The sequence below is a fragment of the Hyla sarda genome, chromosome 3, assembly GCF_029499605.1.
Source record: "Hyla sarda isolate aHylSar1 chromosome 3, aHylSar1.hap1, whole genome shotgun sequence".
Lineage (NCBI taxonomy): Eukaryota > Metazoa > Chordata > Amphibia > Anura > Hylidae > Hyla > Hyla sarda.
The window spans coordinates 237,800,512-237,872,600 of record NC_079191.1 but is presented as its reverse complement, the minus strand read 5'-3'; the positions used below and the strand labels follow the sequence as shown (position 1 = coordinate 237,872,600).

General features: G+C 45.9%; 1 protein-coding gene across 8 annotated transcripts; it reads left to right on the top strand.

The window, feature by feature from the left end:
• Window positions 1-18,860: 18,860 nt before the first annotated feature.
• ZBTB24 (zinc finger and BTB domain containing 24) lies at window positions 18,861-71,467 on the top strand. 8 transcript variants are annotated; one of them, XM_056566293.1, is made up of 8 exons: window positions 18,909-18,983; window positions 19,294-19,381; window positions 35,904-36,819; window positions 45,622-45,789; window positions 48,230-48,313; window positions 58,514-58,597; window positions 59,048-59,129; window positions 68,040-71,466. In XM_056566293.1, exons 3-8 carry the CDS (start codon window positions 35,919-35,921, stop codon window positions 70,645-70,647), a joined length of 3,927 nt encoding a protein of 1,308 aa, XP_056422268.1. In that variant the 5' UTR covers window positions 18,909-18,983; window positions 19,294-19,381; window positions 35,904-35,918; the 3' UTR covers window positions 70,648-71,466. The 8 variants fall into 8 exon arrangements, with proteins under 8 accessions (XP_056422269.1, XP_056422268.1, XP_056422267.1 ...); XM_056566292.1 differs by lacking the exon at window positions 18,909-18,983 and adding an exon at window positions 18,990-19,127; XM_056566294.1 differs by lacking the exon at window positions 19,294-19,381 and having other exon boundaries at window positions 18,861-18,983.
• The last annotated feature ends 622 nt before the right edge of the window (window positions 71,468-72,089 follow it).

The window sequence follows — 72,089 nt, the reverse complement described above, 5'->3', positions numbered from 1 at the left end:
GAAAGAGTGCAAAGACAACCACGCGGACACCTTACAGAACTGCCAAAGCCACGTAGCCGAGGCCCAGGATGCCCCGAAAAACGGGTGGAATGAGCCAAAACCCTGAAGGGTGGGATCTTCCCCTTGCAGCGATAAGCTCCCAAAATGGTTGTCTTGTCCAACGACCACAACAGGTTGTGGAACAAACGCTTCCAGGGATGAGAAGGGACCAGACAAAAGGACGGTAGGACGATGTTCTCATTGAGATGAAAAAGCCAAAACCATATTAGGTACGTTGGACGGACCTGGACGGAAAACAAAACAACATGTCCTGGTATACAACCAGGAAGGGAGAACGGCAGGAGAGAGCTGCCAGCTCTGACACCCTCCTAACAGAGGGAAGAGCAATAAGGAACGCCACCTTCCGGGGAAGGAGGCGAAGATAAATGTCCCTGAGAGATTCAAAAGGGGGGCCTTGCAGGGCATCTAAGACCAAGTGCAAGTCCCAAGGGAAAAAAGGGGACTGATAAGGAGGGGCAGCTTGTGCCACTCCCTGAACTAGGTTAGGACATGATAATTGAACGCCAGAGAACGTTGAAAAAGAATGGAAACGGCCGAACCTTTGACCCCTAAGGGAGCTGAAAGCCAACCACGACCGGAGAAAAAGGCTGAGTTTCACACCAACAGAAATAAAGCCGCCAGGTATGGTGGTAAATCTTTGCAGAGGAAGGCTTGTGAGCCCTCAGCATGGTGCGAACCACTTGGGAAGAGAAACCGCGGGTCCTCAGAACCGCTGTCTCAACCGCCACGCCGTCAAAAGCAGAGGCGGCAAATAGGGGTGGCACAGGAGACCTGATATGAGGTCTGGACGATAGGGAAGGTGCAGAGGTAAGTAGTTCCGGTGCCTGACCACGACGACATACCATGCCTGCCGGGGCCAGTCTGGGCCACGAGAATGGCGGGAACGCCCTCTGCTGTGAGTTTCCTCAGAACCCCGAAAAGAGAGGAAGGGGAGGAAACAGATAAGGTAGGGCAAAGCCCGACCAATAAACAGATAAGGTAGGGCAAAGCCCGACCAAGAGAGAGGAACGCTTGGTTGTGGCGGGACGTGCAGAGGTCCACGCCTGGAGTGCCCCAGAGGTTTCAGATCACTGCAAACACCTCCGGATGTAGGGACCACTCGCCTTAGACGGCTGAGGACTGGCTGAAAAAGACCACATCCCAGAGACGCCCCGAATGAAGAGCGCTGAGATGGCCGGAAACCTGAGTTCCGCCCAGAAGGGAATTTCCCAAGAAGCAAGCAAAGAAAGGATTGCCCTAGGCGCCAACATGTTGAAGGGGAAAAGGGCTTCTCGAGGGACCAAGGCCCCAGACCGGCCGGTCCTTGAAAACACCTCCCCAGCCCGACAGACTGGCAGGGAGGGGCAGGAAGGAGCGCCCCCGAAAAAGCAGGGAGGAAACGAAGCCACCATAGAAGGGACCGACAAGACTGTTGAGAGAGAACGATCTTGCGGTCGAGAGACAATGGAGACCTGTCCCACCGGAAGAGAATCACCAGTTGAATAGGTCAGTGATGAAACTGGGCAAATGGGACGGCCTCCACGGCCGCTGCTAACCGACCCAGGACATCCATGCAAAAGCGAATGGAAAGTGGAGCAGGGTGCCGAAGTCATCGGACTCCGGTCGGCGGAGTCGAAGCGGGCAGAGGCCGCGTCGAACTGGAGCCCCAGGAGAGCGGTTGGACTTGTCCCGATTGACCATCCAACCGAAGTGAGACAAGGTCTGGAGGTTGAGACTAAGATTCTCCAGGATCTGGGCCCTGGCTGGAGCTCTGATCAGGATGTCGTCCAAGTAAGGAATCACGGAAACAACTGTTGTCCGTAAAAGGGCTATCACAGGCGCCAGGACTTTGGTAAAGGTCCGCAGAGAAGTGTTCAGACCGAACTGGAGAGCCGCAATAGAAAATGACCGTCCAGAACTGCAAAGCGGAGGTACCGCTGATGACCGGAACAATGAGATGTGGAGGCAGGCATCCTTGATGTCCACCGAGGAACAAAAACTCCCCATGAACCAGGGACGCCAACACCGAACGGAGAGACTCCATTTGGGATGGGAAAGCAGAAGATGCTGGCTGAGATACTCGAGAACCAAGATTGGGTGAACAGAAACGCCTTTCTTGGGGACCACAAAGAGATTGGAATAAACCTTGAAAACGTTCCCCTGAAGGAACCGGGACAATTACTCCCTGTTTAAAAAAGGAGCTGGATCCTGAATGTGTGTGGTCCAGGCATCCCAGAAGAGTAAGAGGCTAACAACCACCCGAGAAAGGTTGGCGGGTGGGGGGCGACCCTTCAGACCGAGGAAGGCCTATGGGTGCCTGATGGGGCCGCAAAACGGCTGGAATGGATAGCCGACCTCTGGGAGGGACAGGTCCGAAAGGAGGGAGCCCTCTTCCCTTGAAGGCACCAAAGGTCCGCAGAACCCGAAGGAGGACTTACGACGGAAAGCGGTTCTGTGAGCCTTATATAGAGGTAAGAAAGAACTCTTTTCTGCCTTCTGTGGACTTCCTGAGGGCGGCGTCCACATTCCAGGCTTTCAGCCACATGGAGGGACGGTGGCTACCAGGTAGCTTGTGGCAAAGGCAGCACAGTGGCTGCGCATGGAAGCAGAACACAGAAAATTTCCAGCTGCGGAGCATCGGAGAGCTAGATTAAATAAATCCTCCAGAGGTATCTTAAAGACTACCCTGGCGGAGATGGGAGCCCATACTGAAAGGGCCCGTGACACCCAGGCTGAAGCAAAAGCTGTCTCAAAGACAAAGTTTGCCAAAGTCTCCACCTTCATGTCCGCTGGATCTTTGAAGGCAGGCGCATCAGCAAACGGCCACGTAGGTGCCTTAGAGAGGCGGGAGACCGGCAGATCCACAGTTGGAGAGGTGGTCAACCGAGCAATGAGGTCCTTGGCGAAGGGATATCGCGCTTGAACCTTCTTCATTTCCTGAAACTTCAGGGTGCCTACAGGCGGATACCAGCAGGGCGTAAAATTCAGCGTGAGAGCTGAAGGTCTTGGGTACCGGTTGGGCACAAAAAACAGGAGACTCCTGGAGCCACGTCTGAAGTTCCTGGGTCCTTTAGATGGAAGGGGTCTCTTATGGCCGAAACCAATGAGTACACCACATCAGGCATCCGTGCGTTCCTTTGAGTCGGAGGCCGAATCAGAAACCTCATCCACAAGTTCTCCAGGTGAATGGGAACGAGGTGAGGCAGCCCTGGAAGAGGTCGGGCACGATGAGAGGAAACTTCTGGACCACGTCCGAAGTTCCTGGGTCCTTTATCTGGAAGGTGTCTCTTATGTCCGAAACCAATGAGTACACCACATCAGGCATATCCGTGCGGTCCTCTGAGTCAGAGGCCGAATCAGAAACCTCATCCACAAGTTCTCCGGGTGAATGGGAACGAGGTGAGGCAGCCCTGGAGGTTGGGCACGATAAAAGGAAACTTCTGGAGCCACGTCCGAAGTTCCTGGGTCCTCTAAATGGAAGGTGTCTCTTATGGCCGAAACCAATGAGTGCACCATGTCCGACATATCCGTGCGGTCCTCTTCTTGTCCGCTGGTGAACCAGAGTCCCAAGCGGAAACTTCATCCACAAGTTCTCCAGGTGAATGGGAACGTGTGAGGCGGCCTTGGGAGAGAGACTGACCTGGTACGCGGGTCTGGAGAGCCAGAGCGGCGACCATGGGAGCATCCTCTAGGGGAGTGACACTTGCTACAAGCTGGAGTAACGGGGCGATGCCTGTGAGGGGAGCGCCTGTGCCTGCCGGGCCGGTGTAGGGAGGACATCTCCAAGGCAGTCACCACAGAACGGGAGACCTGAGCCAAGTCGGATATAGACTGGGAGAGGGAGGAAACCCAGGCTGGAGGGGCGGCCGAACCCACCGGGTCTGGAAGAGCATCCGGGGTAGAAATAGCAGGGGGGTCTGGGGGAGCAGTGGTGCAGGCAGAACAAGAGGGTTCAGTAGAACCAGAAAGAAATTTTTGAGTTACAGCTTTACAAGTGTAATAAGTAACTACGGGCTAGTTATCTGTTGGGAGAGAGTACCACGTACCACATCTCCCAATTCTGTCCCTAAGGCAGCTTCTGTGAGTAGCATTTTTGCCCATTGAGAACTGCTGCTGATGAAGAAGAGGGGGCTGTGCTAAACACAAGGGCTCTGTGATTGGCCCTGCAATAACCCCCTATGCGTGCGCACAGCACAGATTGGGGTGCAGTTCGCGCCCTTATGCAGGCTTCGGTGGCCCTGGGTGGGCGGAGCCAACGCGCATCACCAAAGTAATATACAGCCCGGTCCCTAATGGCGCCTGCTCCCGAGCGCATATGCGAACGCATATGCACCAGCGGGGGAAGGGAGGGAGCGGGCGAGACACTGTCGCCAGCCACGCTGCCAAAACGAAAGTAAGAACGGCGCCGAGCGCCGGCAATGAGAGATATGCAGCCCGGTCCTAATGGTGCCCGCTCCCGGCCCCGAACGCATATGCGAACGCATATGCGTCAGCGGGGGAAGGGAGGGAGCGGGCGAGATACTGTCGGCAGCTGCGCTGCCAAAATGAAAGTAAGAACGGGCACCGAGCGCCCGTAAACAAAGATATGCTCTGCGGCTGCCTCTTGCAGCCGCGGTAATACTGTTAAACACCACACACACATGATAAACTGAAACATACATGTGCCTGCTCAGCCCCAGATATAATAAAGAACTCCCAATAAAGAAAAGGAGGGAAATCCCTCCTGGCCAGCCCAAACAGTCCCCATATAGAAGAGTGGGCCAAAAACTGGGGGTCTCCAGATGTTGAAAGTCCTCCCTAAAGAAAACAAGGGGAAAATACTCATCTTAGTCAGAAGAACTTACCTCATGAAGTCTTCCCAATGAAGTCTTCAGCCAGCTTTTGTCACCTGCATCATGCTGGGCTACCATGTGCAAGCGAGGCGAGCAGGGAGGTAGGGGGACTCGGACCCATGAGGTACAACCCCAGGTGCTGACCGTTGGCGAGAGGGGGTTAACAGTACATAAATGCGATGTCTGTGCCCCCTCAATCGCAATGGGGAACCAGTGAGCCACAGTTCCTGAGTCCCCACCTGAAAACAGGAAAGAAAAAGGAATAAAAAACTAACACGTCTCCTAATCCTAGGAAAATACAAAATATGAGACCTGGTCTGGGGAGAACTCCAGACCATGTCCACCTCCTTAAGACACTAAGCTAAAACTGATTACCTCAGGTGCCTGCGGGCGGGTATACCCTGCTGGGAGGAGCCGACTTTTCTTGTTGCCATAGTGTCAAGCCTCCTAGTGACAGCAGCATATACCCATGGTCTGTGTCCCCCAATGGAGCCAATAGAGAAAATATTTTTTGATACATGCATATAATAGGTGTGCGCTGTTTTGCGTATTTCTTTCGCTTTGGATATTGTGTTATATTTGATGTGTATAGCAGCACCCCTTGTTTTTAAAAAGATGGTGCTGAGCCTACTCACATCTTAGTGGTTTAAGAAAGGAAAGAACAACTCAACTTCAGCATCTGATAACTACTGGAAGGATTAAGATTTTTTAATAGAAGTAATTTACAAATCTGTTTAACTTTCTGGAGCCAGTTGATATAAAAAATTGTTTCCCACCAGAGTACCCCTTTAAGGGCTCTCAGACTGTGACAAACCTGATTCTCTGGTCTGATGAAATCAAGATTCAACTTTTTTGTCCTCAATTCTAAGCAAAAATAATAATAATTTTGTTTTCCTGGAATACCCCTTTAATGCAAAAGGCATAGAGTACTATTTTTTTTTTTTTTTACTTTTCCCAGTCTACTTTGTTATTAGATAATACACCAGTTAAAAATTATTTGTAAGTCTAAGTGAAAAAATGTACTACCGTATTCTTCAGCGTTGTTATGCAAAACCTCCAGACTGCATCTTTAACCCCTAGACAGATGTAGGTACAGGTACCCCCTGGGCGCCTGGGACTGGTAACCCCTGGGTGCACCAGGACATACCTAAAATGGACCTAAACATATATGTACGTCCTGGAGAGATGATACTTAACGCACCAGGACGTACATTTACGTCCTAAGAATAACCACGAGCATCGGAGCGATGCCTGGATCATGCGGGGCAGGTCCCGGCTGCTGATCGCAGCCAGGGAATCCGCCCGTAATGGCAGACATCTGCGATCCCACGGATGTCCCCCATTAACCCCTCAGATGCAGTGATCAATACAGATCACGGCATCTGCAGCATCGCGGTACTTTAAATGGATGATTGGATCGCCCCCAGCGCTGCCGCGGTGATCCGATCATCCAGCATGGCGGCCGGAAGTCCCCTCACCTGGCTCCGGCCGTCTCCTGGGGTCTTCTGCTCTGATCTGCCTTCCCGCAGACCAGAGCAGAAGATTACCGATAACTCTGATCAGTGCTGTGTCCTATACATAGCACTGAACAGGATTAGCAATCGAATGATTGCTATAGATAGTCCTCTATGGGGACTATTAAAGTGTAAAAATAAAATTAAAAAAAGTGAAAAAAAAATAGTAAAAAAAATGTGAAAAACCCCCTCCCCAATAAAAACGTAAATTGTCCCATTTTCCCTATTTCACCCCCAAAAATGTAAAAAATATCATTTATATACATATTTGGTATCGCCGCGTGCGTAAATATCTGAACTATTAAAATAAAATGTTAATGATACCGTACGGTGAACGGCGTGAACGTAAAAAGAAAAAAGTCCAAAATAGCTGCTTATACAGAAAAATGAAAAAAAGTTATAGGTCTTCAAAATAGGGGGATTTTAAACGTACTAATTTGGTTAAAAAGTTTGCGATTTTTTAACCTCTTAAGGACCAATGACGTCCTGGGACGTCATGGCACCCTGGGCCTTAAGGACCAATGACGTCCCACGACGTCATGGCCTTTTCCGGTCCCTGCCGCTCGCCGGGCAGAGATCGGAACTGAATGCCTGCTGAAATCCTTCAGCAGGCATCCAGGGCAAACGCCGAGGGGGGCCATGTAGGCCCCCCATGTCGGCGATCGCCGCAAAACGCAAGGGAAATCGCCCTTGCGATCTGCGGCGATACCGGGCTGATCGGGTTTTTGGGACCCGACCGCCCGGTAATTTCGCATGATCCCGGCTGTCACAGACAGCCAGGACCATGCTAAAGCACAGGAGCGAGGTGGCAAGCCGGCCACCTCCTCCGATCCCCTGCGATTCTTCGGTTAGTTAACCGACCAATCGCAGGAGGGGGCGGTTACTTCCTCCCGTCCTGCCCGGCCCCTGAAAGTCCGGAGAGGACGGGAGGAAGACCGGAGGACGCGGCGGGGGACGGGGGAGTGCTGGGGACCGGGGAGTGCAGGGGACCGGCCCCGGTACTTACCTCGTCCCTGAAGACCCGGATCCCGGCGAGGAAGACGGCGGCGGCGACAGGTGAGTAGATTTTCAGCCGCGGTCGGGCCCTATACAGCAATGCACGTCGCCGTAAAGCGACATGCATTGCTGTAATGGGACCTTGTAAACTACAACTCCCAGCATGCCCAGACAGCCCTTGGCGTCTGGGCATGCTGGGAGTTGTAGTTTTGCAACATCTGGAGGTCCACAGTTTGGAGACCACTGTGCCCTTCCAGATGTTGCAAAACTACACATCCTCAGCATGCCCTTACTGTCCAGGCATGCTGGGAGTTGTAGTTCTGTAACATCTGACCCTTCAGATGTTGCAGAACTACAACTCCCAGCATGCCTGGACAGTTTGGGCATACTGGGAGTTGTAGTTTTGCAACATCTGGAAGGGCACAGATTGGGAACCACTGTATTAGTGGTCTGCAAACTGTAGTCCTACAGATCTTGCAAAACTACAACTCCAAGCATGCTGGGAGTTGTAGTTCGGCAACATTTGGCTCTAAAGATATTGCCGTACTACTTCCAGCATGCCTGAGAATGCTGCGAGTTGTAGTTTTGCAACAACAGGAGGCACACTGGTTGGGAAACATTGTCTGTTTCCTAACTCAGTGTTTCCCAACCCGTGTGCCTCCAGCTGTTGCAAAACTATAACTACCAGCATGCACTGATAGACTGTGCATGCTGGGAGTTGTAGTTTTGCAACAGCTAGAGGTCCCCCCCCCCCCTGTGAATGTACAGGATACATTCACATGGGCAGGGGGCTTACAGTGAGTATCAGGCTGCAAGTTTGCAATGCAGTAAATTTTGCGCGGCAGCTCAAACTCACAGCGGGAAACTCGCTGTAATCCCCCGCCCATGTGACTGTACCCTAAAAACACTACACTACACTAACACAAAATAAAATAAAAAAAGTAAAAAACACTACATATACACATACCCCTACACAGCCCCCCTCCCCAATAAAAATGAAAAACATCTGGTACGCCACTGTTTTCAAAATGGAGCCTCCAGCTGTTGCAAAACAACAACTCCCAGTATTGCCGGACAGCCGTTGACTGTCCAAGCATGCTGGGAGTTTTGCAACAGCTGGAGGCACCCTGTTTGGGAATCACTGGCGTAGAATACCCCTATGCAAATCCCTAATTCAGGCCTCAAATGCGCATGGCGCTCTCTCACTTTGGAGCCCTGTCGTATTTCAAGGCAACAGTTTAGGGACACATATGGGGTATCGCCGTACTCGGGAGAAATTGCCAAATTAATTTTGGGGGGCTTTTTCTCCTTTCACCCCTTATGAAAAGGTGAAGTTGGGGTCTACACCAGCATGTTAGTGTAAAAAAATAAATTGTTTACACTAACATGCTGGTGTTGCCCCATACTTTTCATTTTGACAAGAGGTAAAAGGGAAAAAAGTTGTAATGCAATTTCTCCCGACTACGGAGATACCCCATATGTGGGCACAAAGTGCTCTGGGGGCGCACAACAAGGCCCAGAAGGGAGAGTGCGCCATGTACATTTGAGATGATTTTCACAGGGGTGGCTGATTGTTACAGCGGTTTTGACAAACGCAAAAAAAACAAAACCCCACATGTGACCCCATTTCGGAAACTACACCCCTCACGGAATGTAATGAGGGGTGCAGTGAGAATTTACCCCCACTGGTGTCTGACAGATCTTTGGAACAGTGGGCTGTGCAAATTAAAAATGTTGTACAGCCCACTGTTCCAAAGATCTGACAGACACCAGTGGGAGGTAAATGCTCACTGTACCCCTTGTTACGTTCCTCAAGGGGTCTAGTTTCCAAAATGGTATGCCATGTGGGGGTTATTTTGCTGTCCTGGCACTATAGGGGCTTCCTAAATGTGACATGCCCCCCGAGCAAAATTTTCTCTCAAAAAGCCAAATATGACTCCTTCTCTTCTGAGCATAGTAGTTCGCCCATAGTGCACTTCAGGTCAACTTATGGGGTACCTCCATACTCAGAAGAGATGGGGTTACAAATTTTGGGGGGTATTTTCTGCTATTAACCCATGCATAAATGTGAAATTTGGGGGGAAACACACATTTTAGTGAAATTCTTTTTACATATGCAAAAGTCGTGAAACACCTGTCGGGTATTAAGGCTCACTTTATTCCTTGTTGCGTTCCTCAAGGGGTCTAGTTTCCAAAATGGTATGCCATGTGTTTTTTTCCCTGTTCTGGCACCATAGGGGCTTCCTAAATGCAACATGCCCCGCAAAAACCATTTCAGAAAAACGTACTCTCCAAAATCCCCTTGTCGCTCCTTCGCTTCTGAGCCCTCTACTGCGCCCGCCGAACACTTTACATAGACATATGAGGTATGTCCTTACTCGAGACACATTGGGCTACAAATATAAATATAAATGTTCTCCTTTTACCCTTGTAAAAATTCAAAAATTGGGTCTACAAGAACATGCGAGTGTAAAAAATGAAGATTGTGAATTTTCTCCTTCACTTTGCTGCTATTCCTGTGAAACACCTAAAGGGTTAAAATGCTGACTGAATGTCATTTTGAATACTTTGGGGGCTGTAGTTTTTATAATGGGGTCATTTGTGGGGTATTTCTAATATGAAGGCCCTTCAAATCCACTTCAAACCTGAACTGGTCCCTGAAAAATTGTGATTTTGGAAATTTTGTGAAAAATTTGAAAATTGCTGCTGAACTTTGAAGCCCTCTGGTGTCTTCCAAAAGTAAAAACACGTACATTTTATTATGCAAACATAAAGTAGACATATTGTATATGTGAATAAAAAAAAAAATGATATGGAATATCCATTTTCCTTACAAGAAGAGAGCTTCAAAGTTAGAAAAATGCAAAATTTTCAATTTTTTCATCAAATTTTGGAATTTTTCACTAAGAAACGATGCAAGTATCGACAAAATTTTACCAATAACATAAAGTAGAATATGTCACGAAAAAACAATCTCGGAATCAAAATGATAGGTAAAAGCATCCCAGAGTTATTAATGTTTAAAGTTACAGTGGTCAGATGTTCAAAAAACTCTCTGGTCCTAAGGTGTAAAATGGCCTGGTCCTTAACCCCTTAAGGACGCAGGACGTAAATGTACGTCCTGGTGAGGTGGTACTTAACGCACCAGGACGTACATTTACGTCCTGTGCATAACCGCGGGCATCGGAGCGATGCCCGTGTCATGCGCGGCAGATCCCGGCTGCTGATCGCAGCCAGGGACCCGCCGGCAATGGCCGACGCCCGCGATCTCGCGGGCGTCCGCCATTAACCCCTCAGGTGCCGGGATCAATACAGATCCCGGCATCTGCGCCAGTTCGCGATTAAAATGAACGATCGGATCGCCCGCAGCGCTGCTGCGGGGATCCGATCATTCATAACGCCGCACGGAGGTCCCCTCTCCTTCCTCCGTGCGGCTCCCGGCGTCTCCTGCTCTGGTCTGTGATAGAGCAGACCAGAGCAGGAGATGACCGATAATACTGATGTTACGCCGAGCGCTCCGGGTCCCCGCTCCTCCCCGGAGCGCTCGCTTCTCTCTCGCTACCGCAGCGCTCCGGGCAGCTCCACTGACCCGGTGCGCTGCGATACCGTCTCCAGCCGGGATGCGATTCGCGATGCGGGTGGCGCCCGCTCGCGATGCGCATCCCGGCTCCCGTACCTGACTCGCTCTCCGTCTGTCCTGTCCCGGCGCGCGCGGCCCCGCTCCCTAGGGCGCGCGCGCGCCGGGTCTCTGCGATTTAAAGGGCCACTGCGCCGCTGATTGGCGCAGTGGTTCCAATTAGTGTGTTCACCTGTGCACTCCCTATTTATACCTCACTTCCCCTTCACTCCCTCGCCGGATCTTGTTGCCATTGTGCCAGTGAAAGCGTTCCCTTGTGTGTTCCTAGCCTGTGTTCCAGACCTTCTGCCGTTGCCCCTGACTACGATCCTTGCTGCCTGCCCCGACCTTCTGCTACGTCCGACCTTGCTTCTGTCTACTCCCTTGTACCGCGCCTATCTTCAGCAGCCAGAGAGGTTGAGCCGTTGCTAGTGGATACGACCTGGTCACTACCGCCGCAGCAAGACCATCCCGCTTTGCGGCGGGCTCTGGTGAAAACCAGTAGTGACTTAGAACCGGTCCACTAGCACGGTCCACGCCAATCCCTCTCTGGCACAGAGGATCCACCTCCTGCCAGCCGGCATCGTGACAGTAGATCCGGCCATGGATCCCGCTGAAGTACCTCTGCCAGATGTCGCTGACCTCACTACGGTGGTCGCCCAGCACTCACAACAGATAGCGCAACAAGGCCACGAGCTGTCTCAACTGACCGTGATGCTACAGCAGCTACTACCACAGCTTCAGCAATCATCTCCTCCGCCAGCTCCTGCACCTCCTCCGCAGCAAGTGGCCGCTTCAGGCCTACGACTATCCTTGCCGGATAAATTTGATGGGGACTCTAAGTTTTGCCGTGGCTTTCTTTCACAATGTTCCCTGCACTTGGAGATGATGTCGGACCAGTTTCCTACTGAAAGGTCTAAGGTGGCTTTCGTAGTCAGCCTTCTGTCTGGAAAAGCTCTGTCATGGGCCACACCGCTCTGGGACCGCAATGACCCTGTCACTGCCTCTGTACACTCCTTCTTCTCGGAATTTCGTAGTGTCTTTGAGGAACCTGCCCGAGCCTCTTCTGCTGAGACTGCCCTGTTGAACCTGGTCCAGGGTAATTCTTCCGTTGGCGAGTACGCCGTACAATTCCGTACTCTTGCTTCAGAACTATCCTGGAATAATGAGGCCCTCTGCGCGACCTTTAAAAAAGGCCTATCCAGCAACATTAAAGATGTTCTGGCCGCACGAGAAATCCCTGCTAATCTACATGAACTCATTCATCTTGCCACTCGCATTGACATGCGTTTTTCCGAAAGGCGTCAGGAGCTCCGCCAGGATATGGACTTTGTTCGCTCGAGGCGTTTTTTCTCCTCAGCTCCTCTCTCCTCTGGTCCTCTGCAATCCGTTCCTGTGCCTCCCGCCGTGGAGGCTATGCAAGTTGACCGGTCTCGCTTGACACCTCAAGAGAGGACACGACGCCGCATGGAGAATCTCTGCCTGTACTGTGCCAGTACCGAACACTTCCTGAAGGATTGTCCTGTCCGTCCTCCCCGCCTGGAAAGACGTACGCTGACTCCGCACAAAGGTGAAACAGTCCTTGAAGTCAACTCCGCATCTCCACGTCTTACTGTGCCTGTGCGGATATCTGCCTCTACCTTCTCCTTCTCCACTAAGGCCTTCTTGGACTCCGGATCTGCAGGAAACTTTATTTTGGCCTCTCTCATCAACAGGTTCAACATCCCAGTGACCAGTCTCGCCAGACCTCTCTACATCAATTGCGTTAACAATGAAAGATTGGACTGTGCCGTGCGTTACCGCACGGAACCCCTCCTAATGTGCATTGGACCTCACCACGAAAAAATTGAGTTTTTGGTCCTCTCCAATTGCACTTCCGAAATTCTCCTTGGACTACCCTGGCTTCAACACCATTCCCCAACCCTGGATTGGTCCACTGGGGAGATCAAGAGTTGGGGCCCCTCTTGTTCCAAGGACTGTCTTAAACCGGTTCCCAGTACTCCTTGCCGTGACCCTGTGGTTTCCCCTGTAACCGGTCTCCCTAAGGCCTATATGGACTTTGCGGATGTTTTTTGCAAAAAACAAGCTGAGACTTTACCTCCTCACAGGCCTTATGACTGTCCTATTGACCTCCTCCCGGGCACTACTCCACCCCGGGGCAGAATTTATCCTCTCTCTGTCCCAGAGACTCTTGCTATGTCTGAGTATATCCAGGAAAATTTAAAGAAGGGCTTTATCCGCAAATCCTCCTCTCCTGCCGGAGCCGGATTTTTCTTTGTGTCCAAAAAAGATGGCTCCCTACGTCCTTGCATTGACTACCGCGGTCTTAATAAAATCACTGTAAAAAACCGCTATCCCCTACCTCTCATCTCTGAACTCTTTGATCGCCTCCAAGGTGCCCACATCTTTACCAAACTGGACTTAAGAGGTGCCTATAATCTCATCCGCATCAGAGAGGGGGATGAATGGAAAACGGCATTTAACACTAGAGATGGACACTTTGAGTATCTGGTCATGCCCTTTGGCCTGTGCAACGCCCCTGCCGTCTTCCAAGACTTTGTTAATGAAATTTTTCGTGATCTCTTATATTCCTGTGTTGTTGTATATCTGGACGATATCCTGATTTTTTCTGCCAACTTAGAAGAACACCGCCAGCATGTCCGCATGGTTCTTCAGAGACTTCGTGACAATCAACTTTATGCCAAAATGGAGAAATGTCTGTTTGAATGTCAATCTCTTCCTTTCCTAGGATACTTGGTCTCTGGCCAGGGACTACAAATGGATCCAGATAAACTCTCTGCCGTCTTAGATTGGCCACGCCCCTCCGGACTCCGTGCTATCCAACGTTTTTTGGGGTTCGCCAATTATTACAGACAATTTATTCCACGTTTTTCCACCATTGTGGCTCCTATTGTGGCTTTAACCAAAAAGAATGCCAATCCTAAGTCATGGCCTCCTCAAGCGGAAGACGCCTTTAAACAGCTCAAGTCTGCCTTTTCTTCGGCTCCCGTGCTCTCCAGACCTGACCCATCTAAACCCTTCCTATTGGAGGTTGATGCCTCCTCTGTAGGAGCTGGAGCGGTCCTTCTACAAAAAAATTCTTCCGGGCATGCTGTTACTTGTGGTTTTTTTTCTAGGACCTTCTCTCCGGCTGAGAGGAACTACTCCATCGGGGACCGAGAGCTTCTAGCCATTAAATTAGCACTTGAGGAATGGAGGCATCTGTTGGAGGGATCAAGATTTCCCGTTATTATTTACACCGATCACAAGAACCTCTCCTATCTCCAGTCTGCCCAACGGCTGAATCCTCGCCAGGCCAGGTGGTCTCTGTTCTTTGCCCGATTTAATTTTGAAATTCACTTTCGGCCTGCCGATAAGAACATTAGGGCCGATGCTCTCTCTCGTTCCTCGGATGCCTCGGAAGTAGAGCTCTCTCCGCAACACATCATTCCCCCTGACTGCCTGATCTCCACTTCTCCAGCCTCCATCAGGCAAACTCCTCCAGGGAAGACCTTCGTTTCTCCACGCCAACGCCTCGGAATCCTCAAATGGGGTCACTCCTCCCATCTCGCAGGTCATGCGGGTATCAAGAAATCCGTGCAACTCATCTCTCGTTTCTATTGGTGGCCGACTCTGGAGACGGATGTTGTGGATTTTGTGCGAGCCTGCACTGTCTGTGCCCGGGATAAGACTCCTCGCCAGAAGCCCGCTGGCCTTCTTCATCCTCTGCCTGTCCCCGAACAGCCTTGGTCTCTGATTGGTATGGACTTTATTACAGACTTACCTCCATCCCGTGGCAACACTGTTGTTTGGGTGGTCGTTGATCGATTCTCCAAGATGGCACATTTCATCCCTCTTCCTGGTCTTCCTTCAGCGCCTCAGTTGGCAAAACAATTTTATGTACACATTTTTCGTCTTCACGGCTTGCCCACGCAGATTGTCTCGGATAGAGGCGTCCAATTCGTGTCAAAATTCTGGAGGGCTCTCTGTAAACAACTCAAGATTAAATTAAACTTTTCCTCTGCATATCACCCTCAATCCAATGGGCAAGTGGAAAGAATTAACCAGGTCCTGGGTGATTATTTACGCCATTTTGTTTCCTCCCGCCAGGATGACTGGGCAGATCTTCTACCATGGGCCGAATTCTCGTATAACTTCAGAGTCTCTGAATCTTCCTCCAAATCCCCATTTTTCGTGGTGTACGGCCGTCACCCTCTTCCCCCCCTCCCTACTCCCTTGCCCTCTGGTTTGCCCGCTGTAGATGAAGTGACTCGTGATCTTTCCACCATATGGAAAGAGACCCAAAATTCTCTTTTACAGGCTTCATCTCGCATGAAAAAGTTTGCCGATATGAAAAGAAGAGCTCCCCCCATTTTTGCTCCCGGAGACAAGGTATGGCTCTCCGCTAAATATGTCCGCTTTCGTGTCCCCAGTTACAAACTGGGACCACGCTATCTTGGTCCTTTCAAAGTCTTGTGCCAAATTAATCCTGTCTCTTACAAACTTCTTCTTCCTCCTTCTCTTCGTATTCCTAATGCCTTTCATGTCTCTCTTCTTAAACCACTCATCATCAACCGTTTCTCTCCCAAGTTAGTTTCTCCCACTCCTGTCTCCGGTTCTTCTGACGTCTTCTCAGTGAAAGAGATACTGGCCTCCAAGACGGTCAGAGGAAAAAGGTTCTTTTTGGTGGATTGGGAGGGCTGTGGACCTGAAGAGAGATCCTGGGAACCTGAGGACAACATCCTAGACAAAAGTCTGCTCCTCAGGTTCCCAGGCTCTAAGAAGAGGGGGAGACCCAAGGGGGGGGGTACTGTTACGCCGAGCGCTCCGGGTCCCCGCTCCTCCCCGGAGCGCTCGCTTCTCTCTCGCTACCGCAGCGCTCCGGGCAGCTCCACTGACCCGGTGCGCTGCGATACCGTCTCCAGCCGGGATGCGATTCGCGATGCGGGTGGCGCCCGCTCGCGATGCGCATCCCGGCTCCCGTACCTGACTCGCTCTCCGTCTGTCCTGTCCCGGCGCGCGCGGCCCCGCTCCCTAGGGCGCGCGCGCGCCGGGTCTCTGCGATTTAAAGGGCCACTGCGCCGCTGATTGGCGCAGTGGTTCCAATTAGTGTGTTCACCTGTGCACTCCCTATTTATACCTCACTTCCCCTTCACTCCCTCGCCGGATCTTGTTGCCATTGTGCCAGTGAAAGCGTTCCCTTGTGTGTTCCTAGCCTGTGTTCCAGACCTTCTGCCGTTGCCCCTGACTACGATCCTTGCTGCCTGCCCCGACCTTCTGCTACGTCCGACCTTGCTTCTGTCTACTCCCTTGTACCGCGCCTATCTTCAGCAGCCAGAGAGGTTGAGCCGTTGCTAGTGGATACGACCTGGTCACTACCGCCGCAGCAAGACCATCCCGCTTTGCGGCGGGCTCTGGTAAAAACCAGTAGTGACTTAGAACCGGTCCACTAGCACGGTCCACGCCAATCCCTCTCTGGCACAGAGGATCCACCTCCTGCCAGCCGGCATCGTGACAACTGATCTGTTCTATGTCCTATACATAGAACAGATCAGTATTAGCAATCATGGTATTGCTATGAATAGTCCCCTATGGGGACTATTCAAGTGTAAAAAAAAATGTAAAAAAATGTAAAAGTAAAAGTAAAAAAAAAGTGAAAAATCCCCTCCCCCAATAAAAAAGTAAAACGTCCGTTTTTTCCTATTTTACCCCCAAAAAGCGTAAAAAACATTTTTTATAGACATATTTGGTATCGCCGCGTGCGTAAATGTCCGAACTATTAAAATAAAATGTTAATGATCCCGTACGGTGAACGGCGTGAACGAAAAAAATTTTAAAAAGTCCAAAATTCCTACTTTTTTAATACATTTTATTAAAAAAAAATTATAAAAAATGTATTAAAAGTTTTTTATATACAAATGTGGTATAAAAAAAAAGTACAGATCATGGCGCAAAAAATTAGCCCCCATACCGCCGCTTATACGGAAAAATAAAAAAGTTATAGGTCATCAAAATAAAGGGATTATAAACGTACTAATTTGGTTAAAAAGTTTGTGATTTTTTTTAAGCGCAACAATAATATAAAAGTATATAATAATGGGTATCATTTTAATCGTATTGACCCTCAGAATAAAGAACACGTGTCATTTTTACCAGAAATTGTACGGCGTGAAAACAAAACCTTCCAAAATTAGCAAAATTGCGTTTTTCGTTTTAATTTCCCCACAAAAATAATGTTTTTTGGTTGCGCCATACATTTTATGATATAATGAGTGATGTCATTACAAAGGACAACTGGTCGCGCAAAAAACAAGCCCTCATACTTGTCTGTGGATGAAAATATAATAGAGTTATGATTTTTAGAAGGCGAGGAGGAAAAAATGAAAACGTAAAAATTAAATTGTCTGAGTCCTTAAGGCCAAAATGGGCTGAGTCCTTAAGGGGTTAAGGGGTTAAAGCGCAACAGTAATAGAAAAGTATGTTATCATGGGTATCATTTTAATCGTATTGACCCAAAGAATAAAGAACAGGTAATTTTTACCGTAAATTGTACGGCGTGAAAACGCGCAAAAAACAAGCCCTCATACTAGTCTGTGAATGAAAATATAAAAGTTATGATTTTTTTGAAGGCGAGGAGGAAAAAATAAAAAAACGTAAAAATAAAAGTCCTTAAAGGACAACTGCAGCGGTATGACACTTATCCCCTATCCACAGGATAGGGGATAAGTGTTTAATTGCGGGAGGTCCGACCGCTGGGCCCCTTCCCGCGATCTCCCTAACGGGGCGCCGCCATAAGCGCTTATGGTGACCGCTAAGGCGCGTAGCGTCAGCCTAGAGGTCGACGGTGACGCCCCGTCTCCTCCCTGTCCCCATACAGTTCTATGGGGGAGACTGGGAGGCACGAACGCTGCCTCCCCGCCTCTCCCATAGAGATGTATGGAGGAGGCGTGCCGGCTGCAACGTCATGCTGCGGCCGGCACGCCCCCTGCACGGGAGAGCCGCGGCCCCGTACAAGAGATCACAGGGGGTCCCAGTGGTCGGACCCCCCCGCGATCAAACATTTATCCCCCTATCCTGTGGATAGGGGATAAGTGTCAATCACGCTGCAGATGTCCTTTAAGGCCCAAATGGGCTGAGTCTTTAAGGGGTTAAACATACAAATTGTGTGTAAAAAGTTAGATTTTTTTTTTTAAATAGTACAATAATAGTAAAGCATGTAAAGATAGGTATCATTTAAGTCGTAGTGACCCACAGAATAAACAGAACATTCAGTTTTACCATGTACTGACCAGTGTAAAACAAAACAAAAAAATGCAAAGTTGCAAAATTGTGGGTTTCTTATTAATTTCCCACCATAAATAATATAAATGTTTTGCGCAATATATTTTATGGTAAAACAAAAAGGTGTCGTTACAAAGAACAATTGGTCGTGCATAAAAACAAGCCCTCATAGGAGTCTGTGGATCCAAAAATAAAAGTGAAGGCGAGGAGGGAAAAAAAGAAAACACAAAAATGAAAACGTCCTTTGTCCCCAAGGCCAAAATAGGCTGAGTCCTTTAGGTTCTATTCACGTGTACAGTATTGTGCGCATATTTGATGTGCTGGATTTGAAGCTGCAGAGTTCAATGTAAACTAAGCAGCTAATTCTGCAGTTTCAACTCCTGCGCATCAAATATGCGCAGAATACTGTACATGTGAATAGCCCCTAAGTGGTTAAATACTGATAATATTTGTGATAAATGCTATTAAACAGAGCCCGTAAACATCTTTACAGCTATGGTGACGTCACGTGAGGAGATTATCTTCAGTCAGGACAATGTCATTGACCCAATGCACTACTAGAGGGCGCTGTAAAAGCGCTAAAATAACCCGCTCCAGTACCCGGAGCGCTTCTGCCTCTCCCGCCTCGCGGACGTCATCACTGTGTGCGGTCACGTGGATATGTTGTCATCATCTGCTCCGTAGACGCTTTGCCTGTGTATCCGGGTGAGTTATAGCCATTATCCCGGAGCGGTGTAGGTTGTGACAGTCGGTAGGGCGGCGACTTGTGCTTCTGCTACTATTACCGAAATTCCGCTTTTATTGGGTCATTCCTCATAGTCAGTTTGGTGACGGTAACGGCACCGCGAGGTTAGTTGGACCTTTCGGAAGTTAACGCGTCATAGCCGCGGTCATATACTTAATGAACGAATACATATGTAAACTGCGGTGTATAGCAGGCTTCAGCTGAAAGCGATTTGTGGTTATCAAGTATTGAAATGTACGTCAGTCACGTGATGTTTTCTTCCCTATTCAGGTGAAAGCAATGCAAATTCCTGCTGGTTTCCTGTCATCAAAGCCCAGTGCATTGTGGGAGCTCAGGTGACAGCTGTAAACTACTGCATGTAGGTATCAGCAGAATGTGAACAGCAGCTTTATGGGGCTGCAAGAGCTAACATTGGGGGCAACAACAGAAATGTATCTTTTCATGGCTGACAGTGACCCTGGAAGTAGAATAATTTGTGTGTATGTATATATAGATCAGTGGTCTACAACCTGCGGACCTCCAGATGTTGCAAAACTACAACTCCCAGCATGCCCGGACAGCCAACGGCTGTCCGGGCATGCTGGGAGTTGTAGTTTTGCAACATCTGGAGGTCCGCAGGTTGAAGACCACAGATAGATAGATAGAGATATATATATAATGCATTGTCCTACTCCACAAGTCTCAGCCCCAAAGGAGTTATGTATGAGGTCAGTGTGAAGTTACCTGGGGTACAAGAGCAGTGTTTCCCAACCTGCAGCTTTTATGCAATTTCAGAACACATGCTGGGAGTAGTAGTTTTGAAACAGCTGGAGTTCCACAGGTATGGGAACACTGCTCAGGAGCGCTCAAGGGTGTGGAAATAAAAAAAATTAATTAATTAAATGGGAGCCCAATCTATGCGTCCCTCATGACAATCCACTTGTCTAGGCCAATTTCTGTTTGTTTTTTTCGCACTAGAATAGCCATAACTCTTTATTTATTTATTTTTTTCCATCTTCAGACCCATTGCGTGCCCGATTGCACTTTGTAATGACACCTTTTTATTTTTCCATAACATATGCTCCAAAAACAAACAAAAAAAATACCAAACTGGTGAAATTGAAATAATAAAAAAAAAAAATTTAGCAAATTTGTTTTTTTTCTTTGTTATGCCATGTACCTTGTGGTAAAAATGACCTGTTGTTTAGGTCTGCCTGATTACACCAATACCAAATTTGTATATTTTCTGTCATGTTTTACTAATTTAACCCCTTAAGGACCCAGCCAATTTTCACTGTAGGTCCCGGCCATTTTTTGCACTTTCGCTTTAAGCATTAAAGGAGTAGTCCAGTGGTGATTCAGTGGTGAGCAACTTATCCCCTATCCTAAGGATAGGGGATAAGTTGCAGATCGCGGGGGGTCCGACCGCTGGGGCCCCCCACGATCTCCTGTACGGAGCCCCGACAGCCCGCGGGAAGGGGGCGTGTCGACCTCCGCACGAGGCGGCGGCCGACACGCCCCCTCAATACAACTCTATGGCAGAGCCGAAGCGCTGCCTTCGGCAATCTCCGGCTCTGCCATTGAGATGTATTGAGGGGGCGTGTCGGCCGCCGCCTCGTGCGGGGGTCGACACCCGCTATCTCGGCGGAGAGCCGGGGCCCCGTACAGAGAGATCGCAGGGGGCCCCAGCGGTCGGACCCCCCGCGATCTCAAACTTATCCCCTATCCTTAGGATAGGGGATAAGTTTTTCACCACTGGACTACCCCTTTAATAACTCTGGGATGCTTTTACTTTTTCTTTCTGATTCAGATATTGTTTTTTTTTTCGTGTCTGTGGTATCAATAAAAAGTACAGATCATGGCACAAAAAATTAGCCCTCATACCGCCGCTTTTTTTTTTTTTTTTTTTAAGCGCAACAGTAATACAAAAGTATGTTATCATGGGTATCATTTTAATCGTATTGATTCAAAGAATAAAGAACACGTCATTTTTACCATAAATTGTACGGCGTGAAAACGAAACCTAAAATTAGCAAAATTACGTTTTCTCTTTTTAATTTGCCCACACAAATAGTATTTTTTTGGTTGCGCCAAACATTGTATGGTAAAGTAAGTGGTGGCATTACAACGGACAACTGGTCACGCAAAAAACAAGCCCTCATACTAGTCTGTGGATGAAAATATAAAAGAGTTATGATTTTTTTTGAAGGCGGGGAGTCCTTAAGGGGTTAATGAAAATTCATCAAACACCTGTGGGGTGTAAAGGCTCACTATACCCCTTGTTACATTCCGTGAGGGGTGTAGTTTCCAAAATAGGGTGACATGTGGGTATTTATTTTTTGCGTTTGTTAGAACCGCTGTAAAATCAGCCACCCCTGTGCAAATCACCAATTTAGACCTCAAATGTACATGGCGCTCTCACTCCTGAGCCTTGTTGTGCACCTGCAGAGCATTTTACGCCCACATATGGGGTATTTCCGTACTCAAGAGAAATTGCGTTACAAATTTTGGGGTCTCTTTTTTTTTTTTTTTTTTTTTTTTTTTTTTTACCTTTTACTGCTTGTGAAAATAAAAAGTATGGGGCAACACCAGCATGTGAGTGTAAAATTTTGTACATTCACGTGGGAGGGGCAAACCTCCAGCTGTTTCAAAACAACTCCCAGCATGTACTGACAGACCGTGCATGCTGGGAGTTGTACTTTTGCAACAGCTGGAGGCACACTGGTTGGAAAACCTTCAGTTAGGTTCTGTTACCTAACTCAGTATTTTCCAACCAGTGTGCCTCCAGCTGTTACAAAACTGCAACTCCCAGGATGTGCTGATTGCCCAAGGGCAGTTATGCAACAGCTGGAGGTACGCAACTACAACTCCCAGCATGCTGAGACAGCTGTTTGCTGTGTCGGCAAGCTAGGAGTTGTATTTTTGCAAGATCTAGAGGGCCACAGTTTAGATACCACTGCACAGCGATCTCCAAACTGCAACTCTCACCGGCTTCCGCAGGATCCAGGGAGCCACATCGCCGTTCTCTGATGCCGCCGATCACTGCCTGCTGCCGCCACCGATGGGTAAGTGGACCTTCGGTGCCGGTCAACAGTGGGTGGGCAGAGCAAGGGAACCGAACTTTAACCCCCCCCCCCCCCCAATTTGTTATTGGTCGATCAGAAGGGGTGGGTGGGCACCCCTGCCACCTCACTCCTATCCCTTCAGGGGGATCGTGGGTGTCTTGGACAACCCCGATCCCCCTTATTTACCGGGTCATTGGAGACCTGTATTGTGGCTGCAGTCCACAATCTATAGTGTGAGACAATTAAAAATCTAACACATTGCCCGCCCGCCCGACGTTTCGCCACAGGCTGTGGCTTTATCAAGGGCTAAGAGGCAAATGGCGTGCAAACAAGCCTTGCAGGGGTTTAAATAACCTCCTGTCTCTGACGTCATTGAAACATGTCACTTCCTGTATTAACATGACATCTCATTGGTTACAATCCCGTGCAGACTATTGATTGATCGCTTCCTGGCCAATGAAATTTAGACCAGGATGCATCCTGCTATATTCATTTGATTGACAGCATCCTTGACCAACCAGCTGAGTCCATTCATACTTCTGAACTCCTCATTGGTGCCGGAAGCTGTACACGTATGTGCGCCATTAGTCCTGCGCTAACTGATAGATTCCCGAACCTCCGGTATGGACGCATGCGCAGTGCGGATGCGCAAAGGAACGTGCGCGAGTACTTAGTCATATACAGCCACTGCCGGGAAGCTGCGCGACAGACATATGCGCCGGCACTTAGCCGATTTTATTGCATATGGTTCACACATGGCTGTTGTTATAGAAACTGTAATACACAATACAACCACTCATGTGAACAAACGACTGCGCAGCAGAAATACACTAAACTAATTCGAGAACACTAAGTAAGTTACTATCTGGCAATATGGGGCAACTAACCTAGCAACGATGGTATAACATCAAGTCAAGGGAGTATTATTCATAATACCGCTGAAATCGTGTAATCAATAGTAAAGGGGGGGAGCTAATACTCATCTTGTTCTGCATGGGTATAGTCATAATTAATTCATATCATCAACGGAAGTTAATCATGAGTGTAATTAGTAAAAGGCTCATAACGGCTCTTCTATATAGTATCAATTGTAATAAGTGATTCCTGTCCTACAAGAAGGCTGCATAGGTGAAGCCTTCATTCAGTCCATTTGGACTTTGGGATTTTAATCTCCAAATCCATCGGGCTTCTTCTTGAAGCAGTCTGGTGTTAAGATTGCCACGTCTCGGACCCAGTTTACACTGAGTAATGCCACAGAAACGTAATTCAAAGGGAGCATCATTGTGTACAATCCTCATATGCCTAGCAATTGGCGTATCTTGATAGGTATTAATAGTACTTATGTGTTTTGAAATGCGCCTACGCAATTGTTGGACTGTCTTTCCTACATAGACTTTAGGACAGTTGCATGTGGCTAAGTACACTACCCCCATCGTCTGACAGGTGATGAAGTCCCTAATTTGGTATTTCCGATTATCAATCGGATTAGAGAATTCTTTTGTACGTGGCATGTATTTACAAAAATTGCACCGTCCACATGGATGTGATCCTTGGATTGATGATTTCAACCAACTGGATGCAGACTCCTCTGCATAAAAACTCCTGACTATTTGGTTTTGAATGTTAGGTCCTCTACGATAGGTTATAGAGGGGTGAGTAGAGATCACCTCCCTAAGGTCATTGTCCACCTGTAATATAGACCAATATTTCTTAAGTATATTCATGATTTTTTGATTGTGTTGATCAAAAGTACCGATACACCTAATGATCTTTTGGCCACTATTGTCTTTAGCCAAATTGTGATCACGTAATAATTCAGATCTTGGAGTAGCCCTAGCTCTGGCAAAAGCCTTGTGGAGGACTTTCTTGGGATAACCTCTATTGATGAAGCGTCTATACAGGAGATCACATTCTTCTTGAAATTTAAGAGGATCAGAGCAATTCCTTTTGGCTCGTAGATATTGACTGATTGGGATACCTCTCTTCAATGGTACAGGGTGATAACTCTTCCAATTAAGAAAACTATTAGTTGACGTAGGTTTACGATATATAGAAGTGTGGATGTGATCAAGTGAATCGATAGTGAGGTCAAGAAAGTGAAGAAATTTATCGTGAATTTCAGAAGTAAAGTGCATATTAATATGATTAGTGTTAAGTGCTTGAACGAAGGATTGAAATAATTGTGTAGTGCTGTCCCAAAAAATCAATATATCATCTATATAACGACCCCAAAATAAAATGTGAGAATTAAATTCTTGAAAAGTGTCAGAGAAAACGTGAGTGTCTTCCCACCACCCTAAGAATAAATTAGAATAATTTGGTGCACAAGGAGTGCCCATAGCAGTGCCCTTCAACTGAAAATAAAAGGGTCTATCAAAAAGGAAAAAATTGTGAGTAAGTAGAAAACGTAATAGAGTCAAAACAAATTTATTGTGTGCTGTGTACTGAAGACCTTTAGTAGTTAGGAAATGTTGTACAGCATTAAGTCCCTGTTCATGTTGGATGTTTGTGTAGAGAGATTCCACATCCAAACTAGCTATGAGAGTACCTGGAGGGAATGTGATCTCCTGTAATTTCTGCACAGTATCCTTGGTATCCTTAATAAAGGACGGAAGGGAGGAAACAAAGGGGGTCAAGAACTGGTCTACATAATGACTAATATTTTGTGTGATATTATCACACCCTGTATAACCTATCGTAGAGGACCTAACATTCAAAACCAAATAGTCAGGAGTTTTTATGCAGAGGAGTCTGCATCCAGTTGGTTGAAATCATCAATCCAAGGATCACATCCATGTGGACGGTGCAATTTTTGTAAATACATGCCACGTACAAAAGAATTCTCTAATCCGATTGATAATCGGAAATACCAAATTAGGGACTTCATCACCTGTCAGACGATGGGGGTAGTGTACTTAGCCACATGCAACTGTCCTAAAGTCTATGTAGGAAAGACAGTCCAACAATTGCGTAGGCGCATTTCAAAACACATAAGTACTATTAATACCTATCAAGATACGCCAATTGCTAGGCATATGAGGATTGTACACAATGATGCTCCCTTTGAATTACGTTTCTGTGGCATTACTCAGTGTAAACTGGGTCCGAGACGTGGCAATCTTAACACCAGACTGCTTCAAGAAGAAGCCCGATGGATTTGGAGATTAAAATCCCAAAGTCCAAATGGACTGAATGAAGGCTTCACCTATGCAGCCTTCTTGTAGGACAGGAATCACTTATTACAATTGATACTATATAGAAGAGCCGTTATGAGCCTTTTACTAATTACACTCATGATTAACTTCCGTTGATGATATGAATTAATTATGACTATACCCATGCAGAACAAGATGAGTATTAGCTCCCCCCCTTTACTATTGATTACACGATTTCAGCGGTATTATGAATAATACTCCCTTGACTTGATGTTATACCATCGTTGCTAGGTTAGTTGCCCCATATTGCCAGATAGTAACTTACTTAGTGTTCTCGAATTAGTTTAGTGTATTTCTGCTGCGCAGTCGTTTGTTCACATGAGTGGTTGTATTGTGTATTACAGTTTCTATAACAACAGCCATGTGTGAACCATATGCAATAAAATCGGCTAAGTGCCGGCGCATATGTCTGTCGCGCAGCTTCCCGGCAGTGGCTGTATATGACTAAGTACTCGCGCACGTTCCTTTGCGCATCCGCACTGCGCATGCGTCCATACCGGAGGTTCGGGAATCTATCAGTTAGCGCAGGACTAATGGCGCACATACGTGTACAGCTTCCGGCACCAATGAGGAGTTCAGAAGTATGAATGGACTCAGCTGGTTGGTCAAGGATGCTGTCAATCAAATGAATATAGCAGGATGCATCCTGGTCTAAATTTCATTGGCCAGGAAGCGATCAATCAATAGTCTGCACGGGATTGTAACCAATGAGATGTCATGTTAATACAGGAAGTGACATGTTTCAATGACGTCAGAGACAGGAGGTTATTTAAACCCCTGTAAGGCTTGTTTGCACGCCATTTGCCTCTTAGCCCTTGATAAAGCCACAGCCTGTGGCGAAACGTCGGGCGGGCGGGCAATGTGTTCGATTTTTAATTGTCTCACACTATAGATTGTGGACTGCAGCCACAATCTATCTTTTCATTTCACTCACTATAGCATGCAGTGTCATGCCAATCAATGCACTATGGATCAATATGTGTGAGGTTATTTTAATCTTGGCTCATTAAATGTTAAGTTTTATATTGGGTGGGAAATTTAGGGTCTTAGTGACCGCTTAGCGGTCAAATGTTAATAATATTGGATTCACCCTCCATCCATAGGTCCCCTTTGTTGCATTGGAGACCTGTATGACCCGGAAATGCTGACATGTGGGGGGGGGGTCTCAGGAACCCCCTGGGCATGTGCCCGGGGTGCCTACTGATCACTCAGCCCTGTCCGGTCCCCGTAAATTCCTGAAACAGGTACGCCCTTGGTCCTTAAGTACCAGGGAGCGAAGGCATACCTGTACGCCCTTGGTCCCTAAGTGGTTAAAAAAAAGTTAACTTTTTTTTTTTTTTTTTTTTCATTGCCGTTTTCTGACCCCCTGTAACTTTTTTGTTTTTGTATACCAGACTTTATGAAAGCTCATATTTTTGCGCCGTAATCTGTTGTTTGTATCAGTACTATTTTATTACTGGTCTGACTTTTTAATCGCACTTTACTTTATTTTTTTTCCAGCATATGATGATATAGATAGATAGATAGATAGATAGATAGATAGATAGATAGATAGATACAAAAATATAGAAGCAGCTTCTATATTTTTGTATGCATTGAGGAACCAGTGGACCGAGGTTCAGAATATGCGGGCACCCCAATTTCTTTTTTTCTTGACATTTTTGGAGGTGCTGTTCTTATTGGATATTTAGATAGATAGATAGATAGATAGAGATATATATATATATATATATATATATATATATATATATATATATATATATATATATATATATATATATATATATATAATAATGGGGGGTTTGGTGTTTTTTTTTTTTTGTTTTTTTTTTTACATTCACGTCATTTACTGTATGGGATATATGTTATATTTTAATAGTTCAGACAACTGCACATGCGGCAGTACCAGATATAGTTATTTTTATCTTGTTTTTAACCCCTTATGAACACGTGCCGTAGGAGCTGCACTCGCTTCATGCACAACAGGTCCCGTCAGCAGCCGGGGACCTGCCAGTAATGGTGAGCATCAGAGTTCGCTCTGATGTCCGCCATTAACCCCTCAGATGCCGTGTTCAATACAGGTCATGGCATGTGCGGCACTTTAAATGGCTGATCAGATCATCCAATATGGCTGACATAGGTCCCCTCACCTGTCTCTGACGCTCTCCCGGGGCCTTCTGCTCTGATCTGCCTTTCAGCTACCTCTACAGTGGATCATTCCCTGCATTCATACTGCGGGGGGGGGGGGGGGGGGGGTCTATTGCAATTCACCCCACTATACCACTAGAGGGAGCATTTGGGATATATCTATATATCCTTACTAATGCTGACATCACGAGTATACAGTAATATCAGAGTCCTTTTCAATACTATTCATTAGGGATGTCCCGATGCTGATACTAGCCATTTACATGGTATCGGGGACTCGTTTAATGTCCCCGATACCATGTCCGATACCTGCTGCCCCGTTCTTCGGTCCTCCTGTCCGCTTCAAAGTCTTCCATGGAGGAGCATGTGACACAACCTCACTCCGCCTCCTCCCCTACGCCCAGCGTAACGCTACGGAGGAAGCAGAGTGACGTGTATGTCACATGTTCCTGCATAGGAAGCCATGATGCGGACCGGGAGGACGGAAGAACGGGGCATTGGAGCGGTAGCACCCGACGCAGGACTAAAGGGGGGCCTTAAGGGGGGCCCTGCTGCTGCTGATGATGTCTAAAGGGGAAGGGGGGGGGGCTGCTGCTGCTAATGTCTGCAGGGGGATACTACCTACTATTAAAGACAATCTTACAGCAGAGTCATCTGCACTAAGGCTGGGTCCACACTACGTTTTGTCCCATATGGGAGCGCATACGGCAGGAGGGAGCTAAAACCTCGCGCTCCCGTATGTGACCGTATGCGCTCCCGTATGTCATTCACTTCAATGAGCCGACCGGAGTGAAACGTTCGGTCCGGTCGGCTCATTTTTGCGCCGTATGCGCTTTTACAACCGGACCTAAACACGCACTTTTTAGGCTAAAATTTTTAGCCTAAAGTCTATGTGCGTGTTATACGCCGATACACCCCCAGGAAAGGCAGGGGGAGAGAGGCCGTCGCTGCCCGCTTCTCTCCCCCTGCCTTTCCTGGGGTCTAGAGCCCTGCTGCCGGCCCTTCTCTCCCCCTAGCTATCGGCGCCACTGCCCGTTCTGTCCCCCTGACTATCGGTGCCGGCGCCCCACTGCCGGCGCCGATAGCCAGGGGGAGAGAAGCGGCGCCAACAGCCAGGGGGAGAGAAGGGGCAGCGGCACCCATTGCCGGCGCCGCTGCCCCGTTGCCTCCCCCATCCCCGGTAGCATAATTACCTGGGTCGGGTCCGCGCTGCTGCAGGCCTCCGGCGTGCGTCCCCTGCGTCGTTGCTATGCACGGCGCGGCGTACTGACATCATGCGCCGCGCCGTGCAGCGCAGGGGACGCGCGCCAAAGGCCTGCAGCAGCGCGGACCCGATCCAGGTAATTATGCCACCGGGGATGGGGGGAGGCAACGGGGCAGCGGCGCCGGCAATGGGTGCCGCTGCCCCTTCTTTCCCCCTGGCTGTCGGCGCCGCTTCTCTCCCCCCTGGCTATCGGCGCCGGCAATGGGGCGCCGGCACCGATAGTCAGGGGGACAGAACAGGCAGCGGTGCCGATAGCTAGGGGGAGAGAAGGGCCGGCAGCAGGGCTCTAGACCCCAGGAAAGGCAGGGGGAGTGAAGCGTGCAGCGACGGCCTCTCTCCCCCTGCCTTTCCTGGGGGTATATCGGGGTATACACGCGCACACACGCACCCTCATTTTACCATGGATATTTGGGTAAAAAACTTTTTTTACCCAAATATCCTTGGTAAAATGAGGGTGCGTGTTATAGGCCGGTGCGTGGTATACCCCGATAAATGCGGTACATGTTTTCTTCTCTGCGTCAATAAAATTAAAATGATAGCCATGGTTACATACATTTCTATTATTGTACTGCTTTTAAAAAAATCCTTTTTGTGCACCATGATCTGTAGTTTGCTTTAGTATTACGTTTGCGTATATGACTTTTTGATCGCTTCTTATAAAAAAAAAAGTAGCAGTTTGATGTGACAAAAAAGCAGAAATGTTTGTTTTATTTTTACTTAACGTTTATTTAACATTTACGTCGTAGGGGATCATTAACATTATATTTTTATAGTTCAGACATTTATGCACGCGACGATACCAAATTTGTTTATCTTTTTTTTGTATTAATATGGGGAAAAGGGGTGATTTTAAAACTTAATTTTTTTTTAGTCCCCATTGGGGACTATTTATGGTAATCATTAGGTTGCTAATACTGTTCAGTGCTATGCATTAGGGCATAGCACTGCTCAGTATTATCGGCGATCTTCTGCTCTGGTCTGTTGAAAGGCAGATCAGTGCTGAAGACCCCGGGAGACGGACGGAAGCAGGTGAGGGGACCTCCGTCCACCATCTTGGCTGATGTGATCCCTGCCGCAGTGCCACGGGCAATCAGATCAACCATTATAAGTGCCACAGATGCCGTGATCTGTATTGATCACAGCATCTGAGGGGTTAATAGCAGACATCAGCGCGATCGCTGATGTCCGCCATTACCGGTGTGTCTGCGGCTGCTGACAGCTGCCGTGAATGAAACGCAGCTCCTGCGCTCGCGTTACAGGTGCGCCATAAATGTAATCCTCTGCAGCACTGTACATTTACGGCACGTGTCCTTAAGGGTTCAAAGAACCATTCCAGGCTCCAGTGGGTTCTGTAATGCAGCCTACATTTCCCATGAATCCTCTGGCTTTGACTGGGGGTTTGAATATTGCATCAGGCTGCTAGTGCTGGAGACCTGTAACTTCTTAAGTGGGTTGGTGTCAGTTTACACCAGGGGTCCTCAAACTACGGCCCGCGGGCCACATGCGGCCCGCGGAGCGCATTTACCCGGCCCGCCGGGTGTTTTTGCCTTAGGACATCCCTGTGTTCCGAAAGATGCTTTCGGAACACAAGGATGCCTCTGTGAAGTCCCTGCGGCCCGCGTTTACTTTAAAAACGCGGGGACCGCCGGGAGCAGGTGCACGCAGCGACGTCACTGACGTCCCATGCGTGCGCCCATGGCAACCGAGCGCGGAGCAGCGGAGAAGAAGCAAGGACGCGCGCGCTGGTAGTAGGTAAGTGTTTACCAGCGGCGCGTCCCTTCGGTGTTCTGACCACCGATCCTCCCGTCCTGCTATGGCCGGACCTGAGGAGCGGTGATCGGAACACTGAAATGGGGCAGTACACAGGCATACAGCCTGCAGCCATACTTTATGGCTGGAGGCTGTATGCCTGTGGGGGAACATACTGCCAACGTCATTTGGGGGACTATACTGCCAGCCTAATGTGGGGGAACTATACTGCCAGCCTAATGTGGGGGAACTATACTGCCAGCCTAATGTGGGGGAACTATACTGCCAGCCTAATGTGGGGGAACTATACTGCACCTAATGTGGGGGAACATACTGCACCTAATGTGGGGGAACATACTGCACCTAATGTGGGGGAACTGTACTGCACCTAATGGGGGGGGGGAACTGTACTGCACCTAATGGGGGGGGGGAACTGTACTGCACCTAATGTGGGGGGGGGACTGTACTGCACCTAATGTGGGGGGAGGACTGTACTGCACCTAATGTGGGGGGGGAACTGTACTGCACCTAATGTGGGGGGGGAACTGTACTGCACCTAATGTGGGGGGGAACTGTACTGCACCTAATGTGGGGGGGAACTGTACTGCACCTAATGTGGGGGGGAACTGTACTGCACCTAATGTGGGGGGGAACTGTACTGCACCTAATGTGGGGGGGAACTGTACTGCACCTAATGTGGGGGGGAACTGTACTGCACCTAATGTGGGGGGGAACTGTACTGCACCTAATGTGGGGGGGAACTGTACTGCACCTAATGTGGGGGGGAACTGTACTGCACCTAATGTGGGGGGGAACTGTACTGCACCTAATGTGGGGGGGAACTGTACTGCACCTAATGTGGGGGGGAACTGTACTGCACCTAATGTGGGGGGGAACTGTACTGCACCTAATGTGGGGGGGAACTGTACTGCACCTAATGTGGGGGGGAACTGTACTGCACCTAATGTGGGGGGGAACTGTACTGCACCTAATGTGGGGGGGAACTGTACTGCACCTAATGTGGGGGGGAACTGTACTGCACCTAATGTGGGGGGGAACTGTACTGCACCTAATGTGGGGGGGAACTGTACTGCACCTAATGTGGGGGGGAACTGTACTGCACCTAATGTGGGGGGGAACTGTACTGCACCTAATGTGGGGGGGAACTGTACTGCACCTAATGTGGGGGGGAACTGTACTGCACCTAATGTGGGGGGGAACTGTACTGCACCTAATGTGGGGGGGAACTGTACTGCCCCTAATGTGGGGGGGAACTGTACTGCCCCTAATGTGGGGGGGAACTGTACTGCCCCTAATGTGGGGGGGGGGAACTGTACTGCCCCTAATGTGGGGGGGGGGAACTGTACTGCCCCTAATGTGGGGGGGGGAACTGTACTGCCCCTAATGTGGGGGGGGGGAACTGTACTGCCCCTAATGTGGGGGGGGGGGAACTGTACTGCCCCTAATGTGGGGGGGGGGGGGAACTGTACTGCCCCTAATGTGGGGGGGGGGGAACTGTACTGCCCCTAATGTGGGGGGGGGGGAACTGTACTGCCCCTAATGTGGGGGGGGGAACTGTACTGCCCCTAATGTGGGGGGGGGGGGACTGTACTGCCCCTAATGTGGGGGGAGGGAACTGTACTGCCCCTAATGTGGGGGGGGGGACTGTACTGCCCCTAATGTGGGGGGGGGGGAACTGTACTGCCCCTAATGTGGGGGGGGGGGAACTGTACTGCCCCTAATGTGGGGGGGGGGGGAACTGTACTGCCCCTAATGTGGGGGGGGGGAACTGTACTGCCCCTAATGTGGGGGGGGGGAACTGTACTGCCCCTAATGTGGGGGGGGGGAACTGTACTGCCCCTAATGTGGGGGGGGGGGGGGGAACTGTACTGCCCCTAATGTGGGGGGGGGGAAACTGTACTGCCCCTAATGTGGGGGGGGGGAACTGTACTGCCCCTAATGTGGGGGGGGGGAACTGTACTGCCCCTAATGTGGGGGGGGGGAACTGTACTGCCCCTAATGTGGGGGGGGGAACTGTGCTGCCTACGTAATGTGGGGGGGGGGGGGGAACTGTGCTGCCTACGTAATGTGGGGGGGGGAACTGTGCTGCCTACGTAATGTGGGGGGGGAACTGTGCTGCCTACGTAATGTGGGGGGGGGGGGGGAACTGTGCTGCCTACGTAATGTGGGGGGGGGGGGGAACTGTGCTGCCTACGTAATGTGGGGGGGGGGGGAACTGTGCTGCCTACGTAATGTGGGGGGGGGGAACTGTGCTGCCTACGTAATGTGGGGGGGGAACTGTGCTGCCTACGTAATGTGGGGGGGAACTGTGCTGCGTACTTAAAGTGGTAGTCCACTAATAAGATATATAAGTGTGCATAGGAATTTATTCATGTTTTGTTATCTATAGTCCGGCCCTCCAACGGTCTGAGGGACTGTGAACTGGCCCCCCGTTTAAAAAGTTTGAGGACCCCTGGTTTACACTATGCAGTTTTAATGCATTTTCTTACTCCAAAATATTTTTTAGAGAAATATGGCAATAAGAGTTTTGACCTATAATCACAATTGAGATGTTTTATGAAGATGTGACAACTTTAGGCTGTGTTCACATGTTGAACCCTTAATGCATTTCACATTTTTTGTAGGGACTCAAAATCATGGGAAAATGATAGGTTTTTGCCATATTTTGTAGTATTACAGTACAATCTCCAGAAAAAAAAAAAATTATAATAATAATAATAATAATAAAGCAAGAAACACATAGGTAAACACAGGCTTGGGAGGGGAGTGTATTAAGTACAATATATCCTGATCTCATACAGAAAGCAGATTGAGTGAGAGAAAAAAGAGAGCTAGAAGAAGGGATTTGGTAGGTAATGATGTCATCCTGTAGCCCACAGAATGTCAAGAGTCTGACATCCTGTTGTAACCATTAAGCACTGGAAGATTTGTAGAGTCAGACTGGTGATCACATGACCAAGTTAGAGTAATGAAAATACTACTGCGCTGAAAAAAACAAATTGTTTTGTTTGACTAGTGATAAGGGTGCGTGATATAGGCAAAAAACCCTGAATGCTTTTTTAATAACACCTTCAACTTTTAGTAGCACTTCTTAAATTTTTTTTTTCCCCTGCACCCTTTTCAAAAAGTTTACTTTTCTTTATTTTTTCCATTGCCAAAGCCATACTAGGGGTTATTCTTTGCAGGATAAGTTTTCCCATCAGTGTATGAGGCCTTCCCAGCTCCCTCTTGCCTGCTTGCTACTGCCGGTGATGATCTGGAGCTGAAGATGTTTGAATCTGCTATTTTCAGAAATTTGTGTATCTCCCAATGACTTGCGGTGAAACACTATTTCCATCCTTAAAGGGGTACTCCGGCTCTAAGACATCTTATCCTCTATCCTTTGGATAGGGGATAAGATGTCTGACCGCGGGGGTCCTGCCGCTAGGGACTAGGGCCAGACGGTATACCGGTTCATACCGAATACCGAAATTTTTGTGCTGCACGATATACATTTTTCCCCCATACCGCAATACCGGTTTGGTCCCTCCCCCTCGGGAATGAATTATCAGCCCAGCGCTGTACTGTCGCCACATCAGGGAACTAATCATATGTGACCTGTCAGCGCTGTTCTTCCCCCCCCCCCAATTATCAGCCCAGCGCTGCGCTGTCCCCAAAGGGATAAATACTTGCATATCACCCGCAAGCACTGCCCTCCTCGTCCTCCTGTTTGTTGCGGGCCACCGGCGCTGACACTCTATATACTGTACGCTGTATCCCTATGCCCGGGCTGCAAAAGATAAACAAAATAGACTTTAACTCCCCGTCGGTGCGGACCAGCTTCCTGGGTATTTGAACGTCGGACAGCCATCAGCCTATCACCGACCGCAGTAGTGTTCCACTTCGGCCGGTGATAGGTTGAGCCCACTGACATGTAATAAGTCTGCTTCTTACATGACAGTGGGCTCAGCCTATCACGGGCCGAGGCGGAACATCGCTGTGGCCGGTGATAGGCTGACGGCTCTCCGACGTTCCCATTCCCAGGAAGAGCGTAAGGCCAACTTAGGAACGTGCGTTAAAGTTTATTTTGTTTACCTTTTGCAGCCCGGGCATAGGGATACAGCGTACAGTATAGAGTGTCAGCGCCGGCGGCCCGCAACAAACAGGAGGACGAGGAGGGTAGTGCTTGCGGGTGATATGTGAGTATTTACCCCGATGGGGACTGGGCTGATAATTAATTTGGTGGGGGGGGGAAATACCGTTACATACCGTGGAACCGGCATAAGTGACAAAAATACCGTGATGCACATATTTGGTCATACCGCCCAGCCCTACTGGGGACCCCCGCAATCTTGCATTCGGAACCCACCTCTTTGAGCTGCATGCCGCGCTGCCATCTCACAAACTGCCGGGTGCTGACCACGGGGCCGGAGTATTGTGAGGTCACGACTCCGCCCCCGTGGTCGGCACCCAGCAGTTTGTGAGCTGGCAGCGCAGCGTGCAGCTCAAAGAGGTGGGTGCCGGATGCAAGATTGCGGAGGTCCCCAACGGCGTGACTCCCGTGGTCAGACATCTTATCCGCTATTCTTTGGATAGGGGATAAGATGTCTTGGGGCTGGAGTACCCCTTTAACATACAGAAAATATGCTGTGTACAGGGGATAACGTTTGTTATTGGGATAACCCCTTTAGGGTATGTTCACACAGGAGTGCATCCACAGCGTATTTGACACAGTGGATGCGCTTTTGGCACACACAGAGTTATGGCAGAGTGAGCTCCCTGCTGCTGCTGCAGTAGCTCTGTGTTTCCGCACGTGACTGCTGGCAGGAAATCTGAAGTCACAAATGGACACAAAGAGCTATGACAGGAGCAGCAGGGAGCTCACTCTGCCATAACTTTGTGTAGGCCGGCAATGCATCCACGGCATCAGATACACTGCGGATGCGCTCCTGTGTGAATGTACCTTTTTAAAATGCTGTTTTACATGTCATTTTAATGCAGTTTTTGTACCCAGTTTTGGACACTGTCACTTGTAACATGTCAAAAGTTTTGATCGGCCTGGGTCTCGGTGCTGACCACCTTTGATCAAGAGAACAAGGAGAGAGAAGTGTGCTTGATTGCTGTTCGCTCCCTGGCTCATAGAGATCTGTGTCTCTCTGCTCCATAGACTTAAAATGGAGCAGTGAGACAGACCATTACGAGCCAGAAAGTGAACAGCAATACTGCGCAGGTCTCCTTATCGGTATGGGTCTCAACACTCAGACCCAGACTGATCAAAACTTTTGACATGTCCCTGTGACAATGGCACTTTATTGAAAGTGCTCCCTTAACATTCCACGCCTGACATGTCCTTCAAAAACTGCATTAAAAACATACATAATACCAGCAAGTGTTAAAGAAGTCTTCAAGAGATCATGACATTTTATTTATTAATTATTATTATTATTATTTTTTTTCAAGGTTTTCCTACAAACAATGGAAGACACAGTTCATCAGCTGGAGTTAGAAACAGAGGTGCAGATTAACATCCACTCAAGTTGTCATATGGACACTGTGCTATCCAGATTAGAGGAACAGAGAAAAAAGAACTTCCTATGTGACATCACGCTTGTAGTAGAGACTGTGCAGTTTCGGGCACATAAAGCCCTGCTAGCTGCTAACAGTGAATACTTCTCTATGATGTTTGCTGATGAGGGAAATATAGGCCAGTCAATCTATGTCATAGAAGGAGTGGTGTCTGAGGTCTTTGAAACCTTGCTGCAGTTTATCTACACCGGAAACGTCCATGTGAGTGAGAAATGCCTTAAGCAAATAGTGGGGACTGCACAGGTGTTGAAAGTGGATAATTTGGTGAAAGCATATGCTGAGTATCAGCAGAACCTACTGAAACATGATGCTGAAACATCTGATGATAAATCATTAGAGGAAGCAGATGATCCTGGATCAAAACGGAAACGGGGACGACCAAAGAAGCAATGTGATCAAAATAATACCCAGGAAGATCCCAAATCTGAGACCCAGACAGAGAAAGATATAGACAATGCAGCTGTCCCAGGAAGTATGGAGGATACGTGTTATACAAACGGAAATATATTACATGAGCATGAAGTTGCTGATTTTGCTGCAGAGGTGACATGTGACCTAAATCCCAAGCCTCCAGAAGAACCACTGATATTAAAGAGACATAGTAAGCGCAGATCTCAAAGGTCTGTTAAACTGCAGGATTATAGACTTGGTGAAGATGGGGAGGACAGTGTACCGACAAAGCATTCTGCTGGCAAAAAAAAGCAGCCCATGCCTGAACTCAGCTGCAAAGATTGTGGAAAAGTGTTCAAGTACAAGCACTTCTTCGCAATCCACCGGAGAACTCATACAGGTATAACTGGAGCTGCGTTTTAACATTAATAGTTACTCTTCCTTACCCTGTTGCCTGCTGTTGTCCTTATCACCAATATATTGTACATATATATTTTGTGCAGCCCAGCTGAACAGGGCCTGAAGCCCAGAACCTGGTGGATTTTTCTAACAGCTTTTTAACTGTAGAATAAATTGTGCCAGATTTTGTCATAACTTCGTCTAGAACACATTTCGGGTATGTTCACACATACAGGATCTGCTGCATATTTACTACTGCTGCACATTGACTTCAATTTGTAGCTAAATCAGATGCAGAAAATATGCAGCAGATCCTGTATGTGTCAACGTACCCATATTATGTATTTCAGACACTCTTTGAGCTTCACTCGTTAGCTGTTTGCCGTCTAAGGACGAGCCGGCTCATCCTGAAACTGCAACCGTTGTATGGCGCGGGCTTCTGACTCGTGCCTGCATCATACCGGCCGGCCCTCAGCTGATTCCTGTAGCTGGGGGCCGGCGTTAATAGCCGACATGCGGCAATTGTCGCGGGTGGCTATAAACCCTTTAGATCGCCGCTGTCAAAAGTTGACAGCGGCATCTAAAGGGACATTTAAACCATTCCTGGTGGTCCAGTGGGGTGATTCCCGGCTGAGGTAGCCGGAGGGCTTTACCCCATGTCCTGTGGCTGCTGCGGCTCTGACAATGATAAAGCCTGGCAGGACCAGGCTTTATCAATCGAGCGCAGAGCACACAGATCAATGTGGTTCTATGAAACCACATTGATCTGTATGAGGAATCTAATCATTCCCCCTAAGGGGACTAAAAGTGTAAAAAAAAAAAAAAAAAAAAAAAAAAAAATAAAAAAAAAAAATTAATAAATACAAAAAATTGAATAAAAAAAAGTAAAAAAAAAAAAAACACCCATTAACCCCTTCCTTTAAATTTAAATCACCCCCTTTTCGCAAATTCCATATAAAAAAATTTACCCATAATAAAAATAAACATATGTGATATAGACGCGTGCGTAAATGTCCGAACTATAAAAATATTTAATTAATTTAACCGCAAGGTCAATGGCGTACGCGCCAAAAAATTCCAAAGTCCAAAATAGCTTATTTTTGGTCACTTTTTATATCCTGAACAAATTAATAAAAAGCGATCAAAAAGTCAGATCAATACAAATATGGTACCGCTAAAAACTTCAGATCAGGGTGCAAAAAATTAGCCCTCATACCGCCCCATACGTAATAAAAAAGTTTTATAGGGGTCAGAAGATGATGTTTTTAAACGTATTAATTTTCTGCATGTAGTTATGATTTTTTCCATAAGTAAGGTAAAATCAAATCTATATAAGGAGGGTATCATTTTAATCGTGTGGACCTACAGAATAAAGACATGTCATTTTTACCGAAAAATGTACTGCGTAGAAACAGAAGCCCCCAATAGTTACAAAATTGTGTGTTTTCTTTAATTTTGTTGCACGATTATTTTTCTTTTTTTTTTTTTTTTTTTTTTTTTGCTTTGCCGTAGATTTTTGGGTGAAATGATTGTTGTCATTAGAAAGTAGAATTGGTGGCTCAAAAAATAAGCCATCATATGGATTTTTAGGTGCAGAATTGAAAGGGTTATGACTTTTAAAAGGCAAGGAGGAAAAAGCAAAAGCGAAAAGAAAAAAAAAAAAAAGAAAAACGCTCGGTCCTTAAGGGGTTAAAGGCAATGACTTAAAAGGGGTTGGCCTCCTTTTAGAAACAAGCCATATACTGATTCTTGGCCCTGTTCAGTATAGATAAGCTGCTCCTGTACTCCACAATTCCCAGGTACGGAAAGTTGTACAATTTGTTTTCTGCCGCTCTTCCTGTTCGGGTAGCCTGGACATGGGTTATCTTCACTAAATGAGTCTAACTTCATCCAAAACCTTGGGTAAAGCAGCAGCAAATACGTAGAAGAAATCCAACAATATATGGGGAGATTTATCTACATCTGGGCTGTGGAAAAGCTGACCAGTTGCCCATAGCAACCAATCATCCCTTTAAAAAAAAACAAAAAAAAAACAAAAGAATCAGATTGGTTTCTATGAGCAACTGGTCATCTTTTCTTCTGCACATGTTTTGATAAATATCTCCCATGCTTCAGATTTGTCAAATTTTTCTTGTATTCACACATTCTTAGTTTACTGTTTGAGAGTTACAGGGATTTATCAAAACATGTACATAGGAAAAGTTGCCCTTAGCAACCAATCGTTGTTTAAAATGTCTCTGAGAAAAAAAAGGAAGCAATCTGGTTGCTATGGGCAACTGGTCAGTTTCTTCTGCACAGGTGTTGATAACTCTACCCCTATGTGCCTTTCTTGCAATTGGAAATAGCAACACCAGTGTCAGTGTGGCCATAGACTTAATCTATAGGTACCCAGTTTACATGTTTTGTTCATCAAATCTTTAACCCCTTAAGGACACAGCCCATTTTGGCCTTAGGGACACAGCCAATTTTATTTTAGCGTTTTAGTTTTTTCCTCCTCGCCTTCTAAAATCCATAACTCTTCCAGGGCTTGTTTTTTGCGTGACCAGTTGTACTTTGTAATGACAACCCTATACACTTTATGGGTATGCTATACACTTTACGGTAAAAATGACATGTTTTGTTTATTCTTTAGGTCAATAGGATTAAAATGATGCCCATGGTTAAATACTTTTCTATTATTGTACTGCTTTAAAAAAATCTCAAACTTTTTTTTTTTACAATATCGCCTTAATATTGCCCTATTTTCACCACCTCCTTACTTTCTAATTTTTCCAACGGGGATATGTAGGGCAAATTTTTTTCGCCATGACCTGAAGTTTTTTTTTTTTCTTTTTTTAAAACCACTTTTTCGTATACTTTCTGATTTGAGATATATATATATATATATATATATATATATATATATATATATTATAAAAAAAAATTGTATTTTTTTTGGGATGTTATGTTTACGACCTACACTGTACAGGATCATTAACATTATGGGGGATATTTATCAAAGGGTTTAGACTGGTGTCACGATCACACCCTATCGGTCCAGCCAAGACGCTAGAGAGAGTGTGATGGTGCAAGAGTTAAAGCCGCCAGACCTCTGGGTATCCACTACTAGTCCCAGCAAGTCACCAAATTAACCCTTAGATACGTGTTTCCACCAGAGCCTCCTTCAGAAAGGTGAGCTCATATATTTAGAGATCAAAGACCAGAGCTGATTAATTAAACATTTAATCTGATAAAAGGTATCACAGTGCTATGCATAAAAATAAACAAATGACATACAGTTACAAAAATTTATAAAAGTTTAGCAAGTTCAGAAAACAAAAGATGAAGTTCTTACAGCATTACAGCATGATGGTATAGCAGTTCCAAGAGAGTGAGTTTCAGCTGTTCTTAGGATGGTCTTTTCAGCTTGTGCCCCAGCTTTTTACAACCAACTTTGAGTCTAGCATTTTTTTAAATAACATATCTGCTTTCTTGGGAGGGAGACTCCATTCCCCCCCTCCCCTCTGGTCCCACCAGGGGGTCTTCTCTCTTCCTGGCCCCTTATCTGTTTGATTATATGATGGGACCAGAGTGCACAACTTCAAAGGAGATACCAAGACAGCCTGACCTCCAATAAAATGCAATACACAAAACACAGTCTGAATGACCCCTCACCCATGTCTTAGTTTATACACAGATATAATTTATAATACACATATAGTATTTTAATAATCAGGCCTTGGGCCTGACAACTTGATTTTCCTGTCTAAATTTGTCGCACAGAAAGTCACAGTCTATATATGTGCGACTTTTGCTCTAGAGGATTTTTAGAACATGATGCATTCTAGTCTATTTTACACGAAAATGCATTGGTGCTGAATTTATCAAAAGCAACTTTTCAGCAACAAGTCGCATCGGCTGAAAGTACGCCGAAATGTCAGACCATGTTGGAGCAGGTTTAAATACAGTCTAAAGCATAGATCACAAAGTCTGTGCGCAGAATTTTCCAGGAGCCGTGCGACTTTTGATAAATTAGGCGCACAATAGACCGGCCTAACGCTCTGTAGTTTGGTCTATATTGATGCAGGACATAGACAGCTTCGATAAATATCCCCCTATATTTTTATAGCTGGGACATTTGCACATGTGGTGATACCAAATATGTATGTTTATAATTTTTTACATTTTTTTTTAATTAAAATGGGGAAAAGGGTTGATTTAACCCCTCAAGTTCTTCAGGACCAAGGGCATACCTGTACGCCAGTGGGAATTCCAGTCCCCGCCGCTTGCTGGGACCTACCGGGATGCCTGCTGAAATCATTGGGGAGCAGGCATAACCCCCCCTCCTGATTCGGTGGCCGTTACCGGTGGGGGTATCCCTAATGGCACCCCTTCGCCCCCTACTCCGGAGGGCAAGAGCGGGTGCCGGGGGTATGTACCTGGAGCAGCGGTGGCGGCAGCCAGGATCCGGCAGAACAGCAGCAGCAGGAGGTAAGGCTGGCCTCCTGCTGTTGCTTAGCAACAACTCCCAGCATCCACAAAAGGGCATGCTGGGAGTTGGTATGAAACAGCAGAAGGCACTACTACAACTACCAGCATGCCCTTTGGAAGTTTGTGCATGCTAGGGGTTGTAGTCATGCAAAAGCTGGAGGCACATTTTTTCTATAAAAAAGTGCCTCCAGCAATTGCATAACTACAACCCCCAGCATGCACAAACTACCAAAGGGAATGCTGGGAGTTTCAGTAGTGTGCCTCCAGCTGTTGCATAACTACAAGTCCCAGCATGCTCTTCGGCTGCAAGTGCGTGCTTAGAGTTGTAGTTTTGCAACAGCTGAAGGCACACTGGTTGCGAAACACTGAGTTTGTTACCTTACTCAGTGTTTTGCAATCAGTGTGCCTCCAGCTGTTCCAAACTACAACTCCCAGCATGCACTGATAGACTGTACATGCTGGGATTTGTAGTTTTGCAACAGCTGGAGGCATACTGGTTGCGAAACACTAAGTTAAGTAACAAACTCTGTGTTTTGCAACCAGTGTGCCTCCAGCTGTTGCATAACTTCAATCCACAGCATGCACGGACAGCCAAAGTGCATGCTCGGAGTTGTAGGTTTGAAACAGCTGGAGGTTTGCACAGACTCAAACTCCCAGTGGGAAACTCGCTGTAAACCCCTGCCCGTGTGATTGTACCCTAAAAACACTACACTACACTGATCACAGCATCTATGGTGTTGACAGGGTGAGCGCTCTCCCCCTGTTCACCGGCGGCGATACGATTGCGGGTCGCCGTTGATTGCTATGGCAGCAGGTGGTCAGATCATGACCTCCTGTCTGCTTGCTACGGAAGCCTGTGAGATCCAGCCACAGGCTGTAGTGTGTGCAGCTCATCAGGTCATACTGTGCTGCAGTACAAATGTATTGCAGCATAGTATAACCTGTAAAAAGTGTAAAAAATTCAAATAAAAAGTTCTTCAATAAAAGTATGAAGTGTTAAAAAAAAAAATGCCCCTTTCCCAATAAAAGCCCTGTATTATCACCAAAAAAGATCAAAAACACAAATCATATACATAATAGGTATTGCCACGTCCGTAATGACACATACTATAAAACTATAATGTAAATTATCCCGCACGGAAAATAAAACAAACGCAAAATTCGCCAATTTTGGTACAAATAGCGGTATAGAAAAGATCAAAAGGTAACACGTATCGCAAAAATGATAACAATAAAAAGTAAAGCTCATCCCGCAAAAAATAAGCCCTTACTCAATGGCGTCAGATGAAAAATAAAAAAGTTATGGCTGTTGGAAAATGGCCGAAAAATTATTTTGCTCAGTAAAGGAAAAAGAACATAGAAAGCTATATAAAATGGTAATCGTACTGACCCACTTTTACCGCACAGTGTACACCATAAAAAATTAAATAAAAAAAAAGTCAAATTTTCCAGTTTTTCACAATATCTTGAAGTTTTTCTTTAAAAATGCTGCATGTGTCAACAAAAATGCACCACTTATATAAAGTATAATGTCACGAAAAAACTATTTCAGAATCGCTCTGCTCAGAAAAAGCGTTCTCAAGTTATTACCATTTAAAGAGATACATGTCAATGTAGGAAAAAAAAGCCTGGTCATTGAGGTAAAAGGATCCGTCCTTAAGGGGTTAAAGGGGTACTCCGGTGGAAAACTTTTTTTTTTTAAATCAACTGGTGCCAGAAAGTTAAACAGATTTGTAAATTACTTCTATTAAAAAATCTTAATGCTTCCAGTACTTATTAGCTGCTGAATATTAGAGGAAATTATTTTCTTTTTGGAACACAGAGCTCTCTGCTAACATCATGACCACAGTGCTCTCTGCTGACATCTCTGTCCATTTTAGGAACTGTCCAGAGCAGCATATGTTTGCTATGGGGAATTTCTCCTACTCTGGACAGTTCTTAAAATGGACAGAGATGTTAGCAGAGAGCACTGGGATCGTGATGTCAGCAGAGAGCTCTGTGTTCCAAAAAGAAAAGCATTTCCTCTGTAGTATTCAGCAGCTAATATGTACTGGAAGGATTAAGATTTTTTAATAGAAGTAATTTACATATCTGTTTAACATTCTGGCACCAGTTGATTTAGAAAAAAAAAATTCCACCGGAGTACCCCTTAACGACGCAGGACGTATATTTACGTCCTGCGCCGGCTCCCGCGATATGAAGCGGGGTCGCGCTGCGACCCCACATCACATCCAGTCGGTCCCGGCGCTCCTCAACGGCCGGGACCCGAGGCTAATGCCACACATCGCCGATCGCGGCAATGTGCGGTATTAACCCTTTTAGAAGCGGCTGTCAAAGCTGACCGCCGCTTCTAAAGTGAAAGTGGAAGTATCCCGGCTAGTCAGTCGGGCTGTTCGGGACCGCCGCGGTGAAATTGTGGCGTTCCAAACAGCTTACAGGACACCGGGAGGGCCCTTACCTGCCTCCTTGGTGTCCGATCGACGAATGACTGCTCCGTGCCTGAGATCCAGGCAGGAGCAGTCAAGCGCCGATAACACTTATCACAGGCGTGTTAATACACGCCTGTGATCAGGATGAGAGATCAGTGTGTGCAGTGTTATAGGTCCCTATGGGACCCATAACACTGCAAAAAAAAAGTGTTAATAAAGATCATTTAACCCCTTCCCTAATAAAAGTTTGAATCACCCCCCTTTTCCCATAAAAAAAACTAAAACGGTGTAAATAAAAAAATAAACGTGGTATCGCCGCGTGCGTAAATGTCCGAACTATAAAAATATATCATTAATTAAACCGCACGGTCAATGGCGTACACGCAAAAAAAAATTCCAAAGTCCAAAAAAGCGTATTTTTGGTCACTTTTTATACCATAAAAAACTGAATAAAAAATGATCAAAAAGTCTGTTCAAAACATCGTACCGATAAAAACTTCAGATCTCGGCACAAAAAATTAGTCCTCATACCGCCCTGTACGTGGAAAAATAAAAAAGTTATAGGGGTCAGAAGATGACATTTTTAAACGTATAAATTTTCCTGCATGTAGTTATGATTTTTTCCAGAAGTACGACAAAATCAAACCTATATAAGTAGGGTATCATTTTAATCGTATGGAGCTACAGAATAAATTTCTCCGAAATTTCTCAGAATTTTTTCCGTTTCGCCGTGAATTTTTGGGTAAAATGACTGAATGGTAAAATCACTGCAAAGTAGAATTGGTGATGCAAAAAATAAGCCATAATATGGATTTTTAGGTTGAAAATTGAAAGGGTTATGATTTTTAAAAGGTAAGGAGGAAAAAACGAAAGTGGAAAAACCCTGAGTCCTTAAGGGGTTAATGGGAGCTGTGCAAACAGTGTAGCACTGCAAGCTACACTGTTTACATAGCTTCCCAAGTTACATAAGCAGCATAGCCCCACCAATGCTTCACCATTTGCACACCCCCCCCCCCCATTAATATCACTGGGAGTTATGCAAATTGAATAAAAACAGGCGACAGCTGTTCTTGACAGCAGATTATAACTGCTGGCCACAAACAGGCTGGAGATGACCAGACTGCCATCTTCATAATTCATGGGCAGTCCCCCATAAGGGTAGGGTCACACATACCATATTTTGTTGCGTATTTGATGCTCTGTGTTTTCCCACCCATTGAAGTCAGTTGAAGTCAATGGGTAGCAAAATCGGCTACAGAAAATATACAGCAAAATATGGAGCAAGGAAGGGAAGGATCATACGTGCTATATTTTCTGCAGCTGATTTTGCTTCCCATTGACTTCAATGGGTAGAAAAATACGCAGGGAAATTCGGTATATATGACCCTACCCTTAAGTGGTTGTCCAAGATAAGAAAAACACTACTTCTTTCTTGGGAAAAACAGCACTACTCCTGTGAACAGGTTGTGTCTGGTATTGCAGCTTGGCTCCATTGAAGGGAATGGAACTGAGCTACAGGACTTTGCACGACCTATGGACAAGAGTGCTGCTGGAAAACCCCTTTTAGGGTGTGTTCACATGTACACAGATTTGATGCGCAGGATTTTCTGCTGCAGATTTCAATGTAAACTAAATGACTGAACACAGCTTCTAATCTGCAGTTACAAATCCTGTGCTTAAAATCTGCGCAGGATCCTGTATGTGTGAACGTACCCTTAGGGTTTATTCACACATACAGTATTCTGTGCAGATTTGGTGTGCAGGATTTCAAGCTGTGTTCAGTCATTTAGTTTACATTGAAATCTGCATTTTAAAATCTCAGGGGTTTCCTGGCCAAATGTCTGCATTTTTTTTTTGTTCAGCATGAAAACCTTTTCTACTTGATATTCTTTATACTATTTCAGGGGAGTGTCCCTTCAAATGTTCTCAGTGTGGACAAGGTTTTTCCCAGAAACATTCTCTGCGTGTCCATGAGCGCATACACACTGGAGAGAGACCTTATAGCTGTACCGTGTGCAGTAAATCTCTTGCAACCAAGAATTCGCTAATGGAGCACATGCGTATACATGCAGGTACGGTTGTACAGTTTATATTCCACTTATGTTAATGTATGTATGTGAGGGGGGGGAAAGCGTGTGTGTGGGGGGGGGAGGATATGAAATGGTAGGATTTCACCATTTATTATATCACATCGCATATCGAAATCGCAATGTTTAGCCCCGTAATCGCAATCGCACATTTTCCCCATATCATGCAGCCCTAGTACATACATAAAAGTTTTGTACCCATCCCCTTGTGGATACAGTCCCATGTTTGGCTAAGATAATATAAAAACTGCTTTGTAAAAATGCTTGTATGGAGCAGGCTCAGGACTCTCCTAGATACAGCTGCAACTAATAGCCAACATGGATATAGCTCCTTATCGGCTATGTAAACTATCCTCATAATAAAAATTTGAATTCCCCCCCCCCCTTTTTTTTACATTTTTCAAATAAAACAAAAAGTTACCTAAAAAACAAACAAAATTGAATTGGTATCCTCTCATGCAGAATTGTACAAACTATTGAAATATGTTCATAAACCTGCGCAGTGAATGGAGTAATAAAAACAAATGATCAAAATAGTACCGATAATATTTACAAATTATGGTGCAAAAAAGTTGCCATTTGCACACTTTCGCAGACAGCAAAATAACTTTTCCTAAAAAGTAAAAAAAACAGAAGAAAAAAAAAAACAGAAACTGTATACATTGTATATCGTTGTAATTCTGTACTGTATACATTGTATATCGTTGTAATTCTGCATTCAGCTGTCGATTTTAAGGCTCGGTGAACACCATAAAATTTTAATTATGGTGAATTAAAAGGTGTAATTACAAAGGACAATTAGTCTTGCAAAAAAACAAGCCCTCATATGGGTCTTTGGAGGGAAAACTAAAAGCTATGGCTCTTAAAACATTCAAAATAAAAATGCAGAAATGAAAATTGACTGCGTCTTAAGGGGTTAAAAACTACCCTGAGACTGTTAATTTAATGCTGTGGCTGTTTTTTTTTTAATCATTCTACTGTTTCAACCTCTTAAGGACTCAGACAATTTTATTTTAACATTTTCGTTTTTTCCTCCTCGCCTTCAAAAAAATCATAACTTTTATATTTTCATCCACAGACTAGTATGAGGGCTTGTGTTTTGCACGACCAGTTGTCTGTTGTATTACCATCACTCACTTTACCATAAAATGTATGGCGCAACCAAAAAACACTATTTGTGTGGGAAAATGTAAAATAAAACCACAATTTAGCAAATTTTGGAAGGTTTCGTTTCCACGCCGAACATGTGTTCTTTATTCTTTGGGTCAATACGATTAAAATGATACCCATTATTACATACTTTTCTATTACTGTTGCACTTTAAAATCCCTCTATTTTGAAGATCTATAACTTTTCCGTATGAGGGCTCCTTTTTTGCGCCGTGATCTGTACTTTTTATCGATACCATATTTCCATATATAAAACATTTTAATTACATTTTTAACCAATTTCTCTTTAAATAAAATGTTATAAAAAAAATAAATAAAAAAAGGCAGCAATTTGGGCTTTTTTTTTTTTTTTTACTTTTTTTTTTCTTTTTTTTTTTTACTTTTATGCCGTTCACCGTCCGGTATCATTAACATTATATTTTAATAGTTCAGATATTTACGCACGCGGCGGTACCAAATATGTTTAATTTTATAAAGAAAACTTTTTTTTTTTTACTTTTTTTTGGGGGTGAAATGGGGAAAATGGGACAATTTAAATTTTTATTGGGGGGAGGGGGTTTTCCCATTTTTTTTTTTTTTATTGATTTTTTTTTCCCTTCCACCTCAACGACGCAGAACATATATGTACGTCCTGGTAAGGTGGTCTGACCACAACACACCTCTCGGTTGTTGTAACAACAGTTACATGCCTCTGTTCTTCCAAATGGAGCGGGATCTCAAATAGAGGAAACTTCCACTAGGTTATCCATATTCTAACATACCGTGTCCCCTGCAGACTTTGCTACTGCAGATGTCATGTGTTAAATTAATACTAGACTTGCATGATATATTACAATCGAATCACGATTATTGTGGATTGCAATATTTCAGTTTGGCTCCTAACCTGTTGCAGCAACTCAGGTGGCGGCAGCAGCGGTCCCGGCAGAGGATCATCCTGGCTTTTTATGTTCCAAGTGAAAGGTTGTGTGAGGCAACTCCTGTGCTCCAGCTGATTGGTGTCGGCGGTGTGCAGGCCAGGCCAGGAACATGAAATGGGGAGGAGAAGTTAATTAAATTTTTCCTCATTTTATATACAAACAATTAACATAACACGGAGGGGATTGGGCTATGAGGGGAATGGCCATATGAATTTCATATAGCAGTTTCCCTTCATATTGCCCAAACCCTAACAAACCGTACAGAAACTCTATATCCATGTGCATATTTGTGCTGTTTTGTTAATTATTACAAACTATATTCTTCGTACATTTTGACAGAAAAAAAGGCATTTACTTGTGACAAGTGTGGAAAGTTCTACAGTCAGAAAAGACAGCTGAAAAGTCATTATCGTGTACATATAGGTATGTAAGGTTTTAGTATTTCTCTTGCTGTTGTATTCTTGTAAAGATAATATATGGAGACCTGTTTTATTATTATGTTAATGGGGTAGGGCTAACTATTTAAAATGTACATTTATACATATGTGTTTTTTTCCAAACTATAATATTGAAGGCCTATCTTCAAGTTAGGCCATTAGTGTCAGTCCAACACTTGCCGGTCAGCAGACTGGGCGGTATCAATCCCTTTCCTTATTTAGAAGACACAAGGAAAAATGTTTATTAATCAGTGACTGCCAAAAAGTTATACGAATTTGAAAATTACTTCCATTACAAAATCTTTAAGGGGTTCTCCGGTGGAAAACTTTTATTTTTTTATTTATTTTTTATCAACTGGTGCCAGAAAGTTAAACAGATTTGTAAATTACTTCTATTTAAAAAATCTTAATCCTTCCAGTACTAGCTGCTGGAGGAAATTCTTTTCTTTTTGGAACACAGAGCTCTCTGCTGACATCATGACCCCAGTGCTCTCTGCTGACATCTCTGTCCATTTTAAGAACTGTCCAGAGTACGAGAAAATCCCCTTAGAAAACATATGCTGCTCTGGACACTTCCTAAAATGGACAGAGATGTCAGCAGAGAGCGCTGTGTTCTAAAAAGAAAAGCATTTCCTCTGTAGTATTCAGCAGCTAATAAGTACTGGAAGGATTAAGATTTTTTTTTATAGAAGTAATTTACAAATCTGTTTAACTTTCTGGCACCAGTTGATTTAAAAAGAAGAAAAGTTTTCCATAAGAGTACCCCTTTAAGCGTTCCTTTCTAGTTCTTTCCTGTCTGCCCACTATTCTTTCTGCTGCCACCTCTATCCATGCTCAGAGCAAGAGCAAATCCCCATATCAAACCTCTCCTGCATCGGACAATTCCTCACACGGACAGAGATGGTAGCTGAGAGCAGTGTGGCCAGACCGCATGGAATTCCGTATGAACATTCTGCATGAATTAATAGCAAATACACTTCAATGGGATTCCGCTCTCTCATTCACACATTTCTGCTGCACAAATTCCCTTTAAGTTAATGGGCAATGCATTTCTGCACAACTTACTGCAGAATTCTATTCTGTGAACATGGCATAAGACACTCGGCTACTTTGCGCCCAACTCTCTCATGTATTAAATAGAGCTCACTCACATTGAGAGGTCTAGTTATCGCCCTAGTGTCACCCCTGCCTATCAGGACAGACCAAAGATATGTGATCCTGATTTATATGAGGATGTCGACTCTCCCTCCAAGTCAAGCAGGTGCGAGAGAGGGTCCTCCCCATTATGATAACCGGTATTTTCACTTGTACATTCCCCTCTAGTATAATGCGCAATCCTAAGAATTTTTACACCTCCCTGAGCAAATTCGGTTGCATAATTAAGTCAGAACCAAAATTACATTTCCTAATGGGGTTATCCAGTGGGTGAGGAGGTTCAAAGCGATGCCCATTGTGTGAATTATAACAAAATAAACTAAATAAAGGCTTACCTCCAGCACCCCCATGATGCCTCCGGTGTCTTGCTCCAATGTGCTCATCTTCCTGCGCTGCAGAATGGCGTGTCGGGCCAGGGATGCACTTAGGCCCAGTGTGTCATACTGACGCTCAGAAAATTGCTGGCCACAGCGATATCCTCCTTCGGCCAGCGATTTGCTGAGCTGCAGTATGACAGTCACATTGCAGCTTAGAAAGATAATCTGAAGAGGCACTGCAGGAGCGCTGAAGGCAAGTAAAGGTTTATTTTGTTACATCCCACACAACAGGCAAAAGGTGCAAAAAAAACCCTGCTTTCGCCTTTTTTGCACCTTTTCTAGACACAAAAAAAAAGTCTAAAGACAATGATAAATGTCGGCCAATGTCTTTCTTTTAGTTTTAACCCCTTAAGGACCAATACAAATAAACCTGTACGCCCCTGAAAGACCAGGCCTGTTTTTTCAAATCGGGGATGTCTGTCTTTATTAGAGAATAACTCTGGTAACGTTTTGCCAATCACGATAATTCTGACATTGTTTTTTTGTCACAAGTTGTCCTTCATGTACATAGTAAAAGTAAGCCGATATCATTTGTAGTTTTTTTTTATAATGCAAAAAATCATGTAATTTTTACAAAAAATTACGATTTTTTGCTATTTTAACACTAATAGGGTGCATATATTTATACATACTGACCAAATAGTTTATGAAACTTATACTTTCAGATGTCTACTTTATTTTGACGTCATTTTTTTTTGTTTTTAATTAACATTTTAAATTAGTTAGAAGCCTAACAATTTAACTTGAAATTTTGAAAATTTAGAAAATTTGAAAAGTACATCTTTTTTTGTGTGCCATGCAAGGTTTGCAGAAATTAAAAGGTAGTAGAACATAGGAACACCCCCCCCCCCCCAAATGACCCCATTTTAAAAACTAGACCCCTTAAGGTATTCGCTAGGGGGTACAGTGAGTATTTTAACACCATAGTTTTTTGGCAGGAATTATTACAAAGTCAGTGTTAAAAATTCGAAATTTGCAATTTTTCACAAATGCATCATTTGGGGGGCATATTTTTTGTACATCACTTCTGATATTGAAAGAAATGCACCCTATATTTTATTTAGCTGCTTGTCCCATGTTCGGAAATACCCCCGCTTTGGCCATATATGGTTCCTTGGCCGCGTGGTAGGACTCAGAAGGAGAGGAGCGCCATTTGGCTTTCAGGGCAGAACAGTACCCTCACCCCCACAAGTGACCCCATTTATATACCGCACCCCTACAAGTTATTGGCTGCACCAGGGACCTCTCTGATTGGTCCTTGGTCGGCTGGCAGTATAACGCGTCTGTCTGTGACAGTTAAGGCTCCTGATGGATATATCCGCCATGTTGTGGGAATAAGCACCCGCTCATGGCGAATATATCCATCACTGCTGCGGCTGGGTAGCTCAGTGTGTCCGCTCATGACTGCTGGCAGGAAATCCGCCGCTATGAGTGGACACACAAAGCTACCCAGCCGCAGCAGGGAGCTAATTACCGTGACTGCTGCATAATGTGTAGGATCACATGGTGGACATCGGCAGCATATTACATGCTGCGGATGTCCGCCAATGCGATCCTACACATTATGCATTTTTTTTAATTAGATTAATTTAATAAATGTATTTTTAATATATATATATATTTTTTTTTAATGCTTTGGAATACTTAGTATTCCAAAGCATTGCAGTTATATGCTGCCTGCCAGTTTTCACTAGCAGGCAGCATATTAGGACGTGCCTCTGGCACGTCCTTTCAGGCAATACCCAGGGCAGACCTGGGGGTCTTTGTAGGACCCCCGGCTGCCCAGGTATGCAGCAGCACCCCGCGATCGCGCTGCGGGGTGCTGCAGAGGAGACAGAGGGAGCCCCCTCCCTCTGTCAGAACTCCTTACAGCGCGCGGTCACTTCTGACCGCGGCTGTAAGGGTTAAACTGCCGGGAATGAAGTGAACTTCACTCCCGGCAGTGCGGCAGGTCCCGGCCAGCCGCGGACACACACAGCACCCCGCGATCGCGATGTGGGGTGCTGCAGGAGTGACAGAGGGAGCTCCCTCCCTCTGTCATAACACTTACAGCCCGCGGTCATTTCCGACCGCGGCTGTAAGGGTTAAAACTGCCGGGACCGAAGTTTACTTCGGTCCTGGCAGTGCAGCAGGGTCCCGGCTGTGTGATACAGCCGAGTCCCTGCCGCGATCTTGTGGGTGCACTGGGCAGCACCCACGAGAAGAATGGACGAGTATAGACGTCCAGGTGCGGGAACGGCCGCCAACCTGGACGTCTATACTCGTCCGTGGTCGTTATCGGGTTAAGTGTGTTCACATTTAAAAAAGAAGCACAGTTTCAGACCCCATTGACTTTAATGGTAATGTTAACAAACAAACCTGCATGTTTAGAAGTTACTATTAGGGTACGTTGACACGTACATAATCCCTTGCAAGTTTTCTGTAGTGGAAATTCAGCTTCCGGATTTGCTGCAGGCCTATTGAAGTCAATAGGTAGCAACATACTCCGCAAGTGGAATTTCTGCTGCTGCAAATATGCAGCAAATTAAAGGGGGGGGGGGGGGTCTTCAAAACTTGTGCAAAGGAGAAGCTGACCTGAAGCCTTTTCATTTTTTAAAAGACCTTTTGAAAAATAAGAAACAATTTGGTTGCCATGGGCAACTGGTCAACTTTTCCTCTACACAGATCTTGATGAATTCCCCCCCCCCCCCAATATGTACTTGTGAATGTACCCTCAAAGGGGTTGTCCCACAAAACAAAGTTGGTAAAATCAGATGGAACCACAAATAAAGTAACTTAAGCCATATCTAGATACAGTGCTAGTGACATATCCATAACCCCTCTACTGGTTTTTCTTCCAAATAGATCTGATCACTTCCTGTTTTCCTCTCTGAGCTCTAATCCTTCTGTTGCCAGGCAACAGAGCACACAATTGACCCCCTACTCTTGCTTGCATGTGCAGTAGAGACCAACTTCCATTACTTTCAGGACACTGGGTCATAACCAAGGGCAATTGTTACCAAAACAGTTCAGGTACATGGGAGATTAGTAACCCTATATCTCTCATGCAGGACATTTTCAGTGATGCTTGTACTTTTGAAATATGTATAATTTCACATTATGAATCAGTTTAGACCTATTTTTCTCAATAGGACAACCCCTTTTTAAACAGTTATTTAATACATTTTAATAGTATTAAATAAATTAAATATGCATGCGCTTACTGAATATTTTCTTTTTATCTTTACTCTTAATAATCAAATATAACACCGTATTGGTTTGTGCAGTAATAGGCTAAAGCAACACAACATTAACCCCTTAAGGACGCAGGACGTAAATGTACGTCCTGGTGAGGTGGTACTTAACGCACCAGGACGTACATTTACGTCCTAAGCATAACCGCGGGCATCGGAGCGATGCCCGTGTCATGCGCGGCTGATCCCGGCTGCTGATCGCAGCCAGGGACCCGCCGGCAATGGCCGACGCCCGCGATCTCGCGGGCGTCCGCCATTAACCCCTCAGGTGCCGGGATCAATACAGATCCCGGCATCTGCGGCAGTTCGCGATTAAAATGAACGATCGGATCGCCCGCAGCGCTGCTGCGGGGATCCAATCATTCATAACGCCGCACGGAGGTCCCCTCTCCTTCCTCCGTGCGGCTCCCGGCGTCTCCTGCTCTGGTCTGTGATCGAGCAGACCAGAGCAGGAGATGACCGAAAACACTGATCTGTTCTATGTCCTATACATAGAACAGATCAGTATTAGCAATCATGGTATTGCTATGAATAGTCCCCTATGGGGACTATTCAAGTGTAAAAAAAAATGTAAAAAAATGTAAAAGTAAAAAAAAAGTGAAAAATCCCCTCCCCCAATAAAAAAGTAAAACGTCCGTTTTTTCCTATTTTACCCCCAAAAAGCGTAAAAAACATTTTTTATAGACATATTTGGTATCGCCGCGTGCGTAAATGTCCGAACTATTAAAATAAAATGTTAATGATCCCGTACGGTGAACGGCGTGAACGAAAAAAAATTAAAAAAGTCCAAAATTCCTACTTTTTTAATACATTTTATTAAAAAAAAAATTATAAAAAATGTATTAAAAGTTTTTTATATGCAAATGTGGTATCAAAAAAAAGTACAGATCATGGCGCAAAAAATGAGCCCCCATACCGCCGCTTATACGGAAAAATAAAAAAGTTATAGGTCATCAAAATAAAGGGATTATAAACGTACTAATTTGGTTAAAAAGTTTGTGATTTTTTTTAAGCGCAACAATAATATAAAAGTATATAATAATGGGTATCATTTTAATCGTATTGACCCTCAGAATAAAGAACACATGTCATTTTAACCAGAAATTGTACGGCGTGAAAACAAAACCTTCCAAAATTAGCAAAATTGCGTTTTTCGTTTTAATTTCCCCACAAAAATAGTGTTTTTTGGTTGCGCCATACATTTTATGATATAATGAGTGATGTCATTACAAAGGACAACTGGTCGCGCAAAAAACAAGCCCTCATACTAGTCTGTGGATGAAAATATAAAAGAGTTATGATTTTTAGAAGGCGAGGAGGAAAAAATGAAAATGTAAAAATTAAATTGTCTGAGTCCTTAAGGCCAAAATGGGCTGAGTCCTTAAGGGGTTAAAGGACAACTGTAGTGGTCAAAAATCCCTGCCCAAATGTTCCCCAAACAAAAGTTATACAATTCAGTCAATTAGTTCTATTTACCTATATGCAGCCGTTTCTGAGATATTAGAGTTGCCAGCATAGCCCAGTAGTCCTGCGTCCGTCCCCTATTCATTACATTGCAGCCGCCATCTTGGGGACGGAGATCTCTTCCTCCCAGCAGTGTTTGTGCTCCCCCTAGCCTCTGTCAGGTCCTCCCTGCTTATGCATATGCATGAGCGGGTGCTTTCTGAGGCAGCCATAGGCTCATCCTCAGAAACGCCCCTATCTGTAAGATTCAAGCAGGGGGAGAATGAGGACGTCCACAGCTCCTCCCCCCTCCCCTGCTCTGTCTACATAGGACCTCACTTATCACGGGGAGGATTCAAGTTTTCATGGGGGGAAAACACAGAGCAAACCACAGAGCAGGGAGGGGAGGACGTGTGTGTGAAGGAGACATATTACACTGCACGGGCTGGTGGTGTATAGACTACAGGGAATAAATATCATACTGGAGATGATTCTGTGTGTGAGGGGGGGGACTACTGAATGACACATGCTGGGAGTTGTAGTCCCTGTTATGTGTGTGTGTATGCCAGTGTTTCCCAACCAGGGAATGCTGGGAGTAGTAGTTTTGCAACATCTGGAGGCACCCTGGTTGGGAAACACTGGTGTATGAACTACAACTCCCAGGAGACTACAGAGATACAATAGAGGTGTTGGTGAACTACAACTCCCAGGAGACTACAGAGATACAATATAAGTGTTGGTGAACTACAACTCCCAGCCAGGAGACTACAGAGATACAATAGAGGTGTTGGTGAACTACAACTCCCAGGAGACTACAGAGATACAATAGAGGTGTTGGTAAACTACAACTCCCAGGAGACTACAGAGGTACAATAGAGGTGTTGGTGAACTACAACTCCCAGGAGACTACAGAGATACAATAGAGGTGTTGGTAAACTACAACTCCCAGGAGACTACAGAGGTACAATAGAGGTGTTGATGAACTACAACCCCCAGGAGACTACAGAGATACAATAGAGGTGTTGGTGAACTACAACCCCCAGGAGACTACAGAGATACAATATAGGTGTTGGTGAACTACAACTCCCAGGAGTCTCCTGATACAGTAGAGGTGTTGGTGAACTACAACTCCTTTATACACTCAAACAGCAGAAAGCTGACAGGGCATGCTGGGATTTGTAGTCTTGCAACAGCTGGAGGCACCACTGGAATTCCCAGCATGCCCGAACAGCATATAAAATAACTGGGCATGCTTGGAGTTGTAGTTGTGAAAAAGATGGAGGGACCCCTATCAGGACAGTTGTATAGACAAACAATTATGTGTTTTTACCATTTTTCCTTTCACTATCCACTCTCCAGTGCCCACACTACAGTGAGCACGGAGGCAGCTGCTTCATCACTGGACAGGAGCCAGCATGGGGAGGGGGAGATGAGCAGAAGGGGAGGGTGTATGCATAGGGGAGGGAGATGTGGGCGTTACAATATAATAATTTGCTCGGGGGGGATAGAACAGGGGGAGGGCAGCAGCTTACAGGAAGTAAGCACAAGGCATGATGGGAGATGTAGTTTTTCTTTCACTTCTCCTCCGTAATTCGTGTGCTGATAACGGGAGAACGACTGGGCCAATTTTGATGGGGGAGACATCGTTGGAAAGGTCTTTCAAAGACCTATTAAATGAGGTAAAAAAAAGTTTTTTTGCCCAGCATTGCAGATGTCCTTTAAAGGGGTACTCCAGTGGAAAACCTTTTTTTTATTTATTTTTTTATTTATTTTTAATAAATCAACTGGTGCCAGAAAGTTACAGATTTGTAAATGACTTCTATTAAAAAAAATCTTTACCCTTCCAGTACTTTTTAGCAGCTGTATGCTACAGAGGAAATTATTTTCTTTTTGAATTTATTTTTTGTCTTGTCCACAGTGCTCTCTGCTGACACCTGTCTGTGTCAGGAACTGTCCAGAGCAGTAGAGGTTTTCAATGGGGATTTTCTCCTGCTCTGGACACTTCCTGATACAGGCATCAGGTGTCAGCAGAGAGCACTGTGGACAAGAAAAAAAAGAAATTCAAAAAGAAAAGAATTTTCTCTGTAGCATACTGCTGCTAAAAAGTACTAGAAGGGTAAAGACTTTTTAAAAGAAGTCGCTTACAAATCTCACGAAATAGAGGCAGGAGTCTGGCACTTCACTTCACTTCATACAAAGTAGGCAACTTCATTGGACATATGCAGGAGTGGGAGTGAGCACTAATGAATGAGCGTGGAGGTGCAGATCCAATCCAAGTAACTAGCAAATACAATGACTGAGAAGATACAGAAGATCGCACTCACCACTGTAGCTCAAATCCTTTATTGGGGCATGTAAAGCAGGTACAGAAGATGCGGGGGGCGCCTCCATGGGACGGTCTCCGTTTTGTGCACGAGGTGCACTTCGTCAAGCCAACACTTACAAATCTGTTTAACTTTCTGGCACCAGGTGATTTAAAAAAAAGTTTTCCACCGGAGTACCTCTTTAAGCGATATATTGCAATTCTAGGAAGTTAAATAGTTTGTGGATACTTCCATGGAAATCTTTGAAACTGACTGCAAGAATATAACTTGAATTCATTATTGTCCAGCTATTAAAGAACAAAAGTAATATTTTAGACTAAGTTCACATCAGCGTTGGAGTTCCGTTAGGGTGGGTTCACGCTCTTATTTATTTATTTATGATTTTTTTTAATTTTTTTTTAAGATACAGGAAACAGAAACCGGCTGGGGGAAGTGAAAACCTGATACTTCCGTATCCCAGCAGGACCCGGCCCGTATCTCATTCATTTCAATGAACCGACCGGATTCCTATAGCGAGTACGGTCGGCTAATTTTTGCCCCGTATCCGGTTTTGTGACCGGACTTAAAACTGCAGCATAGCTATCATAGCATCACTTTATGACTCCGGTCGCCTCATTGAAATTAATGAGATTTGGGACAGGTCCAGCTGGCATACAGGACCACCCGGTTTTAAACCCCCCCCCCAGCTGGATCCGGTTCACGTCTGTTCGAAACGTAGAGGGAGATTTATCAAAACCTGTCTAGGGGGGAAAAGCTGCTGAGTTGCCCATAGCAACCAATCAGAACGCTTCTTTCACTTTTGAAAAGGCCTCTGAAAAATGAAAAAGCACTCTGATTGGTTGCTATGGGCAACTCAACAGCTTTTCCTTTGGACAGGTTTGATAAATCTCCCCCGTAGTGATAACCCACCCTTAGTCTGTACATTGGAAAAAGGTATGGGCACACCACCATTGAGCACCGCTAAAAGAAGCTCCGTTTGCTCAACCTATTGAAAGGAGGGGAGTTGAGCGGAGAACAAAATACTAAATGTCAGATTTTTCTTTTATTTTCCACTTAACTCTTCTCTGCTTCCATTATTGGACACCTGAGGGACCTTATTCTAGTCAATAGTGTCGGTTTTGCAAAGGGTCTGTTCAGCTCAGGACGAACCCTAAACGAGACATACCCCCGATGATGCGCACATAGGCTTAGCTATCCTTTAGGGTCAGTGACTGTCTGCTTTGTTGATATTTTATCAATAATTGTTCCCTTCACAGTGTATTTGGTTTCCCCCCCCCCCCCCTCCCAGAAAAAAATGAAATAACTTTGGTTCTGTGATAGTACTCCCATGCACACACAGTAATTTTTTCTAATATTCTGCAGTCAAGAACATTAATGGTTTGAACCTGATGGTTAATGCGACCGGTTAGTTTAGAAAACCATTTAGGATCTTTATGGACATTAGAATATCTGTAATAAAGCGGTCACTGGCCTTAAATGAACTCCCACTGATCAAACTTAAATTTTTTTAAATTCTAAACGTTTAGGCATGATCATTTTTTTTGCTAATTTCAGAACTTAAAATGTGGCTTATTAGCACTCAGCACACTTTCTAGAATAACATTCTGTTCTAATATATACTTGTGTACTTGTGTTTTTTGTCCATCAATAAAAGGTGATGGGTTACCAGAGTGTAATATCTGCCAGCGAAAGTGCTTGGACTCAGCTCAATTAAAAAAACATCTAAGATCTCATACAGGTACAGCTGTTTTTCGATATATAAATATGTGCTTCATTTAATAAAGTTTTAAGCCCCCCCCCCCCCCCCCCCCCCCCAAAAAAAAAGCAGTTCAAGGCCTAAATTAGTGATGTATGGAAATTGATTGTAAATATGGACAGCTGTAGTACAATCTAACGTGTATATACCCAGCATTTATACTAACATTTTCTACAGCATCACTATAAATCTTATGCTATATACAAACAACACTACACTTACTTTGGTAGTCATTTCTGGAGCTTTTCAGGAGTTTAACACTTTAAATCAGTCCGGAGTGTATGATTCTAGGCTGTAAAATACTATTTACTCGCTCTGTCATGTTTATATAATGTAACTGTTGATATTTTTTGTGCCTATGTGTGCATGTGGTAAATAATAACTAGGTACATTGGTGCTGAATTATATAATTTTTGTTTTCTTTTCATTCAGGTGAAAAGCCATATACATGTGAAGTCTGTGGAAAATCATTCACTGCTAAAAGTTCATTACTCACACATATGAGAATACACAGGTAATTTGACTACTTTGTATTTTACAGCTGCTGTTCTAGCCTTCCAAATACTGGAGACCAGGCAGACCCTATTTTATAAGACAGAGAAGTCCATCACAGTTTGTCTGAAAAAAAATATTGCCTAGATGTCATGTTTCTGTAATGAACGTAAGGAATGGTGCTAAACTGAATAGAGCCTTAGAGCCTTAAGACTTGCCCTATCATCCAATCAACCAAGCAAATACATTGGAAGCTATTTTTTTTTGTTTGTTTGCCTTCCATTATGAGTGCTTTACCCTGTGTATACCATTTCAAAGGATACTGTCTAATATTCCACATTTAGTACAGGAGTTGCTCTCCTAAAATTAATTTGGTATTACGTGTCACTCTCTATTGGTATGCAAGGGACGGGGTAGGTATAGAAATGGCAAATGAGTATACAAGGCAAGAAGAGGAAGTGGAGTATCATGCAGTAATGGGAGTCCGGAGGTGCTGAGTAGTTGATGGAGACTGCTATGAATTGGGAAGCAAGAAACCTTATAATCTTGATATGAGTGACATGATCTGATGACAGAAAACACAGACTTTGGACATACTGGTGTGTGATTGCTAAACCAAGCTATCTCATGAATACTAGTTTATCAGAAGCTTCCCAGAGTATATAATTTTAAAAGATGTTATATGTCCTAGTGCTTTAATACATGCCCCCTTTTCTCCTGTCTTTAAAGGAGCGAAATATAACTTATCCCATATCCAAAAGATGGGGGATAAGTTATATATCGCGGGGGGGGGGGGGGGGGGGGGGGGGGGTCCGACAGCTGGGACCCCCTGCGATCTGAACAGGGCCCTGGCAGTCTGTCGGAAGTGGCCGTTTCGACCTCTACAGGAAGCCCTGGCCGACACGCCCCCTCCATTTATCTTGATGGGATACAGGAAGTGGGGGCATGCTGGCTGCCACCGCGTGTGGGGGTCTGTACGCCTCCTTCCAGCAGACTGCTCGGGCCCGATTCAGGAGATCGTGGGGGTCTCAGCTGTCGGACCCCCCGCGATCTACAACTTATCCCCTATCCTTTGGATAGGGGATAAGTTATATTTTACTACAGAACTCCTCTAATCCTTTCAATTAGATACAAGAGAGAAAATAATTTGGTAGTACATCTAACAATTTTTCATAGGATTGAAAATTCTGTTAAGTAGTTTTTTTTTTATCAAAAATCTGTTGTTTCAATTAAAGTACTTATCTTTCCTACTTGATCTTTTATTTCCCCCCGATACCTTGTATTTCCTTTCCATCTTTACCCTATTATCTTGGTTTCTGTTTTGTGGCTTGGATTAGCTGTATTCTTTATGTTGCCGCCTTCTCTTCTTACAAATGTGTGCTTTACCCTATTATTTGTGATAGTCATGGCTGTAAATTTTGGCACCCCTAAAATTTTAAGTAACTGAAGTATTTCTCACAGAAAAAGGATTGCAGTAACACATGTATATTGGAACTAAACCAAAAAAGAGGAAAAAAAGCTAATTGGACATAATGTCATACCAAACTCCAAAAAATGGGCTGAACAAAATTATTGGCACGCTTAACTTGGTTGGTTGCACACCCTATAAGCATCAATAAGCTTCTTACACCACTCAGCCGGAATGTTGGACCACTCTTCCTTTGCAAACTGCTCCAGGTCTTTCTTATTGGAAGGGTGCTTTTTCCCAACAGCAATTTTAACATCTCTTCACAGGTGTTCAATGGGATTTAGATCTGGACTCATTGCTGGCCACTTCAGAACTCTCCAGTGCTTTGTTGCATCATTTATGGGTGTTATTTGATGTATGTTTGGGGTCATTGTCCTGCTGGAAGACCCAAGATCTCAAAGGCAAACCCAGCTTTCTGACACTGGACTGTACAGTGCGACCCAAAATCCATTGGTAATCTTCAGATTTCATGATGCCTTGCACACATTTAAGGCACCCAGTGCCAGAGGCAGCGAAACGGCCCTAAAACATCATTGAATCATCACCATATTTCACTGTAGGTACTGTGTTCTGTTCTTTGTAGGCCTCATTCCGTTTTCGGTAAACAGTAGATTGATGTGCTTTACCAAAGAGCTCTATCTTGGTCTCATCTGTCCGCAAGACGTTTTCCCAGAAGGATTTTGGCTTAAAGTTAATTTTGGCTTAATGTAGTCTTGCTTTTTTATGTCTGTGTCAGCAGTGGGGTCCTCCTGGGTTTCCTGCCATAGCATTTCATTTAAATGTCGAGAGTTCACGCTGACACTGATGCTCCCTGAGCCTGCAGGACAGCTTGAATACCATAGGAACTATCCTGCGTTGACACCTTTCATCAATTTTTCTCTTCCGTCCACGCCCAGGAAGATTAGCTACAGTGCCATGGGTTGCAAACTTCTTTTATAATGTTGCACGCTGTGGACAAAGGCAAATCTAGATCTCTGGACATGGACTTGTAACCTTAAGATTATGGTAATAACACTATGGTAATAAAAAAAAGTCGTCTCCTCCCAGCAGGATATACCCGCCTTCAGGCTCTGAGCTAATCAGTTTAAGCTTAGTGTATGAAGGAGGTGGACATGGTCTGGAATTCTCCAGACCATGTCTTCTGATTTTTTTTGTTTACCTAGTATAGGGAAGTGTTAGTTTTTTATTCCTTTTTCTTTTCTGTTTTCAGGTGGGGGCTCAGGGACTCCGGTTCCCTGTTTCCCTATTGCGAGTAAGGGGGCACAGACATTGCGTATATGCGCTGTTCACCCCCCCTCGCCAACAGTCAGCGCCTGGGTTGGTACTTCATGGGTCTGGGTCCCCCTATTTCCCTGCTCGCCTCGCTCGCGCATAGCATCCAGACGTGATGCAGGTAACTAAAGCTGACTGAAGACTTCACTGAAGACTCCATTAGGTAAGTTCTTCTGACTGAGGTAAGTACTTCCCCCCCCCCCCCCCCCCCCCCTTTTTCTCCATAGGTACGGACTTGCAACCTCTAGAGACCCCCTGTTTTTGGCCCACCTTTCAGGTTATGGGGCTGGCTTATACAGGGGCGGCACTTTTATTCTGGGGGAGCAGTGGCACCTGAGGGGGCATGTAATATATGGGGCACTTCACTTTGTGTGTGTGTTTTAGTGCGACTATGTCCACAGCGCCTTATACGCGGCTGACATCCGCGCCGCTGGTACGGGCTGGGCGCTTCAGCGCCGGCTTACTTTCTCTATCTCCGGCAGTCTCTGCCGGCATTTAAGCCGTTTGCTCTATTCCCCCGAGCGCATATGCGGCTGACTTGTGCGCTCGGGACAATTACAGTTCTTCTCGGCTGGTCTATAGCTCCGCCCACAGGGCTGAGAGCTCTGAGGCGAGAAGCAGCTTCCAATCAGCGCCGTGGGCGCGATTTTCAGTAAGAAGGGGTCAGTTAGTTAGTGCCTTGCTTCAGGCACGCCCCTCTCTTCCTATTGGCTGGCCTGTTCCTTCACTCTAGCTGCACTCTAGCTGAGCGAGTTCTCCTCACTGCTTCTGACAGGGGACACGGACTAGGGTGAGAAAGTTCCTGTCTTTTTCCACATTATGTCCGTACCCAGAGCTGTTCCTCCCTCTAAACAGAAACCTGGAACTTCAGTGACTTATTTTGTCTGTAAGCACTGTAATACCAAGATGTCTGGCTCTGCTGAGCCCACATGCCCTGCCTGCTCCACTGCTCCCCCAGACCCCCTGGTACCCCCTGATGTCCTTTTTGGTCCCGGTGGGTTCAGCCGCTCCACCAGCCTGGGTTTCTTCCCTGTCCCAGTATATGGCTGACTTGACCCAAGTCTCCCGTTCGGTGGCTGAGTCCTCCCGGGAAGTGGTGTCCGCCTTGAAGGGGTCTTCCCTGAGCAGGACCTCTGAGAGGGCCCGCTCCTCGTCTCCACATGCTTCATGCTCTCACAAGCGTCCTAGGTGTGCCTCGTCTGACTCTTCCATTGAGTCTTCAGATAGACGTGAGCGTTCCCCTCGTGGGTCCCACCCCCCCCCCCTTGTCATCTGGGCACAAACGTTGCTCCTCCAGAGGACGTTCTCGGAGTCGCCGCGTACCCGGTCAGGGTCGCCCCCCTCCAGGACTGCCTCTACTCTATTCACATTCCCCTGGTGGATGAGGCTTCCGAGCCAGCATCTGACTCAGAGGACCGCTCGGACTCAATTGCAACGATTAACTCATTGGTGACAGCCATAAGAGACACCTTTCACTTAGAGGACCCAGGATCTTCGGATGTCAATCCAGGAGTATCCTTTCATCGTGCTAAGCCAGCACCTCAAAGGTTCAGCTCACACTGACTTTGACGACATTCTGGAATCTGCATGGAAACATCCAGACAAGAGGTTCCCGGGAATCAAGACAATTCAAGAACGTTATCCATTTGACAAGGACTTTGTCGCTATGGTGGTTTCCCCTGCCTCAGTGGATCCACCAATCTCCCGGATCTCAAAGGCGACTACACTGCCTCTGGCAGATGCCGCTGCCTTCAAGGATCCCACGGACAAGAAGGTAGAATCCTTAGCGAAGTTTGCTTCTGAAGCAGCTGGCTCTTCTCTTCTTCCCATCTTCGCCTCGACATGGGTGTCCAAGGCCCTGTCGGAGTGGTGCCAAAAGCTCCATCAGGATATCCCCCCCCCCCCCCCAGAGGATCTATCTGCTCTGGCTCTCCAATGCTCTAAAGCTGGGGACTTTCTGTGCGCAGCTTCCATGCAGTCAGCCCGTTGTTCTGCCTTTGCTGTGGGTCACCTAGCGACTCTCCGCCGCTCTATGTGGCTTAAAGCTTGGAATGCGGATGTCTCTTCCAAAAGGTCTTTCACCCTTTACGGGTGGCCGTCTTTTTGGCAAACGCCTTGATGAGATTATCTCTGAGGCAACGGGAGGTAAGAGTTCCTTGTTACCTCAAAATAAGGCTTGCCCTACTTCCCAAAGGAAGTCCTTTTCCTTTCGGTCCTTTCGTACCTCTGGCTCCAGCAAAGGGTCCGGGCAGGCGCCCTCGCGGGACAAGAAGGCTCCCTCGTTCCGGGCACGCCCGTCTTGGAAGTCGGACTCCAACCGGTCCGGCCGTTTTGCGCCCAAATCAGGCAACCGCAAACCCACTTCTGCATGAAGTGTGGCCCCCACCCGTGGTTTCTTCTCAGGTGTGAGGTCGTCTCTTGCTTTTTTGAGACATCTGGATCTCACACATTCAGGACTCTTGGGTCAGGGACATGGTGTCCAACGGTTACCAAATCGAATTTGCCTCCCTTCGGAGGCGAATTTTTCGATCCCGGGCCCCCCGGTCTCCTCCTCTGGCGAAGCAATTTCGAGCGTCTCTCCAGTCTCTGCTTCTCCAGGGGGTTATCGTTCACGCTCCTCCAGGGGAACGGTTTCAGGGTTTCTATTCAAATCTTTTTGTGGTCCCCAAGAAGGACGGTTCTGTGCGACCAATCCAAGACCTCAAGCGTCTCAACCGTCACCTTCTCATCCGCCACTTGCGAATGGAATCTCTCCGTTCGGTGGTGGCATCCCTGGAACAAGGAGTTCCTTTCATCGGTGGACATCAAGGATGCCTACCTCCATGTGCCAATATTTCCAGGCCATCATCGATACCTCCGCTTTGCGTTTCCGGAGGGGCACTTTCAATTTGTAGCCCTCCCCTTTGGTCTAGCCATGGCTCCTCTGGTCTTTACAAAGATCCTTGCGCCAGTGATGGGCCGGTTACGGTCGAGGGGAATCTCGGTGATACCCTATCTGGACGACCTTCTCATCAAGGCTCCAACCAGAGCCCAGACTCTGGAGAATCTAGACGTCACTCTCCACACTCTGACTCGCTTCAGGTGGATGGTCAACCGGGACAAGTCAGTCCTCCGTCCTACCAAGTCTCTAACCTTCCTGGGACTTCGATTCGACACGGCCTCTGCCCGAATTTGTCTTCTGCTGGACAAACGTCTGGCGCTCCGGTCGGGGGTCCGCTCCCTTCGGACCCAGGTATTAGTCTCCATCCGCACTTCTATGGAAGTCCTGGGTCGGATGGTGGCAACTATGGAGGCCGTACACTTTGCCCAGGTTTATTACTGCCCCCTTCAACTGGCGATTCTCTCTCGATGGAACAGGTCTACTCTGTCCCTCGATCGTCAGATTGTTCTCCCTTGCAGGGTCCATCAGTCTCTGCTCTGGTGGCTCCGCTCCCCCTTTCTTCTACAAGGGCGGGCGTTTCTTCCCCTTCACTGGCAGGTTGTTACAAAGGATGCCAGCCTGTCGGGCTGGGGCGGCGTCTTCAGGGTTTGGATGGTTCAGGGACTCTGGTCTCCCCAGGAGACCCTTCTTCCAATAAACATATTGGAATTACGGGCGATTCTTCTTTGTCTTCTTCATTGGGAGTCCCGTCTTCAGTCACGTCCTGTCCGCGTTCAGTCGGACAACGCCACGGCCATGGCATACATAAATCGACCGGGCGGCACTCGCAGCTCGGGAGCCATGGCAAAGGTGACCAAGATTCTCACCTGGGCGGAGAGCAAGGTTCCGGCCATTTCGGCGATTCACATTCCGGGAGTGCTCAACTGGGAAGCGGACTTCCTCAGTCGGTCCTCACCCGACCCTGCGAGTGGTCTCTACATCCGGAGGCATTCCGGACGTGGACCTCTTCGCGTCCCGGCACAATCGGAAGATCCTTCCTTTTGTGTCCAAGTCCCGGGACCCTCAGGCTCTGGACGCCCTAGTGATTCCTTGGGCGGGGTTTTCCCTACCCTATCTGTTCCCTCCTCTTCCGCTATTTCCCAGGGTGCTGAGGAAGCTCAAGGCAGAGGACGTCCCGCCATTCTGGTTGCTCCAGATTGGCCCCAAAGGTCGTGGTACGCTGACGTAGTCATGCTCCTGGACGACTCTCCACTGCGCCTTCTGCTCCGCCCGGACCTGCTCTCTCAGGGTCTTCTTTGCCACCCCAATTTACAGTCTCTGCATTTGACGGCGTGGCAGTTGAGACCGCGGTTTTGAGGGCACGCGGGTTCTCTTCCCAAGTCATTCACACCAGGCTCAAGGCTCGTAAGCCCTCCTCCGCAAGAATTTACCACCGTACTTGGCGGTCTTATTTTCGTTGGTGTGAAGCTCATGACTTCTCCCCGGTAACCTTCTCTGTTCCCCGTCTTCTCTCCTTTTTGCAGTCGGGGTTGGAACTAGGGTTGTCTCTCAGTTCACTTAAAGGTCAGGTCTCGGCCCTTGCTGTTTTTTTCCTGCGGCCTCTGGCTTCTAATTCTCATGTCCGGACCTTCCTTCAAGGAGTGGCGCACTCTGTTCGTCCTTATCGGTCACCCTCTCCCCCTTGGGACTTGAATTTGGTTCTGAGTGCCCTCCAGGGTGCACCCTTTGTGCCCCTTAGAGAGTTGTCTCGCCGACTCCTTTCTTGGAAAGTGGCGTTTCTTGTTGCTATCGCCTCCATCCGGAGGGTGTCTGAATTGGCAGCTCTTTCCTGCCGTTCTCAGTTTCTGGTGATCCACCAGGACAAGGTTGTTTTCCGGCCAGATCCTTCCTTTTTGCCTAAGGTGGTCTCGGCCTTTCAACTCAATGAGGACATTGTCCTCCCGTCCTTTTGTCCTGCTCCTTCTCATCCTAAGGAGCGCTTACTACACAAGCTGGATGTAGTTCGGGCTTATCTCTCCATCACTTCCTCGTTTCGTCAGTGTGATTCCTTTTTCGTCCTTACGGAAGGTCGTCGCAAGGGACAACCTGCTTCCAAGGCCACCATTTCTCGGTTGATTCGGTCCGCCATTTCGGAAGCCTATCACTGTAAGGGGAAGATTCCTCCTTTCAGGGTTGTGGCTCATTCTACCCATTCTGTTGGGGCATCCTGGGCTCTCCAGAATAGAGCCTCGGCCTTGCAGATTTGCAAGGCAGCTACCTGGTCGTCTTTGCACACTTTCTCGAGGTTTTACAGAGTTCATACTTTTGCATCGGCTGATGCTAGTCTGGGTCGTAAAGTGTTGCAGGCGGCAGTGGATCGGCCGTCTGCCTGACTGCTTATCTGGCCACCCAAAGGACGGTTTTGGTACGTCCCACGGTCTGTGTCCCCCAATGGAGCCGATAGAGAAAAGGAGATTTTTGTTTACTTACCGTAAAATCGCTTTCTCAAAGGATCCATTGGGGGACACAGCTCCCGCCCTTTTTGGGATTTTCCCTTGGTTCTCTGTCCGTGGGTGTGTTCAGTTGTTGTTTTTTTCTTCTGGTTCTTGGACAGTTTTGGTTTTTCTTTGACCTGTTGGTCTCCTCCTATTGCTCTGGAACTTAAACTGATTTAGCTCCGAGCCTGAGGGCGGGTATATCCTGCTGGGAGGAGCCGCCTTTTTTTATTTTTATTTTTTTATTACCATAGTGTCACACCTCCTAGAGACAGCAGCATACACCCACGGTCTGTGTCCCCCAATGGATCCTTCGAGAAAGAAATTTTACGGTAAGTAAAAAAAAATCTCCTTTTTTCCACAATTTTGTTTCTCAAGTCCTCGGACAGTTCTCTTCTCCTCTTTCTGTTGTCCATGCTTAGTGTGGCACACACAGCCACACAATGCAAAGACTAAGTGAACTTCTCTCCTTTTTATCTGCTTTCAGGTGTGATTTTTTTTTTTTTTTTTTTTTTGCCCACACCTGTTACATGCCCCAGGTGAGTTTATCCACAATTTATTTATCCACAATTTTGAAAGGGTGCCAATAACTTTGTCCAGCACATTTTTGGAGTTTCCTTTCTTTTTCTCCCTTTTTTGGTTTAGTTCCAATACACACAAAGGGAATTAATTTTTTATAGCAAAACGTGTTACTGCAATCCTTTTCTGTGAAAAATAATTCATTTTCTTGAAAATGTTCTGGGGTGCCAACATTTATGGCTATATCTGTATCTCTCTAAAAAACTGAATGAAGTACAGTTGAAAATGTGTAATCATAACTTCCGTTTTTCTCTTCAGGGGTGAAAAGCCGTATTCTTGCAACATTTGTGGGAAATCCTTTGGAGACTCCAGTGCCAAGAGGAGGCACATCACTTTGCATGCGGGAAAGAAGCCATTTTCTTGCTCAAAATGCAATGTGCAGTTTACTCGTATGGACAATCTGAAAGCCCACATAAAATCTCACAGCAAAGAAAAAAAGCCAAAACCACCGGCCACCACTACTAGCACTAAAGTTAATGAGGGATCAGGAAGCGTAATGCAGATGCAACAGTATCAGTTAGCAACACCTAATCAACAAGAAATACAAGTATTGGTTTCAGACAATGTAAATAACCTAAATTTCATGTCAGGTCAAGGCCAGGGTATTAGTATTGTTACTACTGAAGCCTCTCCATCCATTGCTGACCATGCTGCAAATCTGGCACTGATAGCTCATCAACCTCCTGCTTTGCGTGGGTTACCAGTGGCATCACATCAGCACCAGGTACAACAAATTCACAATATTGACATGGAGAGCAGGGTACAGACTGTTTTGCCAGAGCAAATGCATGTTGTCACCCTTTCAAAAGAAGCATTTGACCAGCTTCAGGGACGGACCCATGAAATTCACTTGACTCAAACAAATCGTCCAGCACCGCCAACTCTGGTACAAGCTCCATCAGCTCCTAGTATTTCTAACCAGAGTGTCCGGGCTCCTGAGCAAGCTCAGCAAACTTTACCTACAGGACCAGTAACACAGTCTGCACCAATTGTCACTCTGTCAAAAGAAGCTTTTGACCAACTGCAGGGACGGACCCATGAAATTCACTTGACCCAAACAGATCGTTCAACACCACTAACTCGAGTGCAAGCTTCACCAGCTCCTGCTATCCGTAACCAGAGTGTTCGGGCTCCCGAGCAAGCTCAGCAAACTTTACCTGTTGGCCCAGTAACACAATCTGCACATGTTGTCACTCTGTCAAAAGAAGCATTTGACCAATTGCAGGGACGGACCCATGAAATTCACTTGACCCAAACTGATCGTCCCACATCGCAGACTCGGGTGCAAGCTCCATCAGCTCCTAGTATCCTTAACCAGAGTGCCCGGGCTCCTGAGCAAGCTCAGCAAAGTTTACCTGTTGGCTCAGTAACACAACCTGCACATGTTGTCACTCTGTCTAAAGAAGCATTTGACCAATTGCAGGGACGGACCCATGAAATTCACTTGACCCAAACTGATCGTCCCACATCGCAGACTCGGGTGCAAGCTCCATCAGCTCCTAGTATCCTTAACCAGAGTGCCCGGGCTCCTGAGCAAGCTCAGCAAACTTTACCTGTTGGCTCAGTACCGCAGCCTGCACATGTTGTCACTCTATCTAAAGAAGCATTTGACCAATTGCAGGGATGGACCCATGAAATTCACTTGACACAAACTGATCGTCCAACATCGCAGACTCGAGGGAAAGCTCCAACAGCTCCTAGTAACCTTAACCAGAGTGTCCGGACTCCTGAGCAAGCTCAGCAAACTTTACCTGTTGGCTCAGTAACACAGCATGTACCTATTGTCACTCTGTCAAAAGAAGCATTTGAACAACTGCAGGGACGTACCCATGAAATTCACTTTACCCAAAGAGATCGTTCAGCACCACTAACTCGGGTGCAAGCTCCTCCAGCTTCTCCTATTCTAAACCAGAGTGTGAGGGCTTCTGTGCAAGCTCAGCAAAATTTACCTGTTGGCAGAGTACCACAGTCTACACCAATTGTCACTCTGTCAAAAGAAGCATTCGACCAACTGCAGGGACGTACCCATGAAATTTACTTGACCCAAACTGATCGTCCAGCACCAATAACTCGGGTGCAAGCTTCACCAGCCCCTAGTACTCTAAACCAGAGTGTCCGGGCTACTGTTCAAGCTCAGCATACTTTCCCTATGGGCTCAGTTACACAGCCTGCATCAATTGTCACTCTTTCAAAAGAAGCGTTTGACCAACTCCAGGGACGGACCCATGAAATTCACTTTACCCAAACAGATCGTCCAGCACCACTAACTCGGGTGCAAGCTCCACCAACTCCTAGTAATCGGACCCAGAGTGCCCGGGCTTCTGTGCAAGCTCAGCAGACTTTACCTGTTGTTCCGGTAACACAACCTGCACATGTTGTCACTCTGTCAAAAGAAGCATTTGAACAACTGCAGGGACGGACCCATGAAATTTACTTGACCCAAACTGATCGTCCAGCATCACTAACTCGGGTGCAAGCTCCACCAACTCCTAGTTCTCTGAACCAGAGTGGCCGGGCTTCTGTGCAAGCTCAACAAACTTTACCTGGTGGCCCAGTAACGCAGCCTGTGCCAATTGTCACTCTGTCAAAAGAAGCATTTGAACAACTGCAGGGACGGACCCATGAAATTCATTTGACCCAAACTGATCATGCAAAACCACAAACTCGGGTGCATGCTCCAGCAGCCTCTAGTACTCTGAACCAGAGTGTCCGTGCTTCTGTGCAAGCTCCGCAAACTTTACCTGTTGGCTCAGTACCGCAGCCTGCACCTGGACAGCTAGTTCAAGCTCAGACATTTCAGAGACCTGCCAGCGCTGTTCCTTTTGCCAGTACAACAATGGACACACCAAATTCAAGCTCTATATAAACTGTTCTTTTTGAAAATACTTGTACAAAATATTTTTTCTAATGTAATAACTGAAAAACTTTGTTTTATTTGTTGTTGTTTTTTTAAGGGCCAAGCAAGTTATAAACTTTAATTCTGAGTATCTCGGTTTGTTACTTTCATTCGGCATTTTTCCATAACTTAGACATGTATGATTTATATTTTAACATTACATTTTATGTGCCTTTCATCAAAATTGATATATTTTTCCTTTTTTTTTTCTTGTGCAGTGTAGCAGAAGTTGACATGGATATATTAAACATATATGGAAAGGATTTTCTTTTATCAAATAGCCTAAGTGGAATGAGCTCCAGAGATGCTTCAACTTTGTATTGAATACACTATAGAATTAGGAGGCTTACCGGAGTATAATAATTTCACTTTAGTGTACATTAATATTTGTTCTGTTTGAGGTAAGATTGTTTGAAGAAACATGCTCAAAACCCAAAGCTGCACTACAGTGAGAGTGTGATGCGTAACCCTTTTTTTGTCATTCTTCTCTCTCAGAAGTGCAGTCTTAAGCTTTGTACCTGTAACATCAAGAAGTTTTTACTTGACAGCAAGGGAAGATATTAAATAAGTTTTCCCCCTTTTTAATGTGCACCAAAGTATCATTTATAGATTAATTTAAACAGGATTTCTTTAAATAACATTTTGGAAAGCATCGCACAGAGCCAAAAAGTCAAACATGCCTACACTGTATTGTAGCAATTTGTTCTATAGTTAAACTTTTATGTACAGGAGTTGCATATGTGCATTTTAAATAAAAAGTAATAATAATTTGATTGTCTTAGAGCTTATTGGTATCTCATAGATAAGTGATTCCTTGTAATCAATTTTTCCCCAATTAAGCTCAGATTTATTCCCTTAGGGTCTATTCACACATGCAGTATTCTGCTCAGATTTGATGTGCAGGATTTCAAGCTGTGTTCAGTCATTCAGTTTACATGGAAATACAGTAAAAATGTAGCACGAGACCCAATTTTGCAAAGTATGTGTGTTGTTTGAGCCAAGTCTTTAAGTAGAACATCTTATACCCTATACATAGATCCCAATAATGAGGATAAGAATCTGATCAGGGGGGATCGAACCGCTGGGACTCCTGCGATCTGCCTGGCACCCCACCTCTCTCCATGCTGACGTTGAGACAGGAGGATGCTGTCTGCTTTCTCAGATGCATTACCTTCTAGTATAAAGGGAGAGTGCTAAATTTGGAAGAATCAGAATGGGAGCTATGGGGAAGGCAGTTTTAAGGGTTAAATGCTTGTATCACAACTGGGGACCACACATTTGGATTGCCATTTTTTGTCGGTCATATCAGTCAGGGGTTTTAATATGGAGGAAAAGCCCCATATTAACTTCCTGACGTAGTTAGCAAAACCCAAAAACCTTGGTAAAGAATGTAGATTGGTAAGGAATATAGG

Excerpts from the sequence above, each read along its gene's own strand:
- ZBTB24 (XM_056566294.1), top strand. The coding sequence starts at position 35,919 with ATGGAAGACACAGTTCATCAGCTGGAGTTAGAAACAGAGGTGCAGATT. Across the intron at positions 45,790-48,229 it reads GCACATGCGTATACATGCAG|AAAAAAAGGCATTTACTTGT; the intron begins GTACGGTTGTAC and ends ACATTTTGACAG. Across the intron at positions 58,598-59,047 it reads ACATCTAAGATCTCATACAG|GTGAAAAGCCATATACATGT; the intron begins GTACAGCTGTTT and ends CTTTTCATTCAG.